General features: G+C 45.7%; 1 protein-coding gene and 1 long non-coding RNA gene across 2 annotated transcripts; one reads left to right on the forward strand and one right to left on the reverse strand.

Annotated features, from left to right (window-relative positions):
• The first annotated feature begins 5,753 nt into the window (after positions 1 to 5,753).
• HEATR6 (HEAT repeat containing 6) lies at positions 5,754 to 26,055 on the forward strand. The gene is made up of 20 exons (XM_081890206.1): positions 5,754 to 6,014; positions 6,334 to 6,441; positions 7,518 to 7,658; positions 7,932 to 8,047; positions 8,142 to 8,256; positions 9,965 to 10,066; positions 11,159 to 11,296; positions 12,364 to 12,644; positions 12,847 to 13,024; positions 13,659 to 13,865; positions 14,180 to 14,279; positions 14,671 to 15,035; positions 15,672 to 15,794; positions 16,544 to 16,630; positions 17,133 to 17,267; positions 17,804 to 17,926; positions 21,363 to 21,487; positions 22,215 to 22,311; positions 23,750 to 23,954; positions 25,043 to 26,055. Exons 1-20 carry the CDS (start codon positions 5,787 to 5,789, stop codon positions 25,594 to 25,596), a joined length of 3,528 nt encoding a protein of 1,175 aa, XP_081746332.1. The 5' UTR covers positions 5,754 to 5,786; the 3' UTR covers positions 25,597 to 26,055.
• A 16,307-nt stretch (positions 26,056 to 42,362) lies between these two features.
• Positions 42,363 to 43,594, reverse strand: LOC309357364. The gene is made up of 2 exons (XR_014163110.1): positions 42,812 to 43,594; positions 42,363 to 42,779 (listed from the first exon to the last, which is right to left on the reverse strand). It is a non-coding gene; the product is annotated as an uncharacterized lncRNA (long non-coding RNA).
• Positions 43,595 to 60,948: the final 17,354 nt, after the last annotated feature.

The raw sequence follows: 60,948 nt of genomic DNA on the forward strand, positions 1-60,948 counted from the left end.
TTTTAATCTGTTGGGAGCTGCCCAGAGTGGCTGGGGAAACCCAGCCGAATGGGTGGGGTATAAATAATTATTTATTATTATTATTATTATTATTATTATTATTATTATTATTATATCATTTCCCAGCTTCGCTATGGGTTCAGAATATGTCCGGTTCAAGCAAGAAGACCTCATCCAGGCAAATTTGAAGCAAAACAGTGGCTAGGAAGCCTGATCATTTATCGCTGCAGCAAGGTTCCAAGCAAAACAAGGAAGAAAAAGCCCAGGACAAAGGGCACGTGGGTTCTGAGGAGTTCCCACGATTTCCCATAACACATTTCGCACAGCATCATCAAAACACCATAGGTATGTCCTAGAAAAGCTGTGGTGTCAGGTGGGAAATCTGAGATCCAGACATGCGCTTGCCAATCATGCACAGTTCAGGTACTCAAGTACTTCACACATGTTGTTGGAAATATATTTCTTGCATAGGCACCGACTATGCAGGGTCTTGGGTGCCTGAGCACCCACAAGCTTTTAATGAAGGGGCTGGGGCCTCCCCCAAGGTTTTACTCGGCAGTGTAAGGTAAAGGTAAAGGGACCCCTGACCATTAGGTCCAGTCGTGACCGACTCTGGGGTGGCGGCGCTCATCTCGCTTTATTGGCCGAGGGAGCCGGCATACAGCTTCCGGGTCATGTGGCCAGCATGACTAAGCCGCTTCTGGCAAACCAGAAACGCCGTTTACCTTCCCGCTGGAGCGGTACTTATTTATCTACTTGCACTTTGTGCTTTTGAACTGCTAGGTTGGCAGGAGCAGGGACTGAGCAACAGGAGCTCACCCTGTCACAGGGATTCAAACCGCCAACCTTCAACAAGGCAGCAAACTGGCTCAGGGCAGCTGGGAGGGGCAACAGATCCAACTCTTGTGTTTTTTGGCGGGTGGGTGGCGCATGGCGACAGGAACGCAGCAGAGATGGACGAGGGGGAGGCCGTGGTGGGGCGGAATTTTCTGTTTTGCCTCCGGCAGCAAAATGTCCTGGGCCAGCCCTGGCTCGAAATAGTATGTTTCTCTGCCAAATGTGTAAGAATGTCATTTTGCATATTGTTGTTGTTGTTTGTAGGGCGGGGTTACCTCAGTGAGAGTTCCTGCCCTCCCAGAAGCATTCACATCCGGGGCCGTACGATTGCTTTGTGGTGATAATGAGCCATCTCTCCCCAACCGCCGAAAACCCAAGATGTTCCTTTATGAATAATAACAGGAACATGGTTTGCCAACAAGGCCTGAGAGGCATTCTTAAAATGAATGAAAAATTCAGCAAGTAAAGCGTTGCGGCGGAGGACACACACGAGAGAGAGAGAGAGAGAGAGAGAGAGAGAGAGAGAGAGAGAGAGAGAGACCTATTTTGCCTCCCCTGAGAGCTGCCTTGTGCTGCACAGCTCATTTCCCCCCGCTTTGAACTGAGCAATTTCTAATGACATATATGTCTTTTGAAGTCCACTGCAGTACCAGAGGCATTTGTGTAAAGTGAGCAGTGCTTAGCCTGCAATTGCATTTCTTAATATATAAAAACCCCCACAACAACCCCAAAATCCACCCTTGGTAACTGGAGATCCTTGTATAATTTGCTGAGGATTTTCCAGCGTTGGGAATACAGGGCTAAATCGAAAAGATGGAACAGCGGATTTGGCCATAGTGCTGACCCCAATCTGATTGGCATTACGGAATTCAAATTGGCACCATACGTTTAAAGCACTCTCCCCAAAGGATCCTGAGAATAGTAGTTTATCCTTAATGGAACTATCATTTCCAGCACCCTTGGACAAGGGATGTGTACTTGACATGTATTGTGTGTATGCAGCCTGAGTCTGTCTGCCTTCGTGTTTTTCCTTGTTGTTTTCTGAGAAGCCCACTCACTGTTTCTGTTATGTACTGAAGTTCTCACCCTGGGCCAGCAGGGGGATACTGTAGATAGTTATGCAAATAAGGGATTGAAAGTGACATTCAGTTATTGGATAGTTTTAGAAAGTTGTTACTGTAACGTTGTACTGGGACTCTATATAAGCAGGCTGACTGAACCCTTCAGTTCAATTCTGTTCTGGCCTGTGAATAAACAAGAGCTATTTGAAGAATCGTTGTGTCGTCTGATATGTTCACCCACAACTTAACAGTTTCAGTCTCAGGCCCCAAAACAGATCTCTTGGGAAGTAAAACAGAGAGAAAGTTGGCCACAGTTCCCACTAAAATCCAGAGAGGGCACAGCCGTATTTATCTATCTACAGTATTTACACCACTAAATGAGCTGAAAGAGCACTCTGAGAGAATCTTCCAAAAATATCAGTTCTAAGACGGTTCTTGCTCTCAGGCTCGCAATCTTAAAAGAAAAGAAAAGAAGACATGGCACATGAGGAAAAAGGAAAAGGAGGGAGGAGGGAAAAGCAAACTCAAGTACAAGTCCCTAAAGTTACAGTTCTTAAAGCTTCAGCTGATGACAGTGGCGGCTCTGGCAGCCTTTCTGTTGATATGGAGCAGTATCTCATCTGAAGGACTCTTCTGAACTGAGATCAAATCCAGGAGCAGAGCTGGTGACAACATCCAGGAAACAGAAAAAAGCGTGTGCCTTGAATGTGCTTAAATGGGGAGTTGCCTATATCAGTGTTTCCCAACCTTGGGTCTCCAGCTGTTTTTGGACTACAACTCCCATAATACTTAGCAAGCAAGACCAGTGGTCAGGGATGATGGGAAGTGTAGTCCAAAAACAGCTAGAGACCAAAGGTTGGGAAACACTGGCCTATATCCTAAATACATCACAGTCTCCGCTGACCTTCACTCCAAGGAAACCAAACCCCAAAAGAGTTCTTAGAACCCCTGGAGTCTCTCACTGCTCAGAAATGTGTAAATATCTGTATCCATATGCCATTCTTCCTTATTTCCCCCCTGGCGTGTGTTCTGCTACGCAGGGCCTGGGGTGATCATTCAGCCTTAAAGCAGGAAATGTCCTACAGGGCCTTAACTAACCAAAACAACTAATATGCCGCTTTCTAAGGAAAGGTGCTCCCCAGGGCAGGAAGGATTTCTTTGTTATGGCTGTGCTGCAGCAACACCACAGAGGCTCGCGAATGCACACCTCCGTGCCCCCTTTTGCACTACAAAACACTAATTGGAAAGGTAATTGCCACATTAAGATGCCAGGCTCCCACACAAAGCACAAAGGCTGTGATTTGCCACACTGAGTCACAGCTGAGAAATCGTGCAAAATGAATGAATGGTCCCTTTCGCATTCATTCATTCATTCATAAAAGTTACCTGACTCGTCTTGTGTAGTTATCCTACTGTCCTTGGATGGCTTTATAAGGAGATGAGAAAAAGTTATGAGAAAGTTATGAGAAAAAGATAAGGCACCAGAAACAAATTTTGGAGCGGCAACACAGAAGAAGGGGCAAAGTATACAGTGGTACCTCGGGTTACATACGCTTCAGGTTACATACGCTTCAGGTTACAGCCTCCGCTAACCCAGATATAGTACCCCAGGTTAAGAACTTTGCTTCAGGATGAGAACAGAAATCGTGCTCCGGCGGCATGGCAGCAGCAGGAGGCCCCATTAGCTAAAGTGGTGCTTCAGGTTAAGAACAGTTTTAGGTTAAGAATGGACCTCTGGAATGAATTAAGTACGTAACCAGAGGCCAGAATTAAGTACGTAACCACTGTATTTCCAGGAGAGCAAGTTGTGATCCCCAAGTTAAGATCTCTGAAAGAGAAGTAACAGTATATGTTAATGAAAGGAGTCCAGCAGACTCTCTAAGTGTCCCTATTTTCCAGGGACAGTCCTGGATTTACAGAAGCCATCCCGGTTTCTGATTTGATCCTGGAAGGTCCCGGTTTTCCCTTAGGATGTCTCTATTTTACCATCACATAAATGTTGGAGGGTATGGAGTTATGCGACCCCTGAGCCAAGGAGAAAATAGTAACCATACAACCTTTAAAAGACATCTGAAGGCAGCCCTGTATAGGGAAGTATTTTCTAATGTTCAATGTTTCATTATACTTTTATATATGTTGGAAGCCACCCAGAGTGGCCGGGCCAATTCAGTCAAATAGATGGGCTGGAAATAATAAAAAAATTATTATGGAATAGGACATCCCTATTTTAATAGGGGAAATGTTGGCAGGTGAGTCCAACATTGGGGGGGGGCAAATGGGGACGCATGCTCTTTGTTTGGGGAGTGCTTCTCCCCTGCCCGCCCCCCCCCCGTCCTGGTGCTGTCCATGCTAGTCACAATGGCTGCGATGCACCTCCACTGGTCAGAGGCAGTGTGTGTTAAGTTGTGGGTGAACACATTAGACGACACAGCGATTCTTCAAACAGCTCTTGTTTATACAGAACTGAACTGAACTGAAGGGTTCAGCCAACCTGCTTATATAGAGCTCAACTACAAGGGAACAGTAACAACTTTCTGTAACTATCCAATCACTGAACATCACTTTCAATTCTTTATTTGCATATGTGGACCTGAGTAAAAACTATCTACAGTATCCCCCTGCTGGCCCAGGGTGAGAACTTCAGTACATAACAGTGTGCCTCTGAATAACAATGGCTAAGGACCACAAATGGGGAGGGTGATGTTAGGCAGATTCAAGCTTTCCAGGTGCATCTGGTTAGGCACCATGAGAACAGAGCGCTGGACTAGAACAGCTTTGATCTAGCACACCTCTTATGTTCTTCAACACCCCACCCCTTTTTAGGGTCCTTGGCCTTGTAATGATACTTGGATGGACAGAACTTCAGTTAGAGGACTGCCCCCTTTCAAATATGCCCACCCTCATTCGCAGAAATAGGAGGAGAGAGGCTGTATGGCATTTCTGCTGCCTTTTTTTGGGGGGGAAGGGGAACTGGGCAGATCCAGCCGAAATGAAGCACCCATTTTTAACCCACTGGGGGGTTTTAAGACTGAGCATACGGGAGTCAAAGGCATGTGAGAAAACATCTTCGGTTTAGCAAGGATCATGGCCTTTGTATTTAGTTTATACAGCTGCCATGAAGCACCCAGAGTTTACACATTATGCAAAAGAAAACGATCAGCAGCGCTGTGTTGTGGAGGCCAAATTGCAGCTTTTAGGCAGATAGATGGTTGCAAATATACCCAGGTGTTTTTTGTTTTGCTTTTTTCAGTCATTTGTGTGTCTCTGACTAACATGGAGGGAGAGGGAAATGCAAGGGGCAAAAAAAGGAAGGGGGAGACAACAATTTAGGGGGATGGTGAAGGGATAAAAATATTTAATGTAGCGGATAATAATTTAAGGCTCAGCAGAGGGATGGTGGAGATTATACAGGGAGATTAATCTGAAGCTCATAGTGTTTCCCCACCCATTCTCCAGAACAGAAGCTTGTGTTACAAATCTCAATGCATATAACGTGCTGTGCAAACCGAGGCACTTGAAACAGCGACCGCCAGTATCGTTGAGTGTCTGTGCCAGCCTTTGCCAATGAGCTGCTCGCCGGATATTTTGGACTACATCAGCCAGCAATATCCAGCTGTATCATAGTTTTGTGGCTTGCTTAGTTTCAGACTTAAGTCCTACAAGCCAAATGCCAAGCTGCAACCAGGGGGCGCTCGAGGACGTGAGCGCCTGCCCAGAGAAGCGAATTCCAACGCCTGGCCAAGCGGGGCTTTCCACCACAGAGACGTCGCCGCCTAGAGCAGCACGCACTGAGACTCGGGCACGGCTAATGGCGGCTTTTCCATTCTCCACCGGAAGTTCCGGCTGCGCGGCTCCGTCGCCTTGGCAACCGGCAGCCGAGCTGGGAAAATGGCGGCCGAGGCCGCAACGCTAAGAGAGGGAGCGGCGGGGCTTGAACCCGCGCCCTTCCTGAAGCGCTACCTCGCCCGTCTTCGCGCCCTGCGGCTCGGGGGCGACGCCAGCCATGCCCCGGGAGGCGACAGCGGCCGCCGCACTGAGCTCCACCTGCTCTTCGACCAGCTCATCTCCGAGACTTGCGGGCCGGGGGGAGCGGGGCCGGGGGCGCCGAGGCCGGAGGTGAGGGGGCTGAGGAGGAGGAGGAGGAGGGTGTAGAGTTCAGGACGGGAGAGCCCGGGGTTCAAATCCTCCCCGAGCCATGAACCTGGGTGGGCAACTTACGATGGGCTAATCTCTCTTCCCTCACCCTCCCTCGCAGGGTCCACGTGAGGATACAAGATGAAGTGGGGTCGGGTTGTCAGCTCCTTGGGAGGAAAGGCCAGCTGGAAACGCATGTTCTGTTCTGAGAACCGCCCTGAGACCTCCTGGTATAGGGCGGCATATAAAGTCAATTTTAAAAATAAAAAATTAAAAATCTTGAATGTGCCTTACTTCGCAGGATGTCTGTGAACTACTTGTTCAGGCTTGCAAGCTTGTACCACTTAATCAAGAACACCTTGTCAACAAAGTTTGCCAGCTGATTCATCACTTGCTTAACAGATTTCCGGTAAGAAAATTAATTTCTCCCACCCCGGCCTCCCCTACTTTCTGATCCAGTGTGTGAATTGAAGCTAGGTGTGCGTTCACACACATGTGCAATGTTTGTGCCCCCACATGGTTTTTGCTCAGCTGTTTCTGGGACCAGAGAACTGAATGGTTGTTGTGCTGCAGTATTTATTGCAGTATTCCGAGTCCTGCGGAATACTGCAATAAATACTGCTGCGCAGGTTCTGCGGGACCTGACATCTTTCCACAGGGCCTGCAAGACAGAGCTGTTCCATCAGGCCTTTGGTCAGGGCGCAGCCTGACTCCCTCCTCTGGCAATCCGCACAGAATTTTGCTTAACGGTTGCCATCAATTTGATTTTAATTAATTTTTATAATGAAATGTTTTTAGAATGTTGGATTATTTGATTGTTGTTAGCCGCCCTGAGCCTGGCTTCGGCTGGGGAGGGCGGGATATAAATAAAATTTATTATTTATTATTATTATTCTCTGAAATGGGAAGGGTCCGTAGGTGACTGGTAGAGCCTATGCTCCAACACCTGCAGTTATAAAGAGGATCATGAGCAGGTGATTGAGAGGGGCTTCTGCTAGTTACCCTGGAGAGGTGCTGCCCGTCGGAACAAGCAGTATTGGGCTAGGTGGACAACCAGTCTGATCTCAGGTAGTTTCCTGAGCAAGTATAAAGTTATGCACATTGGGGCAAGAAGTCCTAACTTCATATGAATGGGGTCTGAGATTTGGGGTTCATTGGGAATAACCGTGTGAGAATGATGACTCATTATGCGGCACCTATGAAAAAGGCACCATGTTGAGGGATGGTTAGATAAATTTTTGATACCGTTCCTTTCAATACAAATCCATGATGTGACTACATTTGGGGTGCTGCGGGCAGTTCTGGTCTCCTCACCTCAAAAAGGATATTGTAGAGCTGCAAAAGGTACAGGAAAAAAAGGGCAACAAATAAGATCAAGGGGCTGGAACAACTCTCATATGAGAAAACATTTAGGACTTTTTAATTTAGGAAAAGGTAAGGTGAGATGTCATAGAGGTTTAAAACAATTTCTTTATACAATCGCAGGTTATAGTTGATGAGGAGAGTCTGAAATATCTTCTGCCTTATTTTATCTCTGCGCTGAAGCAGTGCAGCACTTGGACGCATGTTGAAATCCTGCAGGCCTTGGCAGCTTCTGTCTACAACACTGGATCTAAGTGCCAAAAGGTGGGTTGAGAACAAGGTGGAACCATTCCCCTATCAGTCATCTGGTTTCAGGATGATGCAGGGCCAAGGAGCCTTAGCAGTTGCCAAGGGGGGTGTCTGAGGATGTCATGTTGGGGCCCCTCATCATTGTTCTAATTTTATCTTTCATGCAGCTGAGTATTAGTCTGTTTTGGCTTCAGGATATTATGAGATATTCAGCCGTTTTCATTTGAATAATAATAATAATTAGATCAAGTATCTAGCAGTGTGGGGACTGGTATTTTATATTTTTAGTATCTTCCGGAATTGCTGGGAGAAAATGGACTTCTGGTGCAACTCAGCAGCCCTGCTCAGACCGACTCCGAGCTTAAGAGGGCCGCAGTGCTTAGCATGGCAAATCTCTGCCTCAGGTAAGGAAAACTGCTCTGGTGGTGTCTTTTTTCTCTGTAATAGACGTCCTCGCCTGCTCTGATTTGGGTTTAACTGCTTGTTGTTGTTTTTTAGCACACCTGGGCAATCAGGTCTGGAGGAACCTTACAGAGAACTCTGCTTTCAGGCTTTTCTTAGTGTCTTACAGTCTTCAAAAGGAGCTGGGGTGGATGACATCACCTTTTGCATGGTAAGCAAATGTGGCCCTTTTGTCTGAGACACACTGGTAAGCAGCAACTTTCCTGATCACTTCTGGGGATGGATTCCTCAACTGTAAAATGCAGCAATGCCCTACAGCAATGTCCCTTTTATTTAACAATAACATTCCTTTTCCCAAGCTTAATTGCTTTGGAGCAGGGTAAGAGTCTGCATGTGTGTTGAACATACATGTATGTGGTGTACTTGTGCCATTTTTGACACCACCTGCTCTGTCCATGCCTGCTTTTTGTTTTGGCTCCACCTGTTGCTGGCATATGGCTCCCAGAAGGTTGTGCATGTGGGAAAGTGGCCCTTGGGCTGCAGCAGATTCTCTGTGCCTGTCTTAAATTGTGTAACCAAACAATTAAACACCTGTGTTGCAAACAAGTATCAGTAAAATCCAAGGCAACACGATGACCAAGTACAACAATGCAATATCAATATAAACTCTTTATGTATCTATACGGAACATTGAACAATATGAAAAAACAAATAAAGAGAAATCTTACAAATCTCTGAAAGTCACAAAATGTGCACTCTTGATGGATTCTCTTGAAAACATATAACCAAATAAACACGAGTCTTATAAGTCTCTGAAAGTCTTTGTAGACTATGCAAGTCTCTGAAAGATATACCCACTGTCTCATACAGTTCTTCTTCAGCACAGCAGAAGGATACAGAAATGCTTCATAAACGCATCTATATGGTGAATGGAATTGTGTAACAGCAATATCAGTGGAGCAGTGGTCATAAAGTTATAACTTTCTGCTGTGCTGAAGAAGAATTCTACAAAACAGTGGGTATATCCGGAATCATTGTTCACTATGTCTGTTTGCAGACCACTTCGGCAGCATCGGACATCATAAAACAAAGCTTTACAGCTTCTTTTCATCAGATAAGAATCTGACCCATTGCTTCTTTCAGACAGAGACTTGCTTAGTCTACAAAGACTTTCAGAGACTTATAAGACTCATGTTTATTTGGTTCTATGTTTTCAAGAGAATCCATCAAGAGTGCACATTTTGTGACTTTCAGAGATTTATAAGATCTCTGTTTATTTGTTTTTCATATTGTTCAATGTTCCGTATAGATTAAAGAGTTTATATTGATATTGCATTGTTGTACTTGGTCATCGTGTTGTCTTAAATTGTGGTCAACCTATTGCTGAAGGAGCATATCAGCTTTGCTTGCAGTCATGTTTTGGAAAATGCTCCAGGTTCTCGGAAAGAAGTCTTTTCCTTGTCCGAAGTGCAGGAAATCTCTTAACTGGAACTGGGATGACATATAATGGAATGCATATGCTCTATTTCACAGTTATATCCCTCTCCAATGAGATTGCTTGGAACTCATGATTAGTTGGCCAACTCCTCTTACTTTCCTGTTTTTAATGTTGCAGATCTTGCCGGTGAAACAATCTGATAACATTTTGAAATTGATTTAATGTGCAGTCCTGTATGATAGGCCCAAAGATTCTTATTTGGTCAAAGCCACATGCTGAACTTGTGACTAAATTTGGGTGTGATGCTGTGAAATACTTTCTGGCTTTTGGGAAAGATTTGCAGATGAAATTCAATGAAATTTGATGCTTTACACTAATAGTATCATGTGCTACAACATTGTGACTTCAGACAGTGCCAAGTTGATGGGCCAAGTGGCTAATGTTGTTGTTCTCTCCCCCACCCCCACCCCCGGTCTTCTAGTTGTTGCAGAACGCCTTGAAAGGAATCCAGTTACTCTTAAATGGTGGGAAGATGAAGTTGACACAAACTGATCATCTGGGTTCCCTTCTTGCTGTATTAAAGGTGACTTGTTTAAAATGGAAGTCTATCCCTTTTGTCATAGAGGAAGGTGAACTTTCTGGCCAGGATGCTTCTCATAATCTGCACTGCAAATACTTGTCTTAGCAATAAGATCCTGCCTTTCAACCTCCTGTTTTCCATTATTGCAGTCTGCTTTTGAAATTCCTTCACTTTCTAGGACTAGATTTGTGTCTTGAGTTTGGACATCATGATAAAACTGTAGTGTATCGAAGCATTTCCAAACATGGTGTTCTCTAGATCTGTTAGACTACAGTTGAGATGTTGGGAGTTTTAGTCCAACGACATCCAAAGTACATCAGATGGGGAAGTCTGGTGTATCAGGACAGAAATGAGCCTCGTTCCCCACCCCCTCCCCCAGGTTTGAATGCTGCCCTGTCCCTTCTCTTTTATTGCAGCTGCAAGAAAGACTTGGGAAACTCTCACTTCCATTTTTTTAATTAACTGTCCTTTGTGTCACTTTAATCAGCAAACTTGTTAATCTATGGTCATTTGAAGCAAGTCCATTTTAAACCATGGATTATTAAAGCAACGTTTCCCACAAACCATAGTTAAGATTAGCCACAGTTTAGGGCTAAACTCACTAACCTAAAATGAAAGCAAAAGCTTCTGATCTCTCTATGGTTGTGCCAGAGGAGAGACAGGGAACATGTGAGCCTCTGGTGGAGGTTAGGCTAATTCCCATTAGGATAAACCATGGTTTCTTCATCATCATCTTCTTTTACATTTGAGTGCAGCTTATGTGGGCAGGTTCTAGCTGGGCATTTTCAGCTGAGTTTGCATGGATAGATTTGGTTGGCATGCTTTAAAAATCTTACAAGGAATTTTAGAGTAGCAAAGCTGTTTTTTTTTAATGTATAGTGAGAAATCTGAAGTGAATTTAGGAATGTTTAGCAAAAGAATTAGGAGGGATGACACGGGAATCCAGAGACACCTTGAAGAAAGAGGAGGGTAGCTTTTGTCTGGAGCCACTAAAGTAGACCATTTCCAAAAAGAAGGGACCCACTGAACATTGATTTGCTGTCACCAAATAATGCAATTCTCATTGGGGGGGTGGGGTGTTGTTTCTCATTTTAGAAGTGCATGTTCCATGGGCTTCCTGGACTGAACATAGAAATGCCGGCCGTTTTATATCCAGCATTGCTTCCTCAATATGACAGCAGGTCGCCAGACAAGCAGGAGAAGTCAGACCTGAGAAATGCTAAAATGACTGGGGTAAACACATTTTTGTATTGATCTTTCATTTGTGTAGATCTACCATTTAAAAATAGTTCAAATGCTGCATCTGCACAGACTGAGCACATTTTTAATACACTCGCTGGCCTCTGCTTCACCATGTTTTAAGGATGTCTAGGCAATGACACTTTGCGACAGATACCGGAAGGGCAGGGGGCCATCTATAAAAGAGAATAGTGAAAATACATGCCCTGCACTCCCCTGGTTTGTATGCTTGTCTAGAATCATTAATCTCTAAATGCATGAGAGTTTACAGAGTTCAGGGGAAGGAGAGACAGGTCAATGGGTGGGATATGCTTTTGTTTCAGTACAGATCACTGTTTTAACTACAAGCTGAGTTTCAGCATGGCCTTGTAATCGGGTTTTGGCAAAGGGGGCTTGAGGGGAAGTTTGAAGGGAATAAGCAAAGAGGCTGGTTTTACCCTTTTAAGAAAGTTTTGCCTACTTTGAAAGGGGCCAGACTTTCCTCAGAAAAAGTTGTGTGATGGTTAACCACATGAGCTGTGAGCTGGAAGCCTCTGGTTCAAATAGCACCTCAGTGTACAGGGTGAGCTCAGCCAAAGCACTTTTTATTGATCAGTGTCTCCTCTGTAACACAGAGAATGTATGTGTTTGTGTAGATTTAGACTGAATCTGGTAGCCAGTTATTTCTCCTTGATTCCTTGTGCATCTAAGATTAGACTGTTTAGTCAGATGGTTGCCAGATTCAAAGTGGCATCGCATTTTATATTTTCCATTATGTCTGGAGTTAATAATGTTGATCTCCTCTACAGAGTCATCGGGATTTCTGGGGGAAAGTGTTAAGCTCTTTGAGCACTCAGGAAAAGCATTACTCACATACATATCAGTGATCAAATTTTGTATATGAATGACATTTCTGACAAGATGCTTTCTTGGGCATGCAGGAATAAAACCTTAAATTGTGCTGAAGAGGTTAGGGGAAGTTGTTGTACTCTGGCTGCTGATGCAGATTATTCTTGTTTTGTTATATAAAACCAAAACTCTGATTACCCCTCTCCGTGCATGATTCTCTTCTCAAACAACAGAGCAGGAAGAAAAAGCCCAAAGGGAAGCAGAAGAAGGGAAAGTTGGAAGAAGAGCTGAAAGGGCAGCCAGAAAATGACAGAGGAGGTAAACCAGAGAAGCAGAAGTTACGTGGAGATGCACTGCAAGATTCTGATTCAGATGTCTGGAATCGAGCTTCCAGTGACATACACTCGTCATTTGGGAATGACCATGTACCTCTGAGTGCTTTGGGCTGGAAAAGAATTAGCAGCAGCGACTCAGAGTATTCTGATGCTGAAGGAGGGATGCAGAGTAAGACAAGGTTGGTGTAAGCCTATAAGGTATACTTTAAGATTATTTTTAACACCATTATTGTATGGTTTTTATCTTTTCAATGTTGTAAACCACATTGATTTTATGATTTAGCGGTATATAAATACTTTTTATAAATAAATCTATTGCAGGTTTTTAAATCCATTATCTGTTCTGTACACCTAAAAATGTATTCTCTTGTTTTGTGCAAGGTCTTTCCAAGCTAAAGTTCGTCAAGGGGCTTTAACTTGCTTCCTTTCCACTGTGAAATCGATAGAGAAGAAAGTCCTCTATGGTTACTGGTCAGCGTTCATTCCCGATGTGCCTGGAATAGGAAGCCCACAGTCTGCATCCTTGATGACTATTGCTTTAAAAGATCCTTCTCCAAAGGTAAGAAGTTCACTGGAGGCTGTAGACTTTCACTGGCGGACTTTCATTCTTGGTTTATCCAACCTGTCCATGTCAGACTGCCTGTCCTCTTTATCCCTTGAATACCCAGCTTTGGTACTAGCACTTGTGACTTGTGGTAACACGGAGGTAGGCTTTTTCACTGGTGGCTCAACTACGAGAGGCCTCATCAGTATTGGCATTCCACTGGCTCTTCCACCTGTTTGGGAAGTCCCAAGTTCAAGGAAAGTCTACCTAATCTAATTGGTTTTTTTAAAACTATTAACACTTTATAACAGGCTTGTGTTATTGTGTATTCTAATTGTGCATGGATTTAATCATTGATCTTGTAAACCACTTAGAAGCCATTTTGACGTGTAAGCGATCTTATTTTATTATCAGTATTATTAAGTTGTAGGGAGCTGCTTTATACCAAGTCAGACTCTTTATCAGTCTAGCCCAGCATTGTCTACTTTTGACCAGCCATGGTTCTCCAGGGTCTTTCCCCATTGCCTGATCTCTGTTCCTTCTAACTAGGAGATGGTAGGGATCAAACCCAGGACCATCTTTCTGTAGGGTCTTTGTCTTACCACTGAGCTATTGTCCTTCCCATGAAATGAATCCCTCCCTCTTCCAGACACGGGCCTGCGCCCTCCAAGTTCTCTCGGCCATCTTGGAAGGCTCCAAGCAGTTCCTTTCCATTGCTGAAGATGCAGTTGATCACAGGAGAGCCTTCACACCCTTCTCGGTTTCCATTGCATCCAGCATCCGAGAGCTCCACCGCTGTCTGCTGCTGGCCTTGGTGGCTGAATCCTCTTCCCAGACGCTCACCCAAATAATCAAGGTAAACCTTTGCCTGCAGGAATTCCCTTTATGTTGTCAATTCTACTAGTTTGCTCGCCTGCAGGTTTTAAAAGTAATTTTTTGCAGCATGCATTGTTTCTCCAGCAGTTGTGCAGATTCTCATAATCAGTGGCTATTAGCTATGCTCTTGTTGCTAATCTACAGACAACCAGAAATAAGGATTACAAACCTATTACTGCTACTAGTCCTTGCCCAGGACAGTCCTTCTGTGGGTACTAATGCACAAGAAGCATACATGGTGTCTGCTTTTTAAGTGACTTGCTAACATCTTCTCTTTTCCTTGCACGTTTCCAGTGCCTTGCCAATCTGGTATCGAACGCGCCATACAGCCGTCTAAAGCCTGGGCTGCTGACAAGAGTATGGCACCAGATAAAGCCATACATTAGACACAAAGGTAAGCGCAGGTCCCAGTTCTTCTAGGGGGTGTGGGTTTGTGCCACAGTCTTGCATGTTAATGGTCTTCTGTGTATTAAACTTCCATTCTGAGAAATTGACTGCTGCATTATAGCATGTAACCCAGCGGTGTACTTGTCAGTTGCTGCCGGAAACCCTGGGGAATGGTGTCAAATATTTCTGCTTCACGAATTGGAAAGCCCCCTCCCCAATTTGGGTTGGCAACAGGGGCTAGCCAGGGGGAGTCACATTTGGCCCTAGGGCTTCCGGTTGCTGATCTCTGCATTTTAAGACTTACCATGATGCCAGACTATACAATGCATACAAGGTAGTGGCCTGACTGTGGCCTTACTGCAGCTGCCTCACAGGTGCTCTTTGTTTCTTTCTACTAGATGTTAACGTTCGAGTGTTAAGCCTCACACTGCTAGGAGCCATTGTATCGGCTCAGGCTCCTTTGCCGGAGGTTCGCCGCCTTTTGCAGCCGCCCAGCTCTTCAGGGCTCAGTGATGGCCGCACTGCCATACAGCATTCAGTTACACGCTCTGACATACCTGAATGGCGCAAAGAAGCCCCAGCAGCTCCAGGAGAGGAGCCCCTTGCTGTGGGAAATGAACCAGCAGAGCCCTGCTGGCTCCTAAATCTCTGCATCTCTCTGGTTGTGCTGCCCAAGGAAGACAGCTACTCAGATAGCGACACCAGCTGCATGCCAGCCACTAGCATATACGAACCCTCTCCAGTTCGGCTGGAGTCCTTGCAGGTAAGTCAATGAGGCTAGATGACCAGAATAGTAGCCACCTTTTTCCTACAGTTAAAACAAGGGAGTCCTCTGGCACATTGAAAACCATAGCTCAGTCGGAAAACACATGCCAGCCCACCTGTTGATCACCTGATGTCACAGGGAAGTTGGTTGCAAGGCGCTGCCAAAATGAAGTTTCCTCCCTCTGTTTTAGCAGGTGTTTCCATGCAAAAACCCCTCCTGAATCAGGCTTCAGCCCCAACTTATCAACTGCTCAGTTGGGGGCTATTACATTATGTTGCTCTGGTTGTGCCCATTGAGAACAGCCAATACAGGAATTATCCCTGTCTTCCTGCCCATCAGGTGACATTTTAAGTGACATCAGTTGATAAGCAGGTGGGTGTGGTTTTGGGGAAATGGCCTTGCAGACTAAATTAGACCCAGGACTAAGCTACATTTGTTTTTTTAAAAAAAGTTATAAATGTGTTATAACACTGTGACAATAGATGGTGTAGAGTGTTTTTTATAGCTGTGTAGATGCAGCCCTACTGACAGACCAGGATTGGCCCATGACCCAGAGGATTCCCACTGCTGGAGTCATGTAGCTGCCTATGTTTATCTGACACCTGCTCTTCTCTCCATCTTTATCTATTATAGGTCCTAGCCCTACTTGTCAAGGGGTATTTCTCAGTCTCCCAGAGCTATCTGCTAGAGCTTGGTGAAGTGGCTTGTAAGTGCATGGAGGAAACAGATCCATCCATCCAGCTCCACGGGGCAAAAGTAAGAGCTTGTAGAGTTTGTCCAGTGTTGGTGTTGTATGGTAAAAAAATAGCTTCTGTCCAAACTTCTTTGGTTCCAGATAAATGCACTTTTTTGTTCATTAAATTCATATATATTCAGCCTAGCTCTTTGAGCAGTTTACAAACCCATGTAATAAGAAATCAAAATTTAAAAAATGGCAATAAAGACAGCAGCACCAATTTATAAATAGCACTGGTGTGTGTGTGTGTGTGTGTGTGTGTGTGTGTGTGTATGTAGAGGAACCTAGCATAAGAAGAGGAGCTAAAATCTAAAAACCTGCAAGGGGAATAATTTGGTTCAAACTTCTAAAAGTACCAGATGACTGTACTCATTGTGTTTAAGAGACCTATAAGAACAGAAGAGCGTTCTTCACCTGGCTGGTAAAACACTATTGTGTGGTTGTCAGACGAGCCTCTATGTGGAGGGCATTATACAAGTTAAATTCCATAGTTGAAAAGGCCATCCAGTTAAGCTAACAGCAGCTTCCATATTATAACTTGAAAAACAACATTTAAAGGACACCACAGCAACATATATATTGTGACTGCCTTGTTGTCGTTTTTCCTGGAGGTTTTTTTATTTTCTAAATTGGGGAGAATGGGAATTGGTTGATAAGACAGGTCAATAAGAAAGTTACCTGGGGCCGCATGATGTTTTGTTCCATACACTTGTGGATGTATCTCAGTTTATTCATTTTCCGTGTTTGTGTGTGTGTGTTTTTTTGTCAGCTCCTGGATGAGCTTGGTGTCGGTATAATACAGCAGCACAAGTCAGATGAGGCTGTCACTGCAGATCAACGGGTCCCTGTTGACCTGGTGTGTATAATATGCATGTGGTTGATTCCATTTTTCAAGCTTTTGAAATGGTGTCTGAATGTAGATCCTTTGTTTATCAATAAATGAATGGGTGAGGGGTCTGGAAACCACGTCTTGTGAGAAGTAGTTGGCAAGAAATTGGGTATCTTTAGCCAGGAGTAGAGACGATTAAGGGGAGACATGATATTATGCCTACTGGTTTAAGGAACAGACTTATTCTCTGTTACTCTAACCAGCAGGGTTAGAACTTAATGGATGGAAACTTACAAGGAAGCAGAATTTGGTGAAGTCTCAGTATAAGTCTCCTTACAGCTAGAACTGGAGGATTCCCTTTCACTGGATGTATGTAACAGACAGCGCCTGGACAGTCTCCTGTTAGGGATGCTCTCATTGCACCCTGCATTGACTGAGTGATCTCTTCCAGTGCTGTGATTCTAGGTAGCAATTTACTGAAAGACTCCTGGGGGTTATAACTGCAACCAGGCTTTTGCTTTCCCTGTAGGTTGTAACATTCTGGACTAGAATGCTGAATGGACCCTTACTGGGCGCACTCCAAAACGCCCAACATCCAACACTTCAGACCAGCTCTTGCAATGCTCTCTCTTCCATCTTACCAGAAGCTTTCAGTGGTCTCCCGGTAAGCATGTTGCTAAGCTTTACGCGTCAGTATTCCTGTGGGAATGAAAGAAGCAAAAAGTAGGTGGAGCAATGGATGTAAGCGTTGCCTTGGTAAGGATGGCTGGTTTCTACCTCTCTGTCATCCAAGCAAGCAAGATGCTGCATTGTCAGGGACCACAGACACATTCCAGCCTGGCAAAAAGTATTCAAGGAGGGTGTGATTCAAGGCTGGTGAAAGGGATGGCCTGGGGTGAGAGGTTGTGGCTGTGCAGGGGTGTGTGGCTCAGGGTGAGGTTCCCCTGGGCTCCAGGTTCTTCACCCCTGCGCGACACCAGGATACAAACCCTCCAATGTGGTTTGCCATGATGCCTTTACTGTGGCTCACTGTGACTTGGTTTATAATCCCTTGGCAGTACCTTCAGTCTGTTAGACTTCCATATTTTCTGTTTTTTGTTTAATGTTACCATTTTAACCCTGGGCTGGAATCCTTTCAACAAAATGAGTTTGGCTGTGTGATGTTTGACTGATGACTTCTCTCCTTTTGCTGATGGGCAGGGCGACAAGCAAATCCTCTGCATCACTATTCTTCTTGGGCTCAACCACAGTGAGAATCCACTGGTGAAAGCTGCTGCCGCTCGTGCGCTTGGGGTCTACGTTGTCTTCCCATCTCTCCAGCAGGTCATAGCTTGATCTCTGTTTCCTCTGTTCCTTTTGGTTTTGCTCTGCATCTTGTTATGAAATGGGAACAGTGTTGTTGTTAAGTCTAGCCTTGTAAATAAGCCTACAAAACTTATTAGTGCGGGGGGGGGGGAATTATGGGGTTTTTTTTGCTGTTCTGCTTTTTCCATACAGATGAAACCTAACTTTGAGCTACTAGACACCTAAACTCAGGGTCACCAAGTGAAATCCAAGGCAGGCAAGATATAATTCTTCACTCAACATAAGAATAATAATTTATATAGGAGCATAGCAACAGCCCTGCTGGATCAGGCAAGTGGCCCATCTAGTCCAACAACAGCAGCTTAAAAAGAGCACACTGGATCAGGCCAATGACCTGTCTAGGTCAGCATCCTGTTCTCACATTGGCCAACCAGATGCCTATTTGGAATCTGACAAGCAGGACCTAAGCACAGTAGTGATCTCCCTGCCTGGGGTTCCCAGCAATTAGTATTCAGGGCTGTAGGGTTTCTGACAGCAGAAGATAGATTTTTAGATAGGCAACTTCAGGGATGAGAAGAGGGCTGATTCCCCTTTAAAGCTGTCAGAACAAGAGACCAGTACCACATCTTATGACAGTGAGTTCCATGAGAGGATGAGGTCTGCTAGTGTGTTCAGTCTCTCACTTTGCTGTGGCATTGGCAAGTGTAGTCCTCTGTCCTATTTTAAATCAGTCTTCAGCGTTTTAATTTACAAAACGTTAAACATGTGCTGTGGGTCATTTAAATTATATCACTTACAAAATGCATATACAGTGGTACCTTGGTTCTCGAACTTAATCCGTTCCAGGAGTCCATTTGACTCCCGAAACCATTCGAAAAGGCACAGCTTCCGATTGGCTGCAGGAGCTTCCTGTACTCAAGCGGAAGCCATGTCAGATGTTCGGCTTCCGAAAAACGTTCACAAACCAGAGCACTTCTGGTTTTGGGAGCCGATTTGTCTTGGCAGCTAAGCCCTTCGAGAACCAAGGTACGACTGTACACTAATCCTTACAACTGCAAATTTCATACACTTCATAATGTTTTATGGTTCTTTTTCACTGCCATGAAAATGTTTAAATGCATTCATGTCCGTGTTGAATTTCTGACTTGCATAGAAAATGAAAGGGGTCCAAAAGCCCTCAAAATCTTCTGTTTTTTCTCCACCAGCACCACACACAATTGCAAATTCTGTCACTTTTGCCACAAAGGGCAGATTGCAAGTCTTAATTAAACCACCTGTAAAATCACTGCTATATTTGCACCAATGTCTTTAGCCTGTTCAAATTTTGGACCTTTTTGCTCTTAGCTTCTTTCAACACGTGACTGAAGCAAGTATACAGGTCTAGTTACACATCACCCTACTTGGGTCCTGGACAAATGTCCCCCTTCTCCAGTGGGTGGGACATGGATATTATAAATTTCTCCTGTATATAACTGAGTATAACTACTCACTTGACAATCCTTTGAGCTCTCAAAGCACAGCTTGAGATCAGCATTTCTGTTCAAACCTCACGTCTATGTTTGCAAGTCCTTTAGTAAGCAGGCTGCTCTTTCAGAGAGCACTGCTAAGCTAAACACCCAAACAGCTGAAGCTAAAAAGAGAGTGTGTGGCTTTTTTTTCTTTAAATGAATAATAGCAATGGCAAAGAAAGGAGAAGACAAATGGAGCGTGACACTGAAGAGCAGATTAGAGTTGTAAGGTCACTGGGGAGTACTGAGAAGCAATTAATTTAATGATAGGTTGTGATTAGTGAAAGGATAAGATTAGCGGTTTGGGGTAATTGCACTTGATTTTAAGTAGCTGGAGCGCCAATTAGATGAAAATGTACTCAGAGGCCCTTGTAGTATCAGGAGACCAGTGAAGTTTGGGCACCTCATACAACCCGTCAGTAATTAACAATCAATCAAGGTGACGGGGTATATTGGATAAAATGTAATACAGTGTCCGTAATGTGTAGAGGAAGGCCAGCTCTGCATTTAGTGATGCACCAGATAGTCATAGGCAACCAGGAATTCTGTGCAGGCAACCTAGCAGTTCAAAAGCATGTCAGAGTGCAAGTAGATAAATAGGTGCTCTGGTGGGAAGGTAAACGGCATTTCCATGTGCTGCTCTGGTTCACCAGAAGTGGCTTAGCCATGCTGGCCACATGACCCGGAAGCTCCATTCTTCTTCCACCAACCTGCGGCTAAGAGGCCAGTAGCCTGTGATTCCATGCCTACCAAGGAGCAGGGGGCTTTCCTTTCCTTCGTGGCCAACATGGAAATGCAGACTATTAGCCTCTTAGCAGCCTATTAAAGTTTGCAGGCTAGTAGCTTCTGCAGGCTTCTTTACAAAGCTGAAGGAAGGTTGGCTTTTAAAAGCTTAAATCACTAGGACAACTTTGCCACAGGAGTAGTCACCGTGCCAAGATGAATAAAATGAACTCCATATTCAGAGTCAGCAAAACTCCCACATGCTGGAGTTAAACAGGGAAGAGATATTGCCTTCCTGCCCTTGTAGGCTTCTTGAAAACACGTAGCCGACAGCTGTTTTGAGACAGAATGTTGGTGGACTACAACATCCATCATCCCTTACCATGAACATGCTATCTGAAGCTTATGGGTGTTTTAGACCAACATCCGTAGGGCTACAGCTTCACTGCTGGCTTATTTGCTCTTCAGTTTTCTCCTTCTGCCCCCATTTCCTGTCCTTTCTCATGGTCCAGACTCCGTTCAGTTCTCTCTAATTGCCCCATCCCTCTCATGGGTAACCATAAGAGCAGCTTGGCCAGTCGTAAGTAGAAGCAGGGTAAGAATGCTCAGCCAGTGACAACCAGCTGGAGAATTTAAGAAGAGCCTGGTGGATCAAGCCAGTGGTCTATCTAGTCCAGGATCGTGTTCTCCCCAGATGCCTATAGGGATCCTTCCTGCCTGTGGTTTCGAGCCACTAACATTCAGGAGCCTACTGCCTCTGACAGTCGAGGCAGAACTTAGTCATTGTGGCTTGTAGCCATTGATAGCCTTCCCCGTATTTAGCCAATTCTCTTTTAAAGCTATCTAAGTTGGTGGCCATCACTGCCTGATGTGGAAGCAAATCTTTCTGCTTCCTTTTGTCTGTCCTGTATCTTCCAGCATTCTACTTTTAATGGATGCCCCTGAATTCTTGTGTTAGGAGACAGGGAGACCTTTTTGTTGTTGTTATTACTCACTTTCTCTACACCATGTTTAATTTTATACACTCATGTTGCCTCCTGCTTACCTTTTTTCTAAACTAAAAAGCTGCAAATGTATCCAGACACCCTTGTGTGGCAGCTGAGCTAGACACTCCTACAAAAATCCCTTGCTGGGTTGTGATATATAAAATCAGCCAAGCAGGGTTCCTGGGGAAGAGGGTGAAATCAAATGGACCGAAAAAAATGGTCAATATCTATCCTTAGGATGTGATGTTCGTTGCGGACACAGCCAACGCAATCCTGGATTCCCTCTGTGACAGTTCTCCAAATGTCCGTGCCAAAGCAGCTTGGTCCTTGGGCAACCTGACAGACACTCTGATCATCAACATGTATGTAGCAAACTCCTTTGGGACCTTTTTTTTTTACATCTTATTAAATCATTATTTAAATGACATTTGGAAAAACAGCAACTGAACCCCATAAAATTTGAATTTAAAAGAAACAAGTGTTTGAGAAAGGGGGAAGGTTCTACTCAGTGCCAAAAAGATAACACTTCAAGGGGGGGGGGAGTTCTAAAGCTGATGGGTCACCACAAAGAAGGCCCTGTCCTCTCCCTTTAGTGATTGGATCCAGATACCAACCTTCAAGATGGGTTTTGGTACACAAGCCTATTTGTGTGCTGTTGCCCCAGTGGCATTTAAAATTCTACTACCTCCCTGTACCAGAGCCTCGTTTTTGATACTGCTCTTTTGTCCTAATGAGATTGTGTGTGTGTGTGTGTGTGTGTGTGTGTGTGTTTGCGGGAATTGGGCAGGTAGTCCATAATGAATCTTATTCTGGGACTTCAATTTACATCACTCATTTCTTACTTTTAAAAAAAGCAGTAAGTAGAAGTATGTAGAAGAACAAGCAATAGATTCCTAATTTAATCATGGATTTCCTTCCCACAATTTGAAATGGCCAATCCAAGGGCACTGCTGTTTTGTCTTGATGCTAACTCAACATAGTTTTGAGTTTTGTCTTTTACTCAGGTGGGCATTATGTGTGCATTTCTTGCAGCAGTTCTAATTATGATCTCTCCTCTTTTGATCCCCCCTTCCCGTTTTGGGAATGCAGGGAGTTGTTGGGACAAAGTTTCCAGGATGAATTCTCAGACCTGCTGCTTCTGAAAATGTTGCGTTCGGCAACTGATGCGTCAAAGGACAAAGACAAGGCAAGTGCATTGACGATCCCTTTGTATTTGGTGGTGCTGTGGACTTGTGTGTAGCTCTTGGATTCAGACACCCTTGAAATACTGGGAGTGCCAAGAGTTCTAGAGTTGGTGGCCAAAATGTGTTTCGTTATTTAGACGCATTGAGGTATCCACTTAACCATTCAGCCAGGACCAGAACAGGAGTGCATTGAAATGACCAATGCATTCATAGAGGGCAGTGATGTCACTCTGGCTGGCTGAAGTGGTGAGACTTTGCAGTTGAAAACAGGACCTGTAGTTGTCGTCCCACATAGACTAAGTGCTGGAGTGTTTTGCGAAATGTAGTACATTTTCCTCAAGATGTTTCCTGCCTCCAGCTTGGATTTTGCATTGTTGGAGAGGCAAGCAACTATGATTGTAAGCAAGCTCCAAATTGGTTCTTTTCAGGGGAATGTGAAGTCTAGTGCTGCACTTCTTTGCACTTCTGCACATGACCTCTTGCCACAAGGGGGCAGGTTTTGTGGCGTCTTTATTTTCCATCTTTCCAGCCTTTGTGGCACCTGAAATACAAATTTACTGTGACATAAGCTTTTATGAGTTTAAAATTCACTTCATCGGAGCTAAAGTCAACTTCGTCTGTTTTTCGGTGCTTAGATGTTTTTGTTGTTTGAGCAGTATATGAGTCTTGTCAAATAAACAAACTGGCTTGTAATTCACAAAGTTTATGCCATAATAAATTTGTTAGTGTTTAAACTTATTTTTATTTATCAAAATTTATATACTGCTTGATTGTTACAGAAAAAAGAGGTTTACAAAAATAAATGCTATGCGACTTCTTGTTTTGCTGCAGCAGTCTGACGTGGCTGTCCATCTGAAACATTTCTCTTCCCTTTACAGTCTTAGCAACACTATGGGGTAGTTTCACTTTGGAGTGGTTGTTCCCAAATGTTCTGGGGCCGAATTGCAATTTGAACCTGGTTCAATATGTGCACTCCTCAGTTTAAGGAACATGGAATGAAGCTGCTTCCCAGACTTCGCATGATACACAAGATGGAGTGTGGAACTATTATTTCTACTCCAGCTCATAGGTACTTGGCGTGGCTTTGCAAACACATATAATAAAGCAAAGCTCTTTAAAGCTCACACAAAAGTAAATTAAAAGTAGTAATCTAAAACACAGTACAAATACCAGCAGTAGTTGGGTGGGGAATCCTGTTTTTAGCTCACAATGAAAAGAAGCCACAGAGGGAGCTGGATAGGTTTTTGAATGGAGGGTATTCCAGCCCTACAGCGCTACCATCGAGAAGGTCCTGTTTTTGATGCTCAGACACCTAAAGGCCCAAGACAGTGACACAGAAGGCAAAGCTGGTCATCTTACAGCCTGGGTAAATCTGTGACTGCAGGCAGTGGCAGCAGCCATTTTCTTGCTCATACCAGAATTTCAAAATCTCTCTTCCAGGTGAAAAGCAATGCTGTCCGCGCCCTTGGAAACCTCCTTCATTTTCTGCAGCCGTCACAGATTGCTAATCCCAGGTTCAGCCAACCCATTGAGGAATCCGTACATGCCTTGATCTCTACAGTGCAGAGTGAAAACAGAATGAAAGTCTGCTGGAACGCCTGCTACGCACTGGGGAACGTCTTCAAAAATCCTGCCTTGCCGCTGGGTGAGTACAAAACAGTGGTTCAATGTTTCTGTGCCTCGTTTGTCTTGTATGTTACTGATCCCAAATGGATGTGCAAAAATGAGGCCTAGGATCATGTGTCCTTTGAGTGGATATTGGCAAAGATTTCCATTCTTGTCTCTTGGAGGCACCTGGTCTACAGATCACAGGCAGTGTGTGGTGTAAGAATCCAAGGAAACCCCTGTTGTATCATACTGAGGATCTTGTTCTGCTTCCAACAGTGGCCAATAGGATGCCTCTTTAAAACCCAGTATCAAGGCTCAAAGTATTTCTAAAAGGACCCCCACTCCTGTTGCCCCTACTCGGTGGCACACTGCCTCTGAAATTCCATTTATTCATTACATTTTTAAGTAAATCAGATGTTCAGGAAATTTGCACAAATAGATCAGGGCCTGGTCTTATAGGCCAGAGAAAGCCCCAGCAAAAATGGTAAAGTCTTCACAAGACATCTGAAGCAACTGGCGATTGCTGCTTCACATATGGCAGAAAGTAAGGGCATTCCACAGTACAGGGGCAGTAACAGATAATGTCTTGTTTTCAGGTCACCACCGTATGATATTCTGTAGCATGCAGTGCTGCCATGAGTAGAATTTCTCCCTGGTGATATGTTGGTACTTCAATCTTTTCAGACCCAGGACCCACTTTTAACCCCAAAATGCATTTTGGGACCCATTTCAACCTTTTACCATATTTTTGTGTTGTGGTAGTGCTCCTGTCGTAACCCACGTTGGATCAGGCCACAAGCTACTAGTGGGTTCTGACCCACCAGTTGGAGACTGGTGATCTAAGTGAACATGGGCAGGTGGTCTTTCAGGTAATCTGGTCTTGAGTTGTTCAGGCCTTTATATGTTAACAACAGGACCTTGAACATGGCCTAGTAGCTGATTGGCAGCCAGCACAGCTGTCATTTATCTAGCAACAATAGCTAGACATTTATTACAGCAATTCTACATTCTGTGAGTACAAAAAGCCCCCAAAACAGCCCACCTGTCTCTTAGATTTTTGGCAGATTGTGGCTGTGAAGCACCTTATCCAGTCTCCTGACCCTTGCTTTTTCCTGGTTCTTTTAGGAGAAGCCCTTTGGACCGCCCAAGCCTATAACGCCCTTACCTCTGTTGTCAAGTCCTGCAAGAATTTCAAAGTCCGCATCAAATCAGCCGCGGCCCTCTCAGTGCCAGCCGAAAGGAAGCGCTACGGGACCCCTGAGCAGTTCTCCCAGATCTGGAGTGCCTTGGTCGTGGCCTTGGAGAGAAGCGAGGAAGCCCAAGACTTCCTGGAGTTCAAGTACAGCGCCAGCCTGCAGACACAGCTCTGCCACGCTCTGCTTCATTTGCTGAGCCTGGCAGACGAGGTGGACCTGCCGGCCATCGAAAAGGCGGTGGCTGAGCATGGAGAAGTAATTGGATCTTACATGTTGCAGTATTTGAAATCTGGAGTTTCCGAAGAGGAAGTGGGGATAGGTGAGAGTTTTCCCGAAAGGAGCAAATTCCTGGAAAGGGCTGTTGAGCATGTGCGGAGTATCGAGGAGCTGTTGGAAGGATGCCCGAAGAAAAGGGGGACAGTAGCTTATCTAGAAGACATATTGGAAGCCCACAACAGTGCCACAGGACTCTCGGAAGCTTAAAGGAATGTGGCCTAAGCAGAAGGCATCTTTTCGGGTGCCACAAAAGACAGCTTTGCTGTTGGCAGTATAAAACTGCCTTGAGCCTTCCTGTAGGGGGCTTAGACATGGCTGCCTTGGTCCCTAGAAGCAGGACCAGCACACAGCAAGTAAAATCAAGCCCCTTTCTGTAGATGAGTCAGTGCACTTTGACATGGATGGGGCAGACTTTCAGGTTCCTAAGAACTCTTTCCCCAAGTGGGGAGTGTGATAGTGGAAGATACAGGCATTAAAGGAAAGGGAAGAGATAGCGGAGTGTTCAGTGCTGTCAGGGAAAAGGGGAGTTAAATGCCAGACAGAAATTCAGACCAAATAGAAAGAACCTGGTAAGTAAGATTCTCAGTCGCCAACTCTGTTCTGATGAAAAATAAATGGGTCATGTGCTTAATAATAATAAATCACTAATAAACTTTTCCCTTCCTATATGCAGTCACCTTATTTATTGGATTTTAGTGGCTCTAAATTATTGGTTGGTCAGAAAACCTGGGTTGCCAGGTTTAATCAGAAATTTAATCAGAAAGTTCTAGATAATTAAAATAATTAAATGAACAAAAACAACCCTTCCTCCTCTTCAGAAACCGAGGGAAAGGGGGCCTTCCTCTACGTTTCCATATTTGTCACATGACCTGTTTGGCAACCGTCATATATAGTGCTATTTTTCTAGAAAAAGAGGTGCCGGAAATCAACCTGAACGCCTCCCTTGTTTTCTTATAATGGCAATAGCACCCACCTGAGAAGTGCCGGAACTGAGTTCTAGCTGACAAAAAGGCCTGGTCATATGACAGATGTTTATGTCCTTGGTGTTAAGGGACCGAGGGAAGAAAGTATCCCAATTTTTAAAGTGACGATTTTATTGTTTTACAGTATCTTTTTTGTACACCCCTTTGAGATTTTATCTACAGTCAAGTGGTTTATAAATTTTATGAAGTAAAACAAACAAGCCAACCATGGTTTGGGAAACTTAACCGTGGTTAACCGTTGACATGCCATATTTATGACTGTTCCTTCATCTCCCAAACCTCCTGTACAGTGGTACCTTGGGTTACATACGCTTCAGGTTACATACGCTTCAGGTTACAGATTCCGCTAACCCAGAAATATTACCTCGGTTTAAGAACTTTGCTTCAGGATGAAAACAGAAATCGTGCTGTGGCAGCGCAGCGGTAGCAGGAGGCCCCATTAGCTAAAGTGGTGCTTCAGGTTAAGAACAGTTTCAGGTTAAGAACAGACCTCCAGAACGAATTAAGTTCTTAACCCGAGGTACCACTGTACTATGGAGATGGGAGTAAATTTAGGAAACTGCAGCTATTCGACTGCCTGTTGAATATTTTCAAAGTTTCAACCATAGTTTGTATATTATACTAGACTTGGCACAATCTCTGGTTGCATGTGATGCCTGATCTGAGCTAAAATATATCCAATTCTAGATTTTTCTCTCTCCCTCCTCCCTTCCCCCCTCCCTTTTTCTGTAGGAGTATCGTAATGTATATATTGCTGATTTGGACTTAAGGTCACTTTGTGTGATTTCCGTTTTGGCAGAATGCATTCTTTGTTATCTTACAGTTTTGCCTAACTTCTGTTTTGTGCTGTGACTAAAGCAGATCTGTCCAGGCAAACAGTCTAACGAGGCAACCACCCAGCCCAGTTCCCAACATCTAAGCCTGAAGAAAAGTCCTATGACTCAATAGTTTGCCTCTTAAAAAAAATAAATCTGCTTTCTCCAAATAAAAGTATTGTCTCTCTTGCTCTGTCTCTTAACTTGAAAAAGTGTTGCCAAGTCGGTGAACCAGCTTCCGTTTATCGTTAGGAGTGCACGATGGGTTCACTTACTTTGAAAAGGGGGTGGTTTGCGGGTCAGACACAAAACACTGGGGAGGAAATATTCAGGACCTTGAACAAGTTTGTAAAGTCACTGGCTCTTGTCAGATGTACAAACAACTTGAATGTAAACAGAAAGAACAGGAAGTACTAGAGAGGAATCAAACTTGTTGATCTGCTGCACTAGAAACACAGATTTTATGAATATGGAGGGTTCATATTTAATGGCAAATAAATTACATAAAAAATAAAACTGGAGTTTCAGAGATAACGGGAAAATCTATTTAAATATGGTTAAATAGTCGAGTGAAATACAGTTGGCAAACTCTGAGGATTTTGTCAACGTTTATAACAGTGTATGGTTCCTGTTTGCCTCCCCCAGCCAAGACAACATTTTTTGGGATACTGTGTAAATATCTCAGCTCAGGGAGGTGAGCAGGAACATTCTTGAGTACTGCATAACCACAAAGGAGATTTTGGAAATGATTAAGCATCTTAAATCAGGCAAGGCTCCTAGCCTAGATGGTTATACAGCTTCCTTTTTCAGAATCTTCAAGGGTGTGCTGCTCCCACAACTAGCAAACTTAGAAGCAGTCTTGTGGTTATTCAGAAACCCTTTAAAGATCTTAGTTGAATCTTTCATCCAGTTTTTTTTTACTCATTGTGGGTTTCAAAAATATTTACCTCTGGTTGGTGAAATGTTTAAAATTCTTTATTGCAAAATACATTGGATCAAGCTGGCTTATTCCCTTGGCAGAGAATAACAAGCCTTATTTGGAAACTTCTAAATGTCCAGTTGTGGCCGACTCTGGGGTTGCGCCGCTCATCTTGCTTTATTGGCCGAGGGAGCCGGCGTACAACTTCCAGGTCATGTGGACTACAGCTCAGTCATAGTCAACATGGCCAGTGGCTTTGTTGGATCCTGCCCTGAGATATATTGGCAGAGATAAGAATCAAATATTGGAAGACTGAGACAGGAAGCCCAACAGTGCATACCTCGAGTGCACTGCAGATTCTTCCCTGTCTGGCTGCTTCTGTGGTGCCACCAGATGAAGGTAAGAGTAGAAAAGGCAGTTATGGTGCAAGGCATTGGAGGTCAGCAAAGAGCAGTTTAGGATAAATGCCCAGACTAGTGGAGGAATTCCAAAGCCCCTTTCTGGGTACTGAACTGTTATGAGCTGCATCTTGCACTGTTTCTCGAACTTCGATCTAATGATGTGTCCTGGGAACTCTAGTTTATTAAGGATGCTGAGAATTCCAGCTCTGAAGTTAGCACCCTGATACAACTGTTCTCATGATTCTTTTTTTGGGGGGGGAGCCATAAAGTGGTGTAAGAGCACTTTAAATGTGTGGTTGTGACTTTGCTTGGGATTTCAAATGCAAGCCTGAGAGCAGAGTTCTCAAAGCAGTATCACACAGATGACTGATTCCTAACTCTTCTTTTCTTTTTGGAGCCTCGGGTTTGTGGGGAATGGGCTCTAACAGCCTTTTTAAAAGGTGGAGGTGTTTTTTCCTCCTTGCCCTGAATCAGCTTTTATTGAGCTGCTTGCCTTGTTGTTCTGTTTGCAAGACAGCCCTTTTTATAGACTCCCCTGTGAATTGTTTCAAGGTGAGGCCACTTAGCTTATCAGCTGGAGGAATGATTTATTATCACCTAAGAAGCAACAGGGCGCATCAGAGCAACATAGGCCTTCTTTGAAAGCTAAGGGTAGTGGCTTTTAAAGTTTTTGCTCTGTGGGTAGAACTGCAGCTAACATACCAAAGTTCAGCAATGATGGGAATTATATTCTAAGGAATATTGGAGAGCCACAGGCTCCCCATCTCTCCTGTGCACCTTATTTTGTGATTCAAATTGTGTTTCTTGGCATTCTGCCAGGATTTGCTCAGGTGACACTGTTGGCCTTGTGAATCCCATACCTGCAAGGAATTACAACTTGGTGAATTAATCTTTCCTAGTGAAAACAAGTCCGCTGTGACTTAACTAGGAACGTGTTTCCATCCTGTCTCAGTGTCCATAACAAGCTTCTTCTACTGTGTTAAGATCACTGGTCCATTTAGCTCAGCATTGTCCACACTGACTGGCAGCAGCTCTTAAGGGCTTCAGATGGGAGCATTCCCAGCTCTACCTGGAGATGCCAGGGATCAAACTGGGGACCTTTGGCCTGCAAAGCAGATGCTCTACCCACTGAGCTATGACTCATCCCCAACATCCCTGTACTGCATTGGCTTTCAAACAGTATTCTGGGGAAACCCTAGGATTTCTTGAAAGCTAATAGGGAGTTCCTCTAAATTCTTTCTGATTTTAAACCCCAAATGGTTTGGAAATGGGTGATGTAAAAGTCAACCTGCTTGTATATGAGTCTGCCAAGGTCTTGACATCAGCCTCAGAAGTCCTCCTTGCAGGCCCTTCTTTTAAGATCAGTCAGATTGGCAGGTCTAATACCTGTGGAACATGCTCCCAAGAGACATCAGCATTGGCCTTTAAATGGTTCTCACGCTCAATTTATTTCAACTGGGATGCTGGGCAGAATTTGTGTGTGCGTGTGTTGTTAAAGTGTTTTACTGCTGTGGATTATTAAATTGTTCCTTAATTATTTAAGCTAGGTCTTTATACCAGTGTGCTGGACTGCCAGAGGTTTTCAGCTGCTGTTTTATATGACTGTATTTTTTAAAAAGTAGTATATTGTAGTTCATGCTGTCATTTAAGGACTGCCCTAAAATGTGGCCAACAATGTTCAGCAAAATAAATAAGAGCCCTCGTGGGTCAGATCTGAAGCTCCACCCAGTCTTCATAGTGCCCAGTCAAATCCCCTGGCAAGTCTCCAAGCAGGGAATGAAAGCAACAGCCCTGTTGTTTCTCCCCAGAAGCTGATGATTCAGAATCTGGAACTAATATATAGCTTGTGGTGATCTACTAGTTCCAGGTTTGTCACTAGTAACAACTGAAAGGCAAATTCTTGGAGGATAAGTCTTCACAACCCTTTAGAGCAACCTTTCTCAACCTTAGATTCCCCAGGAGGTGTTGGACTACAATTTCCATCATCTCTAGCTAGCAGGACCAGTGCTCAGGGAACATGAGAGTTGTACTCGAAGAAGATCTGGGAAAGGCTGATTCAGAGCCTTCTAAGATAGTTAACAGCAATTGACGGGCTGTATAGATAGATCCCAGCAATTGACGGGCTGTAAGGAATTGCAGGGTCCACCAAGCTGCAACCTGAAATGTGCTTCCATTGAATGTGAACCTAGCAAAGTCTAGAGGGTTTCCTTCATATGTTTAGGAGGGAAGGGTGGAAGAATACCACTTAAAAAGTGCATTTGGCATATTTTTGTGGTGCCACCACTGGTGTGAACCGAGAGTGCCCTTTGGAAGATGATACGGATCTTTTGGCTTGGATGTTGAGGCTTTCCTGCAAAAGCTTTGAAGGCAAAGCTTGAAAATGGCATGAGACTGGAGCAGAGATTCTCCTGGCTTGTCCTGCTCCTGAAAAGGCCATCTCCACCTTCTCCCCCCTCCCGCCCTCCTAAGCCTCGAGCAATCAGAAGTCCAAAGCTCAAGTTGCAGCTTTGAGTTAGTTATACAACCCAGTTTTATAGCTTCATGACCTATGGAGGTCAAACATGCCATTTTCCTGTTCAAAAAGGAACAAGATAGTTCGTTTCTTGACTTTGCCCCAGCCAGGACTCTGCAAACCCCACAGGGGTTAAGGGGACTGTTTCCAAAAAGTTTGCTAAATGCTGAACTCCATTCCCAGCTTGCCATTTAAAAGTTGTGTGCTTCCTTAATCTATATTTAAGGGGAGAGAGTCTCTGGCATGCAGAAAGCCCCAGCTTTGCATGCAGAAGGCACCTCCCTGGCCTAGATGGACAAATAGTCTAAGTTTAACTGTTATACTTCCCCATATCCTCCATCACTTCACAGGTTGCAATAGGGGCCAGCTTGCAATATCCCTATTTTAATACCATGGATCACCTTACACTCCCCAGGGGATTAGACCAGGCATCCCCAAACTCGGCCCTTCAGATGTTTTGGGACTACAGTTCCCATCATCCCTGACCACTGGTCCTGTTAGCCAGGGATGATGGGAGTTGCAGTCCCAAAACATCTGGAGGGGCGAGTTTGGGGATCCCTGGAGTAGAGTCTTCACTCTTATTGCCAGCTGCATAAGATCACAATGGGATACAATCATAAATAATGATCTTCTGGGTCTGCAATAGAAATTGTATGTGTGGTGCAAATGCCAACCTCTCGCTTGTTGGGGTATATTCCAGACACTTTCCCTGAAACTTATTTTGTAAATTTTGTAAAAGGAAAAGTGATCAGCCTGTATTCTGCATGCCAGTCGATGGGCAACGATACCTCTCTCATACCCCGCTTCAGATCTTATAAAAACAAACAAAAATCAGAAACCCTCTCTTCAGCTTTCAGCTCTTCCACTGTCCTTCAGTTTGACCTTGTTGGCTGGGCCCCAAACTTTGGTCAGCCAGCCCTCCCAAGACTGGCCTTTATTGAGCAGTGGTTCTCATTTGTTTACGGGGCAGTTTCCCAACCATGAGCATTCATCCCGATTAGTTTCATCCACCCCACACTTTTCATTGTATTTTCCCATTGCTTTCCTAACTGCAAAACGCCTGTTTAAAACAGAAAGTGGGTGGTTAGGCTGTACTTGGGCGACAGAGCACTTTAACCCACTTTATTTGTGCAAACCCAAAAATCCGATATGCGCTTGAATCCCTCCTATAGAACAGCAACAACGTTCAGAATTGTAGACCAAGTTGCAATTGTAGACCACACAGTTAAACTATGGAACTTCTAGGAATCGCATGTGGGCAGATTATTCTTGTACTCATGTCCTGCTTGCAGGTTTCTCACAGGCAAGTGCTCAGCCACTGTGAGAACAGGATGCTGGATTAGATGCTGATCAAACAAGACACTTCTTACATTCTTAAGTTCTTGCATTAAATTCCAGGGGGCCGGCGTGGGGTGGGGAGCTGAACATCTCACCTTGCAGCCTGACGCAGGTCAATCCAAGCAAACCTTGTTTATCTCTGGTGTACCAAGCCGCCCTGAGAGAGGCCCAAAGAGTCACCTGCTGGGATTTAGATTAGGATGACATTCTGGATCTCCCAAATTGCCGTCTGCTGTGTCCCAGGTGGCGCTGAAATGACCCCAGTGTAACTATGGGAGAAGATAGCAATAAAAGGGATAAGAGCGAGGCCTGGCTGGAATCCATTCATTCCCCATCCATCCCTTCTCTTCTTCTAACACCCCACCCCCAATGATAAAGACTCATCCAGGAAATCCTGCGAGTGACCCTTTGACAGATTAAAAAAATCCACAATTTAAAGGGTTTTGGGTGTGTTTTTGTGTCGTTGTCCCCCAATTTGCAGAGCTGCAAACAAACACAGAGTTAATCTTAGGTCAAGCAAACCCTGGTGCACAGCTCAATTATTTTGTTTTTATTGGGGTTTTTTGCATGGCAGGTTCGTCACTGACCACAGAGGTTTTTTTCGGTGCGGTCCAAAGTCTAAACTGCATGGGGCTCAGCTGGGAATCTGCTGAGCTCAGCTGGTGGAAAGTTCTCTGTTCTTTCATCCTTGACTGCCTCTTTGCTTGAATTGTCTTCCACCTTGCTTGAGGGTGGGAGCAGAGGGTTCCTCTTTTGAGGAGCTGGCTATTTTAAATGGAGGGCTTCCTCTGTCAGGGAGACAACCTTAGAGAAAGGTCCATAAGTCAGAGGGCAGGGGATCTGCTTTGTATGCAGAAGGTCCCAGTTTCAGTCCCCAGTCATCTCTTGGTAGGTTTGAGACTGTCCCCTATCTGAACCCCTGGAGATCTGCTGCCAGTCAGTGTAGACAACACTAAACTAGGTGGAACAATGGGCTAACTCAGTATAAGACAGCTTCAGAGTCATGAGAACTGGGATCTACTTTTAGGTGGACTGTAGTTCAGTGGTGGGGCATGCAGGAGGTCCCAGGTCCAATCCCTGGTACCTCCAGGTAGGGCTGGGAAAATATTACCAGCCTGGAAACTTGGAAAGCCACTGCAAGTCAGTGTTGAGAGTATTGCACTTGATGGCCTCACTCGTCTGATTCCCATGTTTCTCAGTTCAACCGTTGTGTTTTTGTTCAGTTTTTACTACTGTTGAGCTAGATCAGCGCTGGGGAACCTTTGGCCCCTCCTGATGTTGCATTACAATTCCCGTCAGGCCCAACCACCATGGCCAATGCTTAAAGGATGATGGGAGTTGTAGTCCAACAACATCTGGAGGGCCAAAGGCTCTCCAGCCCTGAGCTAGATGCACCAGTGGTCTGACTCAATATAAGATAGCTTCTTATGTTCCTATATATTCTCCAGCCACCTTCTAATCAATGAAAGAGGTGGGGACCTGCCTCCAGAATATGGCAATGTATGGTTGCCACCTAATAGGTGTGCTTCTGTTCTGGGTTCCAACCAACCGCATTTCCTGCAGCTGGCTGTCCAACCTCTCCTGCTTCTCAGGGACTGTGTTTGCACACAACACTAAGCCAAACCATAGCTTAGCGCAAGCACACTCGTTCCTGACGATTGCAACCGCTTTGTAACTTTATGGAGGACAGGTTTGTCCATGAGAACTTGCCATGATTGCTTTCTGCTGCTTCCGAGTATCAGAGGCTGTAGATGTTGGAATATCCCTTTGCTTGGGAACTGAAGGGAGCAGGCTCTTCCTTCCATCCCGCTTGTGGGCTTCTCAGTAACATCCAGTTAGCCACTGTGAGAAACAGATGGGTCTTGGAGAATAATCCAGAAAGGCTCATCTCTGTTGTGGAGATTGTAGAACACCCTCAAACCGGGTGACCCAGGAACAATTAGCTGAAGGTACTTCCTTGGGATCACGTATTGCAAGATTAGTTAAGCCTCCTCAGTATATCTAGCTTATTTTGTGTTGACACAAGAAGGGAGATTGCAAACTGACTTTATCCAATCTACCACCAGGGTTGTGTTTTCTTGTGTTTGTCGTCTTTGGGTGTGCTCAGGGAGATGCAGAAAGCGTCTTGGGGTGTCCTGCAGTTCTAATAGATAAAAGGACTATTCTTTTTCTAAAATCAAGAGCGACATTTTACACATACAAAATATGCACATTGAAAGTATGTAACAGGACATTGACACACAGGCCCCATCTCACTATACATTTAAAGCAGTATCACTATCACTTTAACAGTCATGACTTCCCCCAAAGAATTCTGGGAGCCATAGTTTGATGGGGTACTAAGTTTTTTGAAGACCCCCTTATTCCCCTTAAAAGGTAAAGGGACCCCTGACCATTAGGTCCAGTCGTGACCAACTCTGGGGTTGCGACGCTCATCTCGCTTTACTGGTCGAGGGAGCCGGCGTACAGCTTCCGGGTCATGTGGCCAGCATGACTAAGCTGCTTCTGGCGAACCAGAGCAGCGCATGGAAACGCCGTTTACCTTCCCACTGGAGCGGTACCTATTTATCTACTTGCACTTGACGTGCTTTCAAACTGCTAGGTGGCAGGAGCAGGGACCTAGCAACGGGAGCTCACCCCGGCGCAGGGATTCAAACTGCCGACCTTCTGATCAGCAAGCTCTAGGCTCTGTGGTTTAACCCACATTGCCACCCGCGTCCCTTCTTATTCCCCTTACAGAGCTACAATCCCCAGAGTTCCCTGGGAAGAGGTACCGGTAAACCATTCTGGAACTGTTGCTCTGTGAAGTGAACAGGGGTCCCCTGACACATCTGAGCACCCTTAACAACTGAGAGAAGCCAAAACGGATATATGGTGCACCTAACCTAGCATTGTCTGCACTGACTGGCAGCAGGTTAAAACATGAGTCTCTCCCAGCCCTACCTGGAGATGCCCAGGGATTGAACCTGGGAACTTCTGCATGCAAAGCAGATGCTCTGCCACGGAGCCACAGCCTTTCCCCAAGGGATGCCCCACTTCAGCATCCCTGAGAGGTGACCGTACGTATTGTAAGCACAAGAGCACCACCTGTGTCCTGGGAGGTGGACGTTTCCATCATTGTCCCACTCAGAGCCTTCATCACCTTTTTAAACAGAGACTTACTGAGGAATGCATATTAATTTTCACTTCTTGTAAGCTGCCTTGGAGATTGGTTGTCAGGCAGAAAGGTGGAATACAAATATTTTAAACATGCATATATATATATGTGTGTGTGTGTGTGTGTGTGTGTGTGTGTGTGTGAACTTCTAGAATCTATCAGTTCTGGTTTTTATCCCGTTCTCATTCTTCCACTCTCAAGTCCAGTACTCCTCATTTCCACATCAGATTGTGATTTATTTGCTTGTTAAAGGCATCAAAAAAATCCACCGGGGAATTTTTGCCCAGCATTTCGCCCGATAACGTTTTGCATGCTATTTTCACAGATGTATGCTTTATTGTGTACACTTTACCTGAATAGATGCGTTTCTCTACAAATAACTTAGAGGGAGAACTTCCCTACAGTATTCAGAGAGGTGCAAATTTCACAGGCTGGCTGTGTTTCAGTTCGCTTATTGTTTTCAGAAAATGTGAATTAGGTGGACAGAATTTCTCCCCCATCCCTAATCATGACTGATAAAAGCTAGCGAGTTGGGGGGAGGGGACTGACAACAGTTGAGCCTTCTCCAGGGGCAGTGCTCTGGATTTCCTGCCAGCTTGAGATTCGACAGGCATCTACATCCATGCCATTCTGACATCATCTTAAAATGTGGGTATCTGCAAAGGCGCTTAGGCTCTGTGGATGGTTTTATGCTTGATCTGGTTTGTGTTTTTTGTTTTTTGCCTGGGTTATATATCCTGTTTTTATTGTTTTTGATTGGTATTTATTGAAGGGCTAGGATTTTAATTTTTTGCAAGGGTTGGGGGAACCTGTGGCCTCCTAGGTGCGGCTGCACTACTACAACTCCCATCATTCCTCACAGTTGGCTGTGCTGATTGCTGGGAGTTGACATTCAACAACATGTGGAGGGTCAAAGATTTACTGGGTTGTACCCAATGTCAGAGGGACGCGGGTGGCGCTGTGGGTTAAACCAGAGAGCCTAGGACTTGCCAATCAGAAGGTCAGAGGTTTGAATCCCCGTGATGGGGTGAGCTCCCGTTGCTCGGTCCCTGCTCCTGCCAACCTTGCAGTTCGAAAGCACGTCAAAATGCAAGTAGATAAATAGGTACCACTCCAGCGGGAAGGTAAACAGCGTTTCTGTGCGCTGCTCTGGTTCGCCAGAAGCGGCTTCGTCATGCTGGCCACATGACCCGGAAGCTGTACGCCAGCTCCCTCAGCCAATAAAGCGAGATGAGCACCGCAACCCCAGAGTCGGTCACGACTGGACCTAATGGTCAGGGGTCCCTTTACCTTTACCCAATGTCAGGGCCTAACTTGGGTCTTTCAAATTTCAGCAGTGCCCTGTGCAAGGTCAAAATTTGGTGCCTCCCCACCTCCCGGCTTCCATTCTGCTCAACTCACTATGTCATAGCTGTGGCATCCTGCGGCATCCCCTAGGCTCAGTGCACAGTGCAGTGGAACCCGTCGCACTGCCCTAAATCCACCTCTGCCAGCGTTAACTACATTCAAGTGCAGAATCAAGTGCAGAATGAAACAATAGACGTGGCTTATTTATGTCCATTCATTTCGATAAGTCTGCTATGAGTAGCACTTAGTTGGATATGCAAGATCTTTGGATTAAGGGCAGGATCTCAGTATTTGACATTAAGCACGTCTGAAGTGGTACAGCCCTGAAAGAGTGGGCTGCACCACACCTCTTCCTACAGAAAGGCACGGAGCAGAGCATTCTTCCTTGGTGGTATCATTTTTACTAGGCAACTTCTTTCCCCTGCCTTTGTTTGTATGTTGCACATATGGCTTCCAGTACGTTTCCGAGCACAATTCAAAGTGTTGGTGCTGACCTTAAAGCCCTAAATGGCCTCGGCGCAGTAGACCCAAAGGAGCATCTCCACCCCCATCGTTCTGCCCGGACACTGAGGCCCAGCGCCGAGGACGTTCTGGCGGTTCCCTCGCTGCGAGAAGGGAGGTTACAGGGAACCAAGCAGAGAGCCTTCTTGGTGGTGGCGCCCACCCTGTGGAAAGCCCTCCCGTCAGATGTCAAAGAGATAACTATCTTTTAGAAAACATCTGAAGGCAGCCCTGTTTGAGGAAGTTTTTAATGTTTGATGTTTGATGTTTTATTGTGTTTTTAATATTCTGTTGGGGGCTGCCCAGAGTGGCTGGGGAGGCCTGGAAAGATGGGTGGGGTATAAGTAATTGATGATGATGATGATGATCATCATCATCATCATCATCACCATCATTATTGCAGTTTTCACCAAGCACCGCTGACCATCATGCCTCCACCCAGCTCTATCTCTCTTTTAAATCAGAACCAGTGAAGGCGGTGAAGGTCCTGTGTGAGTGCCTGGAGGCGGTTGGAGGATGGATGGCGGCTAACAGATTGAGGTTGAATCCTGACAAGACAGAAGTACTGTTTTTGGGGGGCAGGGGGCGGGTGGGTGTGGGGGATTCCCTGGTCCTGAATGGGGTAACTATGCCCCTAAAGGACCAGGTGCGCAGCCTGGGAGTCATTTTGGACTCACAGCTGTCCATGGAGGCGCAGGTTAATTCTGTGCCCAGGGCAGCTGTCTACCAGCTCCATCTGGTACGCAGGCTGAGACCCTCCCTGCCCGCAGACTGTCTCGCCAAAGTGATGCATGCTCTGGATATCTCCCGCTTGGACTACTGCAATGCGCTCTACGTGGGGCTACCTTTGAAGGTGACCCAAAAACTGCTATTAATCCAGAATGCGGCAGCTAGACTGGTGGCTGGGAGTGGCCGCCGGGACCACATAACACTGGTGCTGAGAGATCTGCATTCGCTCCCAGTATGTTTCTGAGCACACTTCAAAGTGTTGGTGCTGACCTTTAAGCCCTAAACAGCCTCAGTCCTGTATACCTGAAGGAGCGTCTCCACCCCCATCGTTCAGCCCGGACACTGAGATCCAGCATCGAGGGCATTCTGGCGGTTCCCTCACTGCGAGAAGTGAGGTTACAGGGAACCAGACAGAGGGCCTTCTCGGTAGTGGCGCCCACCCAGTGGAACACCCTCCCTTCAGATGTGAAGGAAATAAGCAGCTATCCTATCTTTATAAGACATTTGAAGGCAGCCCTGTTTAGGGAAGTTTTTAAATATTTAATGCTGCATTGTTTTTAACACTCGAGTGGGAGCCGCCCAGAGTGGCTGGAGAAACTCAGCCAGATGTGCGGAGTATAAATAATATATTAGTAGTAGTAGTAGTAGTACACAACAGTTGTATCTTGCAAGGTAAGTCTTAGGACCGTAGCTTCTTCAGGTTAGATGGGGAAAGGAGACATGCGTATATATACACATGCACACACTAGCAAGCCTCAGTTGTTACCAGGAGGATTTCATTGCAATTCACCAGTGCATGTGCGAGCCAGTGAGATGTTTCTGGTTCCAAGAAGAAAACCGCCAACACCCCCCTGCACAATCTGGGCTTCAGCCCAAACCCGGCCAACCTCTTGAGAGGACATCAAACACCAGCCGTCTCCCATCTAAGCTGCAGTGGGTGTGACCCCGTCTGCTTTTGAAGTTATGCCAGCTCCTGATTGTAGCTTTTTATCAAGTGGGTGGCAGCTGGGGTTAGCTGCACCCTCTTCCATTACTTTTCCAGGGAGCAGGGAGGGGGAAGCTGGTTTAGACAGATAAAACAAGGATTTAAGCAGTATTATCTAATCCAGAGTTCCAATTTAGATAAGGGCAAGTAACCAGTTCTCCCATATTAAGAACATAGGAAGCTGATTCATACAGAGTACAGAACATTAATCTCCCTAAGCTCAGTATTGTCTGCTCTGACTGGCAGTGGCTGTCCAGGGTTTCAGGCCGTTGACATTCTTAGCTCTACTGTGGGGTGTATTTCTGATGCCCAGCTGTTTTATTTAAGCATTTGTAAACTCATTCATATTTTTTCTTTTTAAAAATCTCTAAGCACTGTACATTATAAAAACAACAATATCGTTAAAGCAAAAAGCACAACATCAGACCAACAGCTCAGCAGTATATAAACATATAAAAGCAAAGAAAATTTCAGGGCATCAGGCTCCACCCTAATGGATCAGGGAATATATGGGCAAAAGGTAAGTCTTTGCAATGCATCTGAAGCAACTGGTGGTTACTTCTTCATACAAGGCCGAGGGAAAGGCATTCCCCAGTACTGGGGTGACAGCAGAAAATTTCCCATTTCCGAGTCACCGCCCTGCAATATTCTGTAGGGTGCAGGGCCAGGAGAAAAATTTCCATGGATGAGCTAAGTGTTTACAGCAATGGCAAAAATGACTTCCCGGTACCCAAACTAGATTACACAGCTAAAATGAAGAAAGCTAGGCGGGAAGCAGACATCTTTGTGACACTGGATAGCTCAATTGGTTAGAGCATGGTGCTAATAACCCCAAGGTTGCAGGTTTGATTCCCGTATGGAATAGCTGCATATTCCTGCATTTCAGGGGTTTGGACTAGATGATCCTCAGGGTCCCTTCCAACTCTTTGATTCTACGCATGCTCTTTTCCTTGACCTTTGCCACCTGAGATGTGTGTTTGCAGGACCCACCCATATCTGTGACTGCTTTTGATTCAGAATGCTAAATTGTTGTAACCTGCCTTGGGACCTGCTGGTCAAGGGCTGGTAGTGAATAAGAATAATAAATACAACTGCTGAAATGTTGGTCTGTTTCTGCTAAGTGGGCAGCTGTGCGGACAGCAACTTCCAAGGCCCAGAGGAGGCAGGCAGTGGTTGGAGCAGGCTCGTTGCTGTCCGCACATTTGCCTAATAATAATAACAATAATAATTTATTTATTTATACCCCGCCCATCTGGCTGGGCTTCCCCAGCCACTCTGGGCGGCTTCCAACAGAACACTAAAATACAATAACCTATTAAACATTAAAAGCCTCCCCAAAGAGGGCTGCCTTCAGATGTCTTCTAAAAGTCTGGTAGTTGTTCTTTTCTTTGACATCTGGTGGGAGGGCGTTCTACAGGGCAGGTGCCACTACCGAGAAGGCCCTCTGCCTGATTCCCTGTAACTTGGCTTCTTGCAGTGAGGGAACAGCCAGAAGGCCCTTGGCACTGGACCTCAGTGTCGGGGCAGAATGATGGGGGTGGAGACGCTCCTTCAGGTATACTGGACCTAGCAGAAATAGACCAACATTTCAGCAGTTGTATTTATTATTCACTACCTGCCCTTGACCAGCAGGTCGCAAGGCAGGATCGGACAGAATGATCCACTTTGTGCACCTTGGACCACCAAGATTCCCAGGTCACTATGTGCAAAATTTTGTGTTGTCTGAAATGACCAGCTGTAGAGAACTCGTGACACTGATGCATGGCCCTAGTTCTCTGTTTGCCTGAAGGCATGTATGCACATCAGTATCTATCAAGAAGCCCCTTGTGGGTTTTTTGGGGGAGGGGTTGAAAAAATGCTGGTGGGGGATGGAATAGAGTAGCCTGGGAAAAGGTCTGTGGGCTTGGCTGGCTGGCGTCCTGAACAGCAGTACTGCAGCTGGCAATATTGTGTGGCAACAGGTCCCACTTGTTCATAAATGGTGAGAAACGCCAACTTCGGCTCCAAACATTGCTGACCAATGGCCTTGTTGGGGCTGAGGATGATGGGAGTCGGAGTACAGCAATATCTGAAGAGCCACTGGTTCCCCCCATCCCTGCGCTAGACCGAGATGAGGAAATATATCCTGTGCTAACTCCACACAAGCACTAGGTGGCGCTGTGTCCCAATTTCTATTATGGAAATCTTGTTTAAGGGCAGTTGTCAATAGAGAAATTTGCACTAAAAACGCTAGATTTTCATGAGGACTTAGAAAAAAAGAAAGAAGAATTGCAAACTGATATGGAGATGTGGGAAACTGGTCTTAAGATTGGGGAAAAACGAGAAACCAGCAGAAAATGAAATTAACATATTTGTTCATCGCTGGTACCACATTGTTTCTTTGTATTTCACCTCATGCCTCTACACACACACACACACACACACACACACACACACACACACACCATTTCAGCTCAGCCCTGCTTCAGAGGTCAAAGCCAGCACTTTGAATTGTGCTCAGAAATAACCCAAAAGCTACTGCAAATCTTTAAAGCATTGGCAAAATAATGTACATTAACAACCAACTCGGCTGCCAAGTTCTGAAACGGCTGAAGTTTCAAATACTCTTTAAAAGGAAACTCATGCTTAATGCATTGCAGTAATCCAGCTATATGTGAAAGATGCAGCAAGCTTGTTTTCTCCTGCTTCAGAGGGTAGGACCTGAATCTGTGCATTCAAATGACAATAAAGGGGATTCCAGTTTAACATTAGGGAGAACTTTCTGTCAGTCAGAGCTATTCGACAGTTGAAATGGTCTCCCTCACAAGGTGGTGGACTCTCCTTCATTGGAGGTTGGATAGCCATCTGTCATTGATGCTTCAGATAAGATTCCTGCACTTCCGGGGTTGGACTAGATGACCCTCAGGGTCCCTTCCAACTCTACAGTTCCAGTATGCCATCTTTGTGATGGCCTTAGAGACTCTTAGAGCTCCTCCAGACACTTGTTTATTGGCTATTCAGCCTGATTTCCTTGCACAAAGCATACAGAGATGTTAGATCATGTCTGATCTTTAATGAGCATCTGTTTTGATTTGTTTGCAGGGATGCTGTGGGACAACAAATATTCACCCTAATTTGCTTGCTCCTTTTGTGGAGGTTAGGCTGTGTTCAGTCTTCACTGAGTGTTCATCCTGATTTGCTTGTGGGGTATTGAATATGTCTTCCCATTAATTATTTGTCTACCCCATGCTTTTCAGAATATTTCCCCATCACTTTCCTAACTGCAAAAAGCCTGTAGGGTTTCCCCCCAGTTACTTTGTTGCAACAGAGTGCTGCACAAATCCACATTTATGGTGTGCCGTCCAGTTCTTCCCACAAACTGCTGGCAGTCTGGAGGCAACCAAAGAGGCAACTGGATTACAGGAGAGGCACGGTCTGGTCCCCTGTGGTGCTTCTTAGGCGGCTGATCAAATGCAAACCTGGCGTTTTAACGTTTTGCTTGTAGTGGACTGGGGTTGGTGGAGCGGAAGGCAGGGAGCCCAACAGTAGATGAAGCCAAAACCAACTGGCCGGCAAGGCTAAATCTAATTTTGCCTGCATCCTGTTCCCTCCTGAGGTCAGCAGAGGAAGCAGGCAGGTGATTGTCTGGCTGAAGGTAGACTGAGGTTGGTGGGGCAGTGCCCAGTTCGCCCTTATGGACCTGCCTCCGTTGGTAACAAGGAACCTGACAGACACTCAGTGCAGCCGCTATGCTACCCCTCCAAGCAGCACACCATTCCCATAGATCCTCTGGTTCCTCCCTCCCTCCTCCCACATTTGCAACTCCTTTGGTGGTGTTTTCCCTCCTAGCCGATTTCTGAGCTGGCTTGATTTATGGGATGTCAGAAGATCCTGACTTGCCAACAGGGAGGAGGAGGTTGCAAGTGAATGTGTTTCTGGGATGACTCTGACTCCCCTTGTCCTCCCTGCGGCGGTTCAAAGATATATATATATATTGAGCTCCCAAGAATTATAATAATAACAGCGACCAGCTTCAGCCTGGGAGTTGCTAGCTGGCTCTGCATCTAGAAGAGGTGCTTGTAAGTAGGGAAGGACAGGTGGGGAAGAAGGCAAAAGCAGTGAGGTTCTAAGGAGATGGCTATTATCTGTAGGTCATTAAAATTAGCATCAGCTGCCATTACTCTAGCATTACAGGAGAAAGTTGGGTGAAATTACACACTGCATTTTTTAAATATTTTGTTTGTTGCTGTCCTCACAGTGACCCAGAGTGACTTCCCATTAAAACAATTAAGAACAAAGAAAAACCCCAACCCTATAAATTTTGCTAAATAAAACAAAGGAACAAACTTGCTGAAACTCCTTTGGCGTCTACACAGTTGTTAAAGGTGCAAACCCACCTTTCTTCTCTTGAAGCTCATCAGGGATGGGTGAGGGGGGGGACCTGTGGTCTGCCAGATATTGTTTTCCTCTGGCTCTCCTTAGACCCTGCTGGAGTGGCCCATATTCAGGGATGGTGATAGTTCAGCGCTATCCAATTCTCCGTTAAAGTAATGGTAAAGGGATCCCTGACCATTAGGTCCAGTCGTGACCGACTCTGGGGTTGCGGTGCTCATCTCGCTTTATTGGCCGAGGGAGCCAGAGTACAGCTTCCGGTTCATGTGGCCAGCATGACTAAGCCGCTTCTGGCGAACCAGAGCAGCGCACAGAAACGCCGTTTACCTTCCCGCCGGAGCGGTACCTATTTATCTACTTGCACTTTGAGGTGCTTTCAAACTTCTAGGTGGGCAGGAGAAGGGACCGAGCAACGGGAGCTCACCCTGAACTGCCCCGAACCTCCAACCTTTTGATTGGCTAGTCCTAGGCTCTGTGGTTTAACCCACAGCGCCACCCGCCTCCCTCTAATTCTCCGTTGTCACTTAAAATGCTGCGGAAACCAACAGAGTCTTTAGCTTGTGTCGCAGTAAACGTGGTAGTTTTGAAGGTGCCGCGTGGCTTTGAGAGTGTGTGTCACCCTGAGCACTTTGGAGGAAAGGTGTGTGTTGATCAAACAAATGTGATTGATCACATATACTGATATAGGAGCTTCGGGGCTTGTAGAAGCTTCTCCTTCCTCTCTCATAATACTAGATCCAGGGGAAATCCAATGAAACTGAATACTGGAAGACTCGGGACAGACGAAAGAAAGTCTCGTGGAACAGTGGCATTCCCTCCCATGGGATGTAGTGATGATGGGCACCAACTGGGATGGCTTCAGAAGAGGATGAGACAAATTAAGATTATCGGTGGCTACTAGCCACGATGGCTGTATTCTGCCTCCATTGTCAGAGACAACATTACTCTGAATGCCAGTCATTGGAAATTGGAAAATGGAAGAGTGCTCAGCTTCTGCTTCTGGGCTTCCATAGGTGGCTGGCCACAATGAGAACAGGGTGCTGGCCTGATCCAGGATAGCTGCTCTTATAATCTTAGAGGTAAGGGCGTAATTATGGCACCCTCTTTAAATTGACCTCAAACAGCCCAATGTTTGTAGGGACAAAATTCTGAGGAGCCCCTTCAGCAAAATCCGGAATCTTCTAGACTCCACCCTTGACCCTCATACTGGCTCTCTATATTCCAATTTTGCCCAGCCACCCCTGTGGTGCAATATGGCCTAGCTGCTGCTGTGCCAGTGTGGTGTAGCGGTTAGAGTGTCAGACTGGGGCATGGGAGACCCAGGTTCGAATCCCCACTCGGCCATGAAGCTCCCAGAGTGACCTTGGGCTAGTCACTCACTCTCACACTAGCCTACTGCACAGGGTTGTTGTGAGGTTAAAATGGGGAAGAGGGGGAGAACTTGATTCAGATGGGATACAGATGTACTAAGTAATAATAATAAGGAATATATATACCCATCGGGGCGCGGGGGGCGCTGTGGTCTGAACCACAGAGCCTAGGGCTTGCCAATCAGAAGGTCATTGGTTCGAATCCCCGTGACAGGGTGAACTGCCTACCTAGTAGTTTGAAACCACGTCAAGTGCAAGTAGATAAATACCGTATTTTTTGCTCTATAAGACTCACTTTTTCTCTCCTGAAAAGTAAGGGGAAATGTGTGTGCGTCTTATGGAGCGAATGCAGGCTGCACAGCTATCACAGAAGCCAGAACAGCAAGAGGGATCGCTGCTTTCACTGCCCAGCGATCCCTCTTGCTGTTCTGGCTTCTGAGATTCAGAATATTTTTTTTCTTGTTTTCCTCCTCCAAAAACTAGGTGCGTCTTGTGGTCTGGTGCGTCTTATAGAGCCCCGGCGGGAAGCTAAACAGCGTTTCCGTGCGCTGCTCTGGTTCGCCAGAAACGGCTTAGTCATGCTGGCCACATGACCCAGAAGCTGTACACCGGCTCCCTTGGCCAATAAAGCAAGATGAGCACCGCAACCCCAGAGTTGGCCACAACTGGACCTAATGGTTAGGGGTCCCTTTACCTTTATATATCCATCAGCCCCAAACTATGTATATCACCCATCCAAGTTCCCTTCTCCACCTCAGCGTATTTTGTGAAATTCGGAAGCAAACAAGAAAGACTATTTTCTCTCTATCTTTACAAATGAGGGAAGGTTAATTACCCTGCACCTCTCTGCCAAAACCCCAAAGCAGGCAGTGGGCAGTGAATTTCAGGCCGCCATTGCCTGCAGATCTGACATAAGGACAGGTGGCAAAACTCCCCACTGGGAACACCATCAGCCTTCTAGCTTGGAGACGTGAGGCAGCTGGCCTATGGCAGTTCCCTGGCCTCCTTTCTATTGCACTCCAGTGAAATCCAGTTAACAGCCAGCTCCACCTGTTTAAGGAAAGAGAGATGCCTATATTTTCCTCTGTGTGCGTGGGTGGGTCAAATTTCACCTTTTGCAGGGCGAAGCGTGGGCAGATGAGAACCTCTGTTTTAACTTTTGGGTGGCTGTCGTTTTGGCTTTCCCCAGCGAAGGTGTCATCCAGGCCACCTGCGTGACTTCGTCACTCTCGCTCTGCTCAGAACGGTGTGAAATTTAACTTTTTTCCTTTTCTCTCTCCCCTACCCTCCCAATTTCTTCTCTGGACTTTTTCTCTTTCTCTTCTCTTTTCTTTTTTTAAATTCCCCCCTCAAGCGGAACTGTTCTCAGAGAAACATTCCATTTCACAAGCGCTAACGACTTTCCTCTGTGCGCTTGCATTAATGAGGCCCAGGCCTGGCCCTCATCGGAGGGAAACCATGCAAGTAATTGCCCGCATTTTTAATTCAGGAGGGTTATGATAGGAGAATCAAAGTCACACACTACAGTCGCTGAGGCCGACTCGGTCACGGGCCATTGGCTTGGCCAATTTTCTTTGATTTACCCCCCCTTTTTGGAAAAAAAATATATTTATTGCTCTCCCCGTTTCCATCTCCTTCATTCTACTTGTGTGCGAGTCTGTTTCATTAAAATAATAATAACCAAACCTTTGTTTTGAAAAGCCAGTCTTTTCGGAGACCCCCACCAAAGTTTCCAAGCTTTTAGGCTTTTCAGCCTAGAAGCTGAGGTCGTCCCCTGGCCCCTTGCTTCTCTGGTTGACGGCTGGAGATTATTCCACACCTGGGTCTAACTGTTGGGTTCTGGGAGACTGCCTTCGCTAACGCTCTCCCCCAGATCGAGTTCGGTCTGCTGAGAAGAGGGTTGATGCATCCAGTAGGAAACGCGCTCGAGAAAGAGGGCAGTTTTTGGCTGTGCCTCCCCCACCCAGCTACCCAAGGCCCCCTTGGGAAAGGAGAAGACAATCAAATTAGGACCCCAAACAACCAATTTTGCCTTTACGAAGGGTCACTAGCTGGATCAAGGGCCACGGCTTCATGTCTTGTGGGAAAGGAGGTTGGAAGGAGATGAGTGTATAGGTGTTTTTAACTATCTCAGGGTGCTAAACGTGACTCTCGCCTCTGAAACCAGTCAACAGCAGTGAGAGGCTGCATGCACAAGGTACATTTGAAGCACATTTTTCTACCCGAAGATTCCTGGAAATTGTAGTTCTCCCCTAACAGAGCAAAACCTGTTTTTGGTTTTTGGTGGTAATGTGCTTTAAGTGTACAGTGGTACCTCGGGTTAAGAACTTAATTCGTTCCGGAGGTCTGTTCTTAACCTGAAACTGTTCTTAAGCTGAAGCACCACTTTAGCTAATGGGGCCTCCCGCTGCTGCTGCGCCGCCGGAGCACGATTTCTGTTCTCATCCTGAAGCAAAGTTCTTAACCCGAGGTACTATTTCTGGGTTAGTGGAGTCTGTAACCTAAAGCGTATGTAACCTGAAGCGTATGTAACCCGAGGTACCACTGTACACACCCAGAAAGATTACTGGTCACAGTCATCTCCACTACAGTGGGGTGTATTATACTGCTATTTAAAGATTTGCATCTCTGATGTATAAATTAGCACATGCACATTTATGTAAATCTCTGTCATCTTGACAATAGGTAAATGGCTACCTGATGCAGTCCTGATGATGATGCCCTATTGATTACAGCCGCACTTTCTTTTGAGTAAACATGTGCAATACTGCACTGCAAGGTAAGACTTTTCTTACCAATGGGCCCAGGTACAAATTTTATTTTGGGGTGTGTGTGAGACCCAATGGAATGAGTGTTATTTGTTTATTCCCTGCTTTTAAAACAGTTTTCAAAAGTGGCTCACAGAAAAACAAAGTGTAATAACAACAATAAAAAGGTGACACTTAAAATATATAAAGTATAAAACGCAGCAGTTTTTTAAAAGCAGCAAATTTAGAAATTCACAATTAAAAGACAGCAGAAGTCAATTCTAAAACACCTTTTTTCTTTTCTTTTTTAAAATCAACATTTGCCTGCTTCCATCCAGCCACTTTATTGAGATAATTTGTTTGAAGTGAAGTTAGATGTTGCGACATGAAAATGTTATCACAAATTTTACAACACATTTCCTCATCACTTTCCTTGTTTCAAAAAATCCAGTTCCAAATCAATTTTGATTGTGCAACCTTAATTTGCCAGTACATAGTTGGAATCCTGCCTGACAATAGCAACAGTCTGGAAGTGTCCTAAAAACAGAAAGGGAGGGCTCTTGCTGGACCTCCCTGGGAGAGAGCTCCACACTTGTGGTCCCACCACCAAATAGGCCCTGTTCCTGATATCCATCCATCAAATATTTGCTAAAGCCAAGCCAGAAAGCAGAATCATAGGTGCTGTTTGTGAATCTATCTATCTATCTATATCTATATCTATCTATCTATCTATCTATCTATCTATCTATCTATCTATCTATCTATCATCTATCCATCTATCTATCTATCATCTATCATCTATTTATCATTTATTTTCTATGCCACGCTTCATCCAAAGATCACAGGGTGGTTTACAATATAAAAACCACAAAATACATACCATAATAACAAACAAAAACAATACCCCCCCAAAGTTTAAAAGGCCATAAAGGTAAAGGTAAAGGGACCCCTGACTATTAGGGGTTGCAGCTCTCATCTGAGGGAGCTGGCATTTGTCCGCAGACAGCTTCCGGGTCATGTGGCCAGCATGACTAAGCTGCTTCTGGCGTACCAGAGGAGCACATGGATAACGCTGTTTACCTTCCCGCTGAAGTGGTACCTATTTATCTACTTGCACTGGTGTGCTTTCGAACTGTTAGGTTGGCAGGAGCAAGGACCGAGCAACGGGAGCTCACCCCATCATGGGGATTCAAACCACTGACCTTCTGATCGGCAAGTCCTACGCTCTGTGACTTAACCCACAGCGCCACCCGCGTCCCTTTTAAAAGGCCATAGATTGTTTAATTAGCCAAAGGCCTGGGTGAAGAGAAATGTTTCCGCCTGGTGCCTAAAGATACGTAACGAAGGCGCCAGGCGTGCCTCCAATGGCGAGAGCATCCCACAAGCGGGGAGCTACTGCAGAAAAGGCCTCTTCTTAAGTTGCCACCTTCCGGAACAGTGGCAGAGGAGGCAAACAGAGAAGAGCCTCAGAGGAGGAATGCAGGGTCTGGGTAGGTTCATATGGGGAGAAGTGGTCCCTAAGGCTTTGTAGGTCAAAACCAGCACTTTGAACTGGACTTCAGTAAATAAATATGCCCATAAACCGATCCTAAGATGATTCCAAGTGGGGCTATGTGAAAGGAATAATCTTCTATTACTGCTTATACAGTGGTACCTCGGGTTACATACGCTTCAGGTTACATACGCTTCAGGTTACAGACTTCACTAACCCAGAAATAGTGCTTCAGGTTAAGAACTTTGCTTCAGGATGAGAACAGAAATCATGTTCCGGTGGCGCAGCGGCAGCAGGAGGCCCCATTAGCTAAAGTGGTGCTTCAGGTTAAGAACAGTTCCAGGTTAAGTACGGACCTCCGGAACGAATTAAGTACTTAACCCGAGGTACCACTGTACCTGCTTATTCTGCTGTGCAGCTGCTGGCAATTTCAGAATCCCAGTTTCTAAGAATATAAGCCCTACTCAATTGGGCCAAAGGACCATCTATGCCGGCATTCACAGTAACCAACCAGGTACCTATGGGAAGCCCTAGGAAAGCAGCTTTGAACCTTTCCAGACTCAGGGTCCACTAATAATCTAGTTTTCTCTCTCTTTCTCTCCTCCCTCTTCTCCTTTTCTTGCTCCCTTTTGTTCCTTCTTTATATCTCCTTTATTTTAACTCTTTTTTTTTTACCCGAAATGAAAGAAAGAGGCCCTAGTTCTGTTGATGCCCATAGAATGGAGTGCGTAAAATAGAATGCAGTCAAGGCTTACCTGCTAAAGACCCAGGCATGGTTTTGAACTAGCACTAAGGCTTTAGGATCCTATTTGCATGAAGAATCACATTAATATTTCTGTTGATGTTTTTTACAAGGTCAGGAGCTGACATTTCAGCTCTGCCTTCCGGAAGGGGAACTCTGGTCTTCGTTGCATTTCTTTAAGTGCCAGGTAAAAACATACCCTTTCTCCCAGGCCTTTGGCTAATTAAACAATCCATGAGTGTGTTGGGGGTGGGGTACTGTTTTTTGTTTGTTACTATGGTGTGTATTTTTGTTCTTTTATATCAGGGGTCAGCAATGGCCCGTTCCACCGTCCCTCAGACCATGTGGTGGGCTGGACTATATTTTGGAAAAAAAAAAAAATGAACGAATTCCTATGCCCCACAAATAACCCAGAGATGCATTCTAAATAAAAGCACACATTCTACTCATGTAAAAACACGCTGATTCCCGGACCGTCCGCGGGCCGGATTGAGAAGGCGATTGGGCCGCATCCGACCCGCGGACCTTAGGTTGCCTACCCCTGTTTTATATTGTAAACGTGCTGCTCTGGCTTTCCTTTGGACCACATCAGCAAGACCAAGCGAGGGGTCTTGTCGTCTGGGCACCCCAGGACCTCCATACACACTGCCTCAGAGAGATCACTTCGATGCCAGCAGCCAATGAAACGGTTTGACTTCACCCTTGGAGGCACACTCCATTGTCTCTCCAGACAGACGGGTGTCAACAGCAATGGCAAACCACCCTGTGATCCTTGGGTGAAGGGCAGTATAGAAGTTGGAACCACCACCACAACATTCCCAATATTATGAGGAATGGTTGAAGGAGTTGGGTACGTTTAGCCTGGAGAAGAGAAGACTGAGAGGTGAAAGGATAGCCACCTTCAAATATCTTCTGTGTGCTCTAGAAGGTGGGACCTGGACCACTGAATTCAAATGACAAAAAAAGGAGATTCCAATTTAACATCAGGAAGAACTTTGATAAGAGATGTCAGACAGTGGAATGGACCAGTGGCTGATCTTCTAGTCTCCAATTTCAGCAGCGCCCTGTGTGGCACCAAACGTTGCCCCCTTCCCACCTCTCGCACTCCATTCTAAATCATAGTTGCAGTGTCCCTGGCAGAGTCCCCAAAGCTCCAAAGGTAAAGGACCCCTGGATGGTTAAGTCCAGTCAAAGGCGACTATGGGGTTGCGGCCCTCAGCTCGCTTTCAGGCCGAGGGAACCGGCATTTGTCCACAGAAAGCTTTCCAGGTCATGTGGCCAGCATGACTAAACCGCTTCTGGCTCAACGGAACACCATGACGGAAACCAGGGTGCACGGAAATGCTGTTTACCTTCCTGCCGGAGTGGTACCTATTTCTCTACTTGCACTGGTGTGCTTTCGAACTGCTAGGTTGGCAGGAGCTGGGACAGAGCAACGGGAGCTCACCCCGTCACAGGATTTGAACCGCTGACCTTCTGATTGGCAAGCCCAAGAGGCTCAGTGGTTTAGACCACAGCGCCACCCGCTTCACCAAGGCTCCACACCCAGTGTGACCGAACCAGTCATGCTCCCCTAAATCTGCCTCTGAGTGGACTCTGTCGGTAGGTAGTGGACTCCATTGGAGGTTTTCCAGCAGAGGTTGGGTGGTCATCTGCCAGGGATTCTTTAGCTGTGGTTCCTGCATTGCAAGATGACCCTTGGGGTCCCTCCCAACTCTACAATTCTGTGATTCTAAAAGCCCTACTTGGAGATGCCCTAGTATTGAACATGGAACCTTCTGCATTCAAGTCTGAAGAGCTTCAGACTGGGGTGTGGGGCTTGAAGGCTACTTCTCAGGGTTTCTGCACTTCTTGTGTTTCATACCTGAAACTCGCCTTTGCCAGCTCACCGTTCCAGTTCAGAACTACCCCTTACAGGGTGTCCAGGGTGTCCAGTCCAAATGTGATGTTTTCCTCCCCCCCCACTGCGTCCCAGCAGAATCTTCCAGTAACACCTGCCGCCGCCAAGCTCAATTTATTCAGCCTGTCGAAATGGGTCCCTTTTAGGGGTCTGAAGGTCACTGCATCTTGTTTCTGCTGCCCACGGCGATGCCATTACTCACTTCCTGTGTTTTGAAATGAAGGCTGGCATCGCGGACCGGGTTCATGACTGTGCAGGTTATCTCAGAAGTCGAAACAGGGAACAGCCTTTTCGTGATGTGTTGCGGAAAAGCACACACAACATCCGCATATATGCAAGGTGTGTCATGAAACCCTAATAAGTGGGGTTTCATGTACATACAGCACACCGCTTTTAAATGAAATATAGCTCCAGGGGGTTATGCTTTGAGTGGGAGAGTGATGGCAGGGGAGGCAGCTTAACCCCTTCCCCACCTGCCGTTTCCCTGCTCTAAATTGTCCCCATCCGAGATCGGATGTGTCATTACGCTTGCAAACACACATATGGACAGAGTAGACCCGTTGAAATTAACGGGACTCATTTTAGTCAAGTTCATTAAGTTAAATAGGTGTGCTCTGGGTAGGATTAACATTGGATGCAACCTCCTCCGCCCCAATTAAAATGAAACAAAATTTAGAGTTTGCTCCCCAAGGAAAGCAGAATCTTCCTTTTCAAGTGTGTTACCTTTTCCTCGGTTCCTTTCTTAAATATTAACCCAAACGCCATTGGATGAGTGTTCAATGGAGCAGAAGGACCCCTGTTCAAAGTACGTGTGTCTTGTGCAAGTATCTCTTGCTCTGGGGGGTGGGGTTGGGGTTGGGGAGGGTGATTTTATTGAGGACGCATTCCCCTTTCTTTCTGACCCTTGAGGCCATGCTACCCCTTGCGCTAAAGTGGGGCAGTCCTCAGTGGTATGAAAAGTGGTATGAGAGCATTACTTTTGTGCTCGTGATGTTGGGGTAGTTAAACTTGATCCCATTTACAGTGCTATTTGCTCCTGCAAAGGTTTCGTGGTGGTCACACTTTTGTTTCCAGCCAGTGTACGTCCCATAAATCCCTGCTGGAATCCTTTTCATCCCACAAATGTCCCACAGAATATACCCGCATTTTTCGCTCTATAAGACGCACCAGACCACAAGACGCACCTAGTTTTTGGAGGAGGAAAACAAGAAAAAATATATTCTGAATCTCAGAAGCCAGAACAGCAAGAGGGATCGCTGCGCAGTGAAAGCAGCGATCCCTCTTGCTGTTCTGGCTCCTGGGATAGCTGTGCAGCCTGCATTCGCCCCATAAGACCCACACACATTTCCCCTTACTTTTTAGGAGGGAAAAAGTAAGTCTTATAGAGCAAAAAATACGGTATGTGTGTTGTCCTGCTTTTGCTGCCCTGTAGGGCCAGAGTTCCCCTCCAAATGACCATAATGTGGCCACATTGGGAAACCCTCGCAAAACAACTGATAACGCAGAAGTGTGGATGGACCAGCACACATCCACTTTGAATGTGCTATAGTTGCAGCAACGACGTGCTGCAGAGTAACCTGATGTGGCCATTGATATTTATGTATGTTGCGATATTTATTCAAAAGAAGGTGAAGGGTGGCTATAGATAATATTTCTCCTCTGTACCCTTACGGCCTCCATCAGTTACTAATCTGCACCCCAAAATGAATATTAATTGTTGCAGCAGCAATTTCACTCAAGAAATGCACATATAGACTTCTTGTTCATGCCTGTTGACATCTTTTTTATTTAAAAAAGAAAAGTTCAGGGAGGTTGATGGCTGATACTGAATATGTTTCTCTCTTTCTTTGCTTTCCAAAAGTGAGGAGGATAACTTCAAAGTGACTGTTATTTACCTCCTGGACAAAGAAAATCCAGGATTTGTTTGCAAAGTGCTCAAAAGACATCAATTATTGGAGCAACAAGAAGTCATTTTTCCCCCTAGCTGTGCCTCCCTCCTTTGTATTTAAAGAAGTTGCAATAGGTCACAAAGCAAAGCTGAGTGCGTTGAAAAGCACTTATTTCCACAAAGCACAAAATTAGCCAAAGAAATTCATTGGCCACTAGTTTAGGACTAGGCTAATTTGTGAGATGGCCTAGAAATGGTTAAGCAGTCTAAATGGAACCCTCATGCTCAGGAGAAGTCTACCTTGTGAGTAGGGATGGGGGAAAATTTCCTTCAGTCCACATTTCAAGGTGAATTTACCTAATTCATCCTTTCTGAAACACAACAATCCTTGGAAGTCTGCACCATTGCAAATTTCGCAGTTCAGTTTTCCAGGCAAGTAATGTGTACAAAAATGCATCTACCAAGGGGAAAGTGTGTTTAAAATGCATATATTTGTTTTAAAAATCACACGCCAAAATTAGGGGGGAAATTGCATAGGGAAACATGTATACAGGGAGAAATAAAACCGCTCCAACGCTGATTAATTTTCAGGAGGACTTTTAGTCTTAAATGCAAACTGATGTGGAAATGTGGAGAGCCAAGCTTACGACTGGGAAAATAAGAGAAACCAACACTGACCTATTCACTCATCCCTCCAGATGGGAAGATAGCTCAGTTGGTAGAGCACGAGACTCTTAATCTCAGGGTGATGAGTTCAAGCCCCACATTGGGCAAAAGATTCCTGCACTGCAGGGGGTTGGACTAGATGACCCTCGGGGTCCCTTCTAACTCTACAGTTCTGTTCTCCCTCTAAGTCCCAGGTGCTTAAGGCAGCAGAAAAAGGGCAAAGAGTGCCCCAGGACAAGGCCAGCTGAACTTTGGAGATGTGTGGGATCATCAAAAGTGTCCCCTCAGATGACCTCGGTGACTGAGATGGAGCCAGGCGACCCTCAAGGGACTTCCGGCCTTGCTTGTTCCGTGCTTAGGAAGTAACACAAGAACCTTGAACCCGGCTGGTAGTGAATTCTCAGCTGGCTCAGCCTCTCTGAGCAGCAGGTAGCCTGTTCCTGGAAGCAGCCTGGCCACTGCCTTGTTTTCCCCACCCTGTCCTAGCCACACAGTTTCAGAGACACATGCTGTTGTCTGTCCTCTGCCAAAGAAAAGTACAGTCCGTGGGAGGTTTAAGGACACGCGGAAGATCTTTGATCCCTTGCAGATTAGTCCTAACACCTGCAACTTGAAAGGCACATTTGGAAGATCTTACGCCACGTCTCCCGAGGAATAGGTGGAAGCAGTGCTTCCCACAGGCCTTGGTATGATGGACATCACTCCTGCTTCCCACAGGCCTTGGTATGACGGACATCACTCTTTGGGCAAATACCGTATTTTTTGCTCTATAAGACGCAGTTTTCCCCTCCTAAAATGTAAGGGGAAATGTGTGTGCATCTTATGGAGCGAATGCAGGCTCCATGGCTTCAGCGAAAGCAACACGAAGCCTCCGGAGTGTAGCAGGAGCTTCCGCTGCGCTCCGGAGGCTTCGCGATGCTTTCGCTGAAGCCAGGAGAGCAAGAGGGGTCGGTGCGCACTGATCCCTCTTGCTCTCCTGGCTTTGTTTTGCTGGAGAGGCGCTGCACAGCTTTCCCTCTCTGCGCAGTGCCCCTTCAGTGAAGCAGGAGGAGAAATGGAAGGGGCTCCGCTTCTCCTGCCGCTTTGCTGAAGGGGCGCTGCCACAGAGAGGGAGAGAATTTTTTTCTTCTCCTCCTCTAAAACTAGGTGCATCGTATGGTCGGGTGCGTCTTATAGAGCAAAAAATACGGTATGTGCCCAAAGAGGAGAACTGGCCCAAAGCATTGGAAAGTAACAGCTGAGAAGACTGCCTGGGGCATTTTTGTTGTGTGTGATGCTCAATGTTCCTTACCAGCGCTGTCTTTAGCATATGTGCCGCCAGGGTGCAAAGACCCACCCAGCGCCCCCAAATTTAGTTTAGCCCCCAAATTAACTTTTATTATGTTTATGTCAGACACCACACTAACGCCTTATCTCTTGTTTGCGAAAGAAGGGAGGAAAAAGAAACAGACTTCCTTATTTTCTCATTTATTTACAATACACTTATACTTAAGGATACAACACCACCACACTTAAACTTAAAAGTATTGTTTAGGCAAGTGAGTCACGGGTGGTGCTGTGGGTTAAACCACAGAGCCTAGGACTTGTGAATCAGAAGGTTGGCGGTTCGAATCCCCGCAACGGGGTGAGCTCCCGTTGTTCAGTCCCTGCTCCTGCCAACGTAACACTTAGAAAGCACGTCAAAGTGCAAGTAGATAAATAGGTACCGCTCCGGCGGGAAGGTAAACGGTGTTTCCGTGCACTGCTCTGGTTCGCCAGAAGCGGCTTAGTCATGCTGGCCACATGCTGTACGCCAGCTCCCTCGGCCAATAAAGCGAGATGAGCGCAGCAACCCCAGAGTCGGCCACGACTGGACCTAATGGTCAGGGGTCCCCTTTACCTTTACCCTATTGTTTAGGCACCTACTTAAGAGAAACATCAGTTGTGTCAAAGGTGCCGCTGACCCCACTGCCACATAGCAGCTCAATACAGTACGTAACATAATATTTTGATGTAAGAGTTAATTTTGCGTGCACAGCGCCGTTGTGAATGACAAGCGCCGCTGCTGTTGCGGTGCATCTTTGGTAAATGAGTGCACAAAGTCGAAAGTCCTTTAGTGAAACAGTAGGTATACATTTCTGTAATACCTATGTATATATTTATTTTGTTTCTCTAGCTTGATCAAAATTATTATTATTTCATAACAGGTAGGTAGTTAAGAGCTTAGGCAGCTTCAGCGGTGGGTGCCTGGTGCCCCCCAGAATTTGGCGCCCAGGTGCCCCGCATCCCTTGCACCCCCGGGTAAAGACGGCCCCGCTCCTTACAGTCTGGAAAGTGACGAGTCTGGATGTATAATGTAGTATAGGTTCTGAAACAATTCTTAATCGCCCTTTATCAAAAGATTCCTGGGCGGTGTCTTAAAGCGTGACTTAAGATTGATTCACACAACATATCAAGGCTATTTAGAAGCAGCCAATAAGCAAAACAAACAAAACACCATATTTACTCAAATCTAATGCTCACCTTTTTTGGCCAACTTATGTTGTGAAAATTAAGGTGTGCATTAGATTTGATGGCACATTTGCATCCACCAGCAAATACTTTTTGGGGTTTCAAGGTTCTGAAAAATGAGATGCGCGTTAGATTTGATGGTGCATTAGGCTCAAGTAATTATGGTAAATAACTCCCACCAAAAGCTAGAAACGAAATAAAACAATTCCAAAAGTTATCTAGGATCTAAAATGCTCCTGTTCATCCGCCTTGTGAGTATCTCAGTTCATAGGCTGGGGCAAATGCTTTCCTAATGACTGGGTTGTATATTTTGATGGCACCAGCTTGAGCCTTTTATTGGCTTGGCAAAACATAGGCTTGCAGTTTCACACTGGGCATTTTTGTGTTCATAAGACTGCATTCACACACAATTCTAAGCTATAGTTTGTTTTCAGCATGGTTTGTTCTGGGCACCCTGAGTCGTTATGAATGTCACACAACATCCTATTTATCTAAACCTTGGTTTATTTGTTGCTGCCCTGGCCTCATGACTTTGTGGCTTGATGAGTGCCTGGAATGGAATGGCGGAACAAACCGTGGTTAAGCGAGGCTATTGAGTTCATATGTAATACCAAACCAAAGGTGAAACAAGCCACAGTTTGTGAGCCAACAACAAATTATGGCTTTACATCATGGCTTTGTGCTGGAAAACAAACCATAGTTTTACTAAACAAACCATGGTTTACCTTTATGTGTGACCGGGCGAATAGCTCCATAGAACAATAGGATAGCAGAATAACATTTGGAACACATCTTCATGACACCATCCTGTACCGCAGGTTTGAATCCCAACTTAAACCCTGCGCTCATTTTCAAGCCATCAGCAACGCAGGAGACAATACAGGGCACAGAGGGGGAGGTTGCCAGGCTGACAACGGGCAATGATGCAAGCGGAAGTTGCATTTCAGCGACGGCAGCAGCGAGGGGAGCATCCCGTTGCCTATCCATGGCTGCTGCCGCCGGCCTCCTCCCTTGGGCAGCTCGTAGCGGCTGCTGGAGAGCAGGCGAGGAAGAGGAGAGGCCATGGCACCAAGGCCCAGCCCTGCATGATGCTCTGGCTCCGAGGAGCAGGCAGGGACAGGGCCGTCCTGGGTGGGAATAAAGGGGAGCAGAGCAGAGCACAAGGAGTCTTGAATTTTTTTTAAGTGCTTTGTGCATCCACATCTAATCTTGTCCTTTTCTTAATTTCCCCCCCATTTTTTTGCATTACTTTTTGTAAATCTTACCAAAAAATAAAATCAGAATTAAGGGGTTGTTTTCTCAGGACGCTGGAGAGTGTGTGTGCTGTGTCCTATTTGTGTTAGTGGCGGTGGCATTTGCCCTTTTTCTGATAGGAAATGCTTGGGGGGGACACACCAGGGAAGAGATGGCATATAAACCAAATCAATAAGCAGTGGCGTAGCGTGGGTTATCAGCACCCGGGGCAAGGCAAGTAATTTGCGCCCCCTAACCCATGAATTTGCACCCCCTAACCCGTGGATTTCCCTAACCCCCAGATGTTGTGCCCGGTGCGGCCGGCCCCCCTGCACCCCCCACGCGACGCCACTGTCAATAAGGATAGGTGTTAAAAGAGCCACCAACTCTCCACCCCCCCCTGCTTGTCTCATGGGCCCAAAGACAGCGCCCCAATGCCCCCTCCATCGCTTCCCCCTTTGCAAAGGGACAACCTGTTCCCCTGACTCCCACTCTTCTGAACCTACTGCAGCAATTCAGACTGTAAATATTAGGAGTAGGACGTCCTTAGTGCAAGTGGAAACAACTCCGAGCAATTCCTGTGCAGTTGATTGAGCTTGGAGGCCAAAAGTATATAAAATAAATAAATAAAATAAGCGACTTCTTTCATGCTGGTTCCTTTCTTTACTTTCTTTCTTTCTATCTTTTTTTTTAAAAAAAGCCAAAACCACAGCTTCCCCATCAGCCAGAGGCTGGGGGATCAAATACAGGTCATATTTAGCAAAGGTGGAGATGAAACACGTTTAAAGGAGCTGGCGAATATGACATCACTGCGTGTAAGTGTGTGGGGGGGGGCTGGAGAAAGTGAGGAGGGGGAAGGGGCTCCGTCCTCAGCCAAAGGAGTCAGAATCCCATGGAGACGTGTTTTTTAATGGCCCTGTTTGTGAAAAACACCTCTCACCCACAGAACGAGAGGTCGGAGTGCAGTTTGTTGGGCGCACTGATGCATTCAAAAGAAATTGTAAAATAGAACCTTTGTTTTCTTTCCTTCTGGAAAAAAATATCAAAAAAATCACATACAGTGGTACTTCGGGTTACAGACGCTTCAGGTTACATACGCTTCAGGTTACAGACTCCGCTAACCCAGAAATAGTACCTCAGGTTAAGAACTTTGCTTCAGGATGAGAACAGAAATCGCGGCGGCAGCGGGAGGCCCCATTAGCTAAAGTGGTACCTCAGGTTAAGAACAGTTTCAGGTTAAGAATGGACCTCCGGAACGAATTAAGTTCTTAACCTGAGGTACCACTGTATTCGTTCTTGAGGCACTTCCACACCACTTGTTTAATGAGCGTTCATCCCAATTTGCTTTTAGGGAGATCAGATGATGTTGTTTCTTTAAAGAGTACCCATTCTGATTTGTTGGTGGGGACTTTAGAGGACAGTCGCTTCATAGCAAGTGTTATCCCACACATTCCAAAGTGTTTTCACTTTCCTCATCACAAGAAGTCCAATCTTTTTGACCTGTGATTGAATCGGGAGGAGCCCTTCCTCACTCTGTCACAGAAACAAGCGAGGGCTTCTAAATTCTCTTTTGAGTTCGGAATTGATTTTTTGCCTTCCCTGCCACAAAAATAAAATTAGGTTATAGGTTTGTTTGTGGTTTTTTAGGGGCTGTTCCACATTGACAACCTGTTTTGCAAGGGCTACTGGGAAGCCAGAGTCTGTGCTTACTATTACACCCAGTGGCTAGAAGTGGGCAATTCTGATGCTCTGGACTTAACGTGTATATTACCCAGTGCTGGATGGTGCCCATTGGGGACTAGATGGGGTGGAAGACAGGGAGCCCAACAGTGGGTGGAGCTAGGGTGAGTGACAGCCAGAGCCGGAACCAGTGACAGCCAGAGCCAACTAATTTTAGTTTCTGCCCCACCCTCTCCTTGGATGTGGGCAGCACAGTAAAGAGGAGGAGGAAGGTGGCAGCAGTGCCACCCCTGGGCTGGAAGCAAGTAAGAAGGCGGGTGGCAGGGAGCAGGCTGAGAGCAGATTGAAGCTGGTGAGCCAGCTCCCCATATACCCAAGCAGACCAACCTCCTCTGGCATTGTAGTTGTTTAAACGTTTCTCCATGGACCAGAGCACGCCAGGCACTCCTGTCTTCCACTGCCTCCCACAGTTTGGTCAAACTCATGCTGGTAGCTTCAAGAACACTGTCCAACCATCTTGTCCTCTGTTGTCCCCTTCTCCTTGTGCCCTCCATCTTTCCCAACATCAGGGTCTTTTCCAGGGAGTCTTCTCTTCTCATGAGGTGGCCAAAGTATTGGAGCCTCAGCTTCAGGATCTGTCCTTCCAGTGAGCACTCAGGGCTGCTTCCCTTAAGAATGGAGAGGTTTGATCTTCTTGCAGTCCATGGGACTCTCAAGAGTCTCCTCCAGCACCATCACTCAAAAGCATCAATTCTTCGGCGTTCAGCCTTCTTATGGTCCAGCTTTCACTTCCATACATCACCACTGGGAAAACCATAGCTTTAACTATACGGACCTTTGTTGGCAAGGTGATGTCTCTGCTTTTTAAGATGCTGTCTAGGTTTGTCTTTGCTTTTCTCCCAAGAAGCAGGCATCTTTTAATTTCGTGGCTGCTGTCACCATCTGCAGTGATCAGGGAGCCCAAGAAAGTAAAATCCCTCACTGCCTCCATTTCTTCCCCTTCTATTTGCCAGGAGGTGATGGGCCCAGCGGCCATGATCTTCGTTTTTTTGATGTTGAGCTTCAGACCATATTTTGCGCTCTCCTCTTTCACCCTCGGCATTACCTTCATTTATTTCAAAATGTGCCAAGTCAGCCCTGCTGCATTTCAGGGGCCCCTCCTGCTCATTCTACTGAGTCATCTCATCCAAAGTTCTATCCTGTGGGTGTTCCCCACCCCCTAAAATAATGTAGAGAAATGTGGAATTATAGAGCTGGAGGGGAACCCCCAGGGCCATCTAGTCCACCCCCTGC

Source organism: Podarcis melisellensis (assembly GCF_964234715.1).
Source record: "Podarcis melisellensis genome assembly, chromosome: 15".
NCBI lineage: Eukaryota > Metazoa > Chordata > Lepidosauria > Squamata > Lacertidae > Podarcis > Podarcis melisellensis.

Coding starts and splice junctions, on each gene's coding strand:
- HEATR6 (XM_081890206.1), top strand. CDS start 5,787: ATGGCGGCCGAGGCCGCAACGCTAAGAGAGGGAGCGGCGGGGCTTGAA. Junction 6,442..7,517: donor ACTTGCTTAACAGATTTCCG/GTAAGAAAATTA, acceptor ATACAATCGCAG/GTTATAGTTGATGAGGAGAG. Junction 7,659..7,931: donor CTGGATCTAAGTGCCAAAAG/GTGGGTTGAGAA, acceptor TTATATTTTTAG/TATCTTCCGGAATTGCTGGG.